We start from the raw sequence: 71159 nt of genomic DNA on the forward strand, positions 1-71159 counted from the left end.
TGTAGAGAGGTTTTTGTGTAGCCGGCATGAAGTATGGCGTCTTCCGCGTGTAAAAGAGGAGAGTCGTGGGCTGGGGATGTGGCGTTCGCAGCGCAAGGAGCTGAAGTTTGTTCGCCAGTAATTTCATGGCGTCGAGTTGTGTTCGCGCAGCTTTTGAAACGTCGGGCTCGGGAAAAACCGGCGGTAGCGGGGCTTACAAATATACCTATAGAAATGGAGTCATCGAAGATGGTGGGCGAGAATATTTACTTCCAGGCGGGCGGGTGCTAGAAAGGTTGCGTTTAGCGCGGTGTCTAGCGTTAAGTCCGGCGGGGCCCGAAATAAAAATTAAAGTTACGTCCAACGTAACCGAATATGAGAATTAGTTACGTCCGACCTGACCCCATCTATGGGCAAATTAAATGTTGTCATCATCATCCAACCGAACTCGAAATAGAAATTAAAGTTACGTTCGACCGCACTCGAAATAAAGAGTAAAGTTATGTCCGACGGAACTCGAAATAAGAGTTAAAGTTACGTCCTGTGTAACCTACGCAACCTACGCGTATGCTTCGCTTTATAGCCAATAAATGACATAAATACAAAAAAAGATATTGTGAATTATTACTGCGTTACGTCCGATGCAGCATTCGTGAATCGGTTAAAATCTCAGCTCTATCCGTATCCCCAGCTTTGTTGAGAAGCCCGAGTGGCTGAGCGTGTGTGGCCCTCTTTTCGAAGTGCGGGAATTTTAATGTGCCCTGCCAAATGTGCCGCAGTGCCTTTTATATAGAATTTGTACCACCTGCTTTCTTGCAATGCAATAAAGAAAAAAATCTTCAGCTTTGTTGAGAGGGTTAGAACATATTCCTCGGACATCGAGGCTGCTAAAGCTCGGTGGGTTCGATGCCCGTCACATACCACTTCTTTCTATCTTTTCTTTACAATTTATTGCATATTTGTTCAATATGAAAACACGTCTTGCTATCCGTGCCGCGTTTGTTTCACCTGCTTGTAGCCCGTGCTGGCTCGGGCTGAGAGCATAGTTGATCTGGCTAAACGCGAAGGGTCTATTGTCATTCTCACACCTGGGCAGCACCCTCGAAAGAACTCTTTATTTAAAACACTAAAAAAAAAAAAAAAAAAAACACTGCCAAAGCTAGTGCGCGTGGCGACTTGAGTGGTACGTGAAGATTGTGCCAGTTTTCAACAAGTCTGGAAACCCTGCTGCTGTAAACAGCACGTTCGTATCACATTACCATTCCATCTTTCTTAATAATTGCTTCGAAAGTCCGCGATTCTCAGAAAGCGTTGCAAGAAATTGTCTTAAAAGAGAAATATAAAAAAAAGGAAAAACATGAGAACACAAAAAAAAATAAATAATGTGAAGGGCGTCTGTACCTGGAGGTACAAATGGAGTCGCGATTTTAACCAATTAACAAACGCTGCGTTGGACGTAACGTAATAATAATTCACGACATGTTTGGGTCTACGTCATATATCGGCCGTAAAGTGTAGCAATCAATAAGGTTGCGTAGGTTACACAGGACGTAACTTAGACTTTTATTTCCGTCGGACGTAACTTTAATATTCATTTCGAGTTCCGTCGAACGTAACTCGAAACCTTGGGGTAAAGTGACGTCGGACGTAACTCTAATTTTTATTTTGGTTTACGTCGGCAGTAACGCTGAACGTCGGCACTAACGCTGTTTAAACAAATCAAAGAGGTGATCACGTCTCCAAGCACGTGTCCAGGGACAAAACGATGTCCGCGCTCAACACCTGCTACTTTGTCTAACCTTAGCATGGACTATTGTTAGCCGCAAATGCTAAAAGCGCGAGCCAGTTACTTTTGATGAAGCTTCGCTTTCTGCATGAGTGCTCGAGTAGCGAGTGCTCCAGTCAATGTAATTAAGGTTAGCCACTTGCGCTTGCACAGCCTTCGCAGTTAGTCCATGCTAAGGTGAAAGGAAGTATGAACATTATGAAGCCAGGTGCCATGTAAAGGCTGAAACAGATGTGCAGAAAACCGTGCGAAAATAGGACAAACGTCGAAACAAGGAAAATCGTTCAACTCGTTTTAAACAACAATTAAGGTATTTACTTCAAGTAAATCGCAAATCTGCTGCCATTAAACGCGCATATGCAAATGCTGTGCCACAAGTATCTATGAATGTCCTTTTAATGGTAGGGAACGTTTTTAATTTTGATTTTGTCAATTGTCAGTTGATTTTCCGCACACGTGTTCCAGCGGAAACAGACGTGCGAAAAACCATGTGGAACTCGCACAAATTTTGAACACGCACAAAACAATAGTTACACACCATACTTTGCAAGACGAACTGCGGGCTGGTATTTATCGGACAGAAACAACATACTTGTGAACCTGATACAGGGTTCACAATCGTTTCCTAACTAGCTCGCCTGTACTCTCTCTGTTCTGAAAAGCTATTAACAGAACGATATATTTTATTTGCTAACATCAAACACTTTAATATCTTAAAGGTGGCATGAAACAGTTTCCACATGTTCCGGGTCGCGTGCAATTTGCGGTTGCTTTTTTTGCACATGTCTTTTTCGCACAATCAAGCTTTTATGTTTGATACACGTTGTATGATTTTAAGTAAGAATTTGTTGTTGCGTCGTCGCTTGTGCGACCATAAAAGTGTGGTGGAAGCTACGGTGCTTAACGTTACAGCTCAGACATCGCAAGCGAAATCTTATCATATTAATTAGGTTTCAATTTCCGTTTCACATGGTGCTTGCAATTTTCACTTGCAAGGTCACTCGTGCGGCAAGAAAATAATAATAAACCGTGTATGACACTTCAAGTGCGTGCTGTATTCACTGGAGTTATGCCTCACGAGTACAAATATTACACGCACAATCGCACAACGTAAAATGGGCTTAATTCGGAGACATTCCGAAAGATCTCCAGTTGGTCGAATTTAATCCTCAGCTCACCGCTGGGGCGTGCTAGATGCCCTTCAGCGAACGCATAAACATCAATTTCTTTCTTTTTTTTTAAATTTAAGGCGCGTGATTGAGCTGTGCATTGGCAGCACACGCGGACAAATGCAGTTCTCACATGAGCCAGAAGTACAAGCAGCGACAAATACGCCTATATCGTTCGATAAATAACGATTCGCGATTACTAAAGTCGACAAACATTGTTCTTGAGACGTGCGAGAAACATAAAGGCTGTACGTGCTAGAACGGAGACGTTGTGTCTCGATCAATAGCTCATTTTAATACAATTTCAGTGCTCCGCCACCACTTGTTTCCAAGAGCCGCTCGAGGCGTGTATACCCTGTTTATTGGCACCTTTTCTTTCTTTTTTTCGAATATCAAGGGTTAAAGTATAAGAAAGCATATCAAGGGTTAAAGTGCCTGAATGTTGCTTGTGTGCTGCGCCAGCACAGCATCATTGAGGAACTCTATAAAGGGGCTTTAACCAACACACTTCCAAGCAGGGTGTAGAAAAAAAGACAAGTTTATTATAATCACATAATTTCTTGCTGCTTCAATTTGTAAGAACCCTTTCCGCCAAATATTATTCCGTAAAACAGCATTTATTTCGATCTGGAGTTTCTGTCATTCGGTAGTTTTAATTTAAACAGTTATCTGTGACTGATATTTAATAACCAATTCATAAGGAAAGAATCCTTTCTTGCCACTGCGAAGAAAAAAAGTAAGTGGTCCATGTCTGAGGTGAGCACAAATCAGTGTTGGGTTTACCTTTTCGCTTTGCATTCCATAGCTCAATAGTGTTCAGAACTTGAAATAAATAACTTTACATAAAAGCTGGTGAGAGGAGGAGAAAGGAGCACCTTTGCCCCCCCCCCCCCCCCTTTTTCTCTCTTGAACCTTTTTTCAGCCTCATCAGCGGGTAGAATATACCGACAAGCCATTTCAGTTCATCAGTTTTGTCATTATTTCTCTAACACGGTGAGTCTCATATGTGTGGCATTTGTATAATATTAGCTAATGTAACTGACTGACCGGCGCAGACAAGACTTTTTTCTTTTACTACACTTATAAAAAGCATTTTATGGCGAGAGATCTGGGCATTTTAGGAACGTTCGAAAGTTGTCTTTACAAGATTTTAATATTTATCTCAAGTGAATCATATTTTGATGTATGCCTTAGGGCAATTAAATATATTCACCATTGTTAAAGCCCAAATATGTTTGCCCTACATCAAGAAGCAGTAAGCGGTTTATAACAAAATCCAAAGTGTGTTTCATTCAGTTGTGCTTAAATTCGTAACTGAATTTAGAATGCATTACTTTGAGTGGACAGTTGTTTCGAGGTTTAAGGCCCCTTGAAACAGATAACAAATCTGTCATGTCGAATAAAACTATGAAGGATAATAATATATTTAAAAATCTTTAAACCTGATTTACATAAGAAATATGTGATTTTAATTAAATAAATTTGATTTTCTCAGTCAATATTTTTTTCCCTACTTACGTCTGCTTACTTTCCCCCATGACCTAACACTGAGGGTGCGGTAACGGGCGACACAACTGTTGATTCGCTCCCTCTTTTACGCTTGCTATATCCGTGTGTCTCTCTTGGCGCGGCCAATAGCCAGCTGTGACTCCGGAAAAACTAATGTTTCGTTTAAAGCATGCTGTGGAGAAAGAACAATGCAAAGGCCTTGTCCCGTGTGTGGATTAGACAATGCATAAAACACGTGCCCTTACAGCTTTTGGAACCAAATAGTGGAGCAGTGCTGCAACAAAGCCGTTTTGATGTCATCTCTGATGTTTACAATATACGAGACATGCCTTGCTTTTAGCGCCACCTGCTGACTGTTAAAGCAATCTAGAAATAAAATTGAGCAGCGCCACCTTCCTTACACGGTGATCTGAACAAGTTGTCACATGTTAAGTCTGCGGCTTATGCCCCCGATGCTCACCACTGCCATGAGTCTAGTTTGACCGCATGACAGGATACATTTGGCGAAATACACCTCCAATCTAATTTGGCACCAACGTAAACACAAGTAGCCCCCAACTGATTGATTATTACTTAGCGCAAGCCAGGTGCTCAGTCAGCTAGGCAGTTGGTCTGCCATTAAGAAATGATGACACCAGGTCAGGCTGTAGACGAGCAATTTACTAATTACAGGACGGCTGCTCATCTGGGATCTATTATGTAAATCACGCAGTACTTATCAAAACCTTCCTCCTATCGTAGACCAGGGGGTCTCAGCTTTTGCCGCACACAACTTTCTGCCGAAAAAATGGGACATTTTTCAGCCCTTCCGGACGTTTTAAGGCACATTTTGGTGAACTTTCGGTTTCCCCTAGGAACGGCTTATAACGAAGGCCTCCTACCTTCACCCGCATTATGTGTCCTAAGGGTCTATTCTAGGATTTCAGGAGGCGAATGACAGATATTAAGTCCTTCTCGTACAAGAGCCGCGCATGGCAAAAGCCGGGGACCGGCTTGTATGTGCATGAGGAAAAGTTTTTGGGGAATTGCACGATGGTGCAGTATTCATATCAAAACGGGCGCGGGCACGGAACGAACGCAGCTGCGTTGAACGTTTTCTTACCAAAGAAATGTTGAGGTATGTTTTTTCACCTCTGCGAAAACGTGCGTATCATAGCAGTCAATTTTGCACAATTACGGAAACGTAATCGAGAAGCCATGACAACACTATAGCTGACATTTCACCACAGGCACACTCAATTTTTTTATAGCTACATATATGTTCTTGGATGCCCGCACTCGCAGAGTAAAGCGTAGACAGCTTTCGTTGACTTCATGGCATTTGCCATTTGGTGTAAACTAATCTGGGAGACTCAAACACAACGACAGCAACACGGAACCTTTGTGCAGGGTTAGGAAAGTACATTGTGCTTAAAGTACCACTTGAAGTAGGTAAAAGCTGTATTTTACTTGAAGTATGTTCTCTGAGCATTGCAAGAAATGTTCAACTCCCAACTCCAAAGTTCACTACCCAAATTTTCTTCTTGTTAATTTGTATCGCAACATAATGTTTTGCCCCCCCCCCCCAAAAAAAAAGAAATAATGGGAGGGATAGTTTATTTTGACCAGAAACGCGAGCAGATGACGCATCTTAGGTGCAGCTTTCCCACAGCCATTTCAAACTCCCGTAACTTCTAGCTCAGTCAGCGCAAGCGAAGAGATTAAAAATATCAGGAGAGGGCACACCTCCACCAGATAATTGCTTGCGGAAGCTACGGGGTGACGTCATGCTCTCTCTTAGTCATGTTTTCTCCTTTATGAAATATTGTGTTGAAACATGATCCACTCTAAATTAGGCACTACATGTCTGCCGTGACATCTGTTTCAACACAATCAATTGCTCAGTCTTCTCTATCTGCAACAATCTCCAAAAAATATTACCGTCCTCTATTCCCCTTTTTTCTATAAAAGCAATTTTCTATATTTCCACCACCGCCACAATTTAACACAGTGGAAAGCATTTGCCATGGCGAAACTGCGAACACGTGCTCTAAATTGCCTGACTCTTTTTGATTGTTTAAAAGAAAAGGGGGAAAAAGGCATGTTTTTTTTGTAAGTCTTGTTATTAGAGATTGATAAAAATCGTTCGGTTTTTAATGCAGTGACGAATTACAGGCGTAATAGAATACTGATGAACGAGAAATGTTTCCGTAACGCTCCTTGTAACGTCGAATTTAAGTGGGCTCGCTCAGAGCGGAGTGGTGAAACAAAAACAAATTTCTATAGGCTCCTTGCACTGACGTCACATCGCATACTTTTGAACACCAGGAAAAAGAAGGCGAGAGAAGCTGCTTTTGTAAGAATTTTGAGCAACAGGCTAATCTTCTATAATCTTCTGGGACGAGAATAGCGACGCCTGTGCTAATCCGGGAGGCACAAAGGAGGATCCTGATAAGAGGGGAGCTCCTTCTCCCCCTTTTTGTCTGGAGGGCATCGGATACGACGTCATGTGCAAGCCACATATATTGTGTTATCTTGAGGTCGGTTTATTCTAACTAGATTTAGCCAGAGCCTTTGACTTAGCGGGTCACAAGCTCCACCCATCGGCCGAACTTTCTCAGCATATGGCTCGGATACATGAGCTCTATGCAGCCTTACGGAAAACGGGCAAAAATCGGTCCGTTTCCCATTTACAACTTTAGAAAAAATAATTTTTTCAGAAGATAACGGTTAGTGCTGAAACTTTGGCATCTGGTTGGAACCTCTAGCGCTACGTTTGGGCGGAGAATGAACATTCAAGAATGCATAGCTTAATTTTAAAAGAAATATATATATATAAATAGATATATCTTTTTTTTTTTTTGGGGGGGGGGGGGGGGGGGCAGAGTATAAAAGGCTTTGGGGGGTGGACTCGCTGTACATTATATATACAGGGTGTTTTTTTTTATTCTTACACATTTGTTCAAAAAAATCGTGAAAGCTACACTAATGCGGTTTGTGTAGGTTGGTTATACGGCCAAGCGGACAGTATGTGGGTAGCTAATCTTTACGATAAGTCGGCTAACTAATTAAAATTCGTTAATTAACTTTTTAATTACTGAAAATAAACATATGGTTTCAATTAGAAACTTGTTGAGCACCATCGAAAACCCCTAAATCAACTAATCTTAGCAGGATATAACGTCGGGACAGCGTTTTACGGCGTTCTATAAAAACGCTCCATTTGGACGCGTTTCTAGATTTCGGTTTCTTATCGGAGCTGATGATGATTTTGGGGGTTTAATGGCGCAAGAGCTACGGGGCCATCTGCGCCAAACAATAGTAACAATCAGCATGCTTTGGTGAGAGTTTTACCAAAGTGCAACCTAGGATTTGGTAAAGCTATATTTGGTATAAAATGCCAATGCTAGTAAGAAAGTCTATTACCCTGCTAAAAGGGACTATGGGATTCTCCCCCAGCAGGAGGGCCGGATGAAACGGGATCTGTTGTTGAAACAACTCGGGAAAATAAATACGATGCTTGGGCTCCAGAGCGGGACAGGACCACAAGATATGTAAAATTGTAAGAGAATCACCACACTGATCACAAATAGGAGGATCTTCCCCCCAAAGTAGGTACTTATGAGTGATGAAAGAATGCCCAATTCTCAGACGGCACAGCAAGGTTTCATAGAGACGACTCTTGCATGAAGAGCTTTCCCAAGCTCCAAGAACAGGCTTTGTAACGTGGAGCTTGTTTTCGCACTCCCTGTCCCATTCCAATTGCCAACAACGAAAAAGTGATGACTTTACTAAAGGCTTTATATCCTGATATGGTAAACAGAAAGACGATTGGACAAGGTTTCCCACAGACCCTGCAAGCCTGTCGGCCTTCTCGTTGCCCTCTATGCCAACGTGACTAGGTACCCAACAAAATGTTATGCTTTGACCATCATGTAGAGCAGCGTTGAGTTTACTCTGAATTTGTTGTACAAGCATGTATTTAGTGTCTTTAACAGAGCAAACTGCAACAATCACACTTTGAGAATCAACAAAAAGAACAGCCCTAGTTATTTTCTTACGTAGAATGTAGTCTATTGCCATTGATACTGCATAGAGTTCTGCAGTAAAAATGCTAGCAAACGAATTAAGTCGCTTAACCTTAGAGAAGCGTTCTGAATACACAGCGCAGCCAACATAGGATGAAGTCTTGGCGCCATCTGTGTAAACGTGAAGATAACCATCATACTTGATTTGTACTTCACAAAACTCTTGCAGTATTACAGCATGGGAAATGCCATGTTTGTTCAATTTTGTGAGCGACCAGTCACAGGCAACTGGCAGTGTGTTCCAGGGTGGAATACGGTCGTCGACATTTCGAATGAGGCCGACCTGGTCCAATGAAAGATGCAGTGAAGTGCAAAGTTCTTCAATGCGGGAGCTTAATGGTGTCACAATGCTTGGCTTGTTGTTAAAGAGACGAGAAAATCTCGACCTTGTAAGGGAAGAATAAGTAGGGTGTTGAGGGTCAGCCAGAATCTTAAAAGCATACGTTAGGCTAAGATAGGTTCGTCGTTTGTTCAGTGATAGCTCATTAGCTTCTGCATATAAACTGGAGACAGGGGATGTTCGGAAAGCACCAGTTGCTAGTCTCAACCCCAGGTGGTGAACTGGGTCCAACATTCTGAGGGCAGATGGCCGGGCCGATCCATACACTGCCGCACCATAGTCAAGACGAGATCTTACAAGAGCATTGTACAACTGTAGGATACATTTTCTGTCAGAACCCCACGACTTATGAGATAGAACTTTCAAAAGATTCATAGACTGAAGACATTTAGTTTTTAAAGCTTTCAGGTGTGAAATAAAATTAAGCTTTTTATCAAATATCACACCAAGAAATCTGTGCTCTTTCCTGACAGGTACAGGGTTTCCATTTAGTTCCAGTGATGGGTCCAATGACAGCCCACGACGCAAAGAAAAGGGCACACAGACTGTTTTGGATGCAGACAACCGAAACCCGTTCTCGTCAGCCCACTTGGAAAGTTTGTTTATGGCTACATGCAGCTGGTGCTCACAGCTGGAAAGGTTACAAGAGGAAGACGAGATCTGTATATCATCAGCGTAAAGAGAATATGAAACAGAAGGAGGTAGCAGTCGCGCAATTGAATTCATTTTTAGCACAAATAAAGTTACGCTCAAGACTCCTCCTTGAGGGACTCCATTTTCTTGCACGTAGGAATCAGATAGGTTGGAGCCAAGACGAACTTGAAAAGTCCTGTTTGTTAGATATTCCCTTATGCATTGCAGCATACGGCCACGGATATGACATGCATACAGATCTTGAAGAATCCGATGTTTCCACGCTGTATCATATGCCTTCTCCAAATCGAAAAAAAACTGCGACACAGTGCTGCCGGTTTACAAATGCCTCACGTATAACAGTTTCCAAGCGTACCAAGTGATCGAGAGTAGAACGACCTCGGCGGAATCCACACTGGTTGTTATCAAAGGCCCTCTGTTGTTCCAATACATAAACCAGTCGCCTGTTTATCAGCCTTTCAAATGTTTTTCCGAGGCAGCTCGTTCGTGCGATTGGGCGGTAACTTGATGGCTGTGAAGGATCTTTATTAGGTTTTAGAAGGGGAATAATATATGCATGCCTCCAAGTCTGAGGAAAACAAGCCTTTTCCCTTAAGGAATTAAAAAAAAGAAGAAGGTTTTCAAGGGATTCCGTGGACAGGTTACGAAGCATTTCATAGTGAAGCCCATCGGGCCCAGGAGCAGATAGCTTTTTTACATTAAGGGCCATCTCAAGTTCATATCGCGTAAATGGCCGATTATAAGAGGCTGCCGTTCCTCCAGTTACGACTAGCTTTTGTTGCTCCGCACGGGCTTTAAACTGTGCAAAGTTAGCACTGTAGTTGGCTGAGCTGGATGAATTATAAAAATGTTCTCCGAGGACGTTAGCTATGTCTTTTAATGACGAACAAGGAGCATTAAACGTTGGGATGGTAAAGCACCTATACTCCACATTTACTTTCCTATATCTGTCCCAGGCCTCTTTGGCAGGGACAAAACTAGTTAGAGAAGACAGGTACTTCATCCAAGACTTCCGTTTTGCCCGCTTCCTAGTCCAACGAGTCTTGGCTTTTCGGCGTTTAAACTCCACAAGGTTGTGCGAAGTGGGATATCTATGAAATCTTTCCCAGGCCCTGTCTTGGTCTGCCAGGGTTGTGGCACACTCCTTGTTCCACCAGGGTTTACATTTTTTTGGCACATTGCCAGAAGTTTGTGGAATAGAGCGCTGAGCAGCCCTAAGTATCTGCTCAGTGACATGAAGTGTAGCGTTCTCGGGTGACATAGAAGAAAGAATCGAAGTATCTAAAGTGCAGTGAAGATTAAAAAGTGTCCAGTCAGCCTTGTCTAATTTCCACCTAGGGGGACGCTTTAAAAGATTAGGCAATGGAACAGTACTTTCTAAAACAATAGGATAGTGATCACTTTCAAAAGGGTTATGGAGAACCTTCCATGAAAAGCAAGGAAGTAATGAAGGTGAAGCGATAGAAAGATCAATAGATGTGAATGAGTTGTGTGCTGCACTAAAAAAAGTTGGTTCGTTCCCGTTAAGAAGACACAGCCCAGAAGACAATAAAAGACGTTCAATAACACCACCCCGGGAGTCTTGACGGGTACTGCCCCACATGAAATGATGAGCGTTAAAATCACCCAAAATTAAAAACGGTTGAGGAAGCTGTCCTACAAGTCCCTGTAGCTCTTGAAGATTGAAAGGAATATTTGGTGGTAAGTATAAAGAAACAAGCGTTACAAGGCGGTCCACGAGGAGACGCACTGCAACAGCCTCCAGAGGTGTGCGGAGTGGAACTTGAGAGCAAGCGACTCCACTCTGCACAACTACTGCAACGCCACCAGAAGGACTGGAAGCGGGACGGTCTTTCCTAAAAACCTGATGACGTCTTAAAATGTTAAAAGAATTAGAGTGAAGATGGGTTTCTCGCAAGGCAAGAGCGATGGGTCGAAGGTCATCCATAAAATGATTGACATCAATATTTCTTAAAATACCGCGACAGTTCCATTGCATAAAATGTAACTTTGTCATCTATTAAAAAAGTGTGTAAATATATAAAACCTAGCAAAATAAATATAACTATGGAGAGCCAACTCGACCTAGGTGGAAGATGTGATCACAATGCAACAGCTATCGGGGCTATCACTTGGGCGCTACTACGGGTTGCTTCTTTTTAGATTTACGAGAAGCTGTCTCCCATTCCATACCATCCTGGTCGGACCCAGGAGTAGACTGACTGTCAGCATCAGTTGGTATCTCGATGTCCTGGGAAGTGTCTGGTGGATGGAGCATGACAGAGCTAGTCCGGCCTGGCACGCGTGGGGGAAAACCCCGGCCACGACCGGATGGAGGAGTGGCGGACGAACTGGGCGAAGGGTCACCCAAGCTTGTCTTCACACCTCCTTTCACAGGAGCTGCATGGGTACCATGCTGCTCCTTCGGTAGGGAGACCCTCTCCAGCGAGCAGGAGCGAGAAACTCGCTCCTCCCTAGGAGGGGACCTAGGAGAGGGGACAGGCGCGGCAGCTGCCGACCTGTCCTCGGATGGAGGGGCAGCACGCGTGCTGCCACCAGGGACTGGGGGAAGCTGCTGCTGCCCCTGTCGGGGAGCTGGGGCCCTGAGGTCGGCCGCCAAAATCTCGGGAGAGACCTGGGTGGCCCTTGACTCGGAGCGCGGTGCAGGGCCCCTGCGCACCGCCTCAGCATAACTACCGTATTTTCCGGTGTATAAGACGCACCTTTGTATAAGACGCACCCACCCTATATGCAGGCTTTCATTGAAAAAGTTGGTATAGAAGACGCACCCGTGTATAAGATGCACCCGAATTTATCCACATAGGCTAACGAAACTAATTAAGCACGCTTGCGCGACCATTGCGAAATGCACCTTACCTGTGAGAAGTCCGTAAGACCCAACCACACGAGCGCGTCTGAGACGAGTCGGCGTTTCCCGGCGCCTGCTCGCATCGCCCGAAGGCCATCCGAAAAAAAGCGACGCGCATATCTGGACAGGACAGACCTCGGCGTTAACCGGGAAACGCCGACGCGGCATGTGGTTGGGCCTTTATGCGGCGTGAAGTGATCGAAAAAGCCACCACACGCCCCAACCACCCACCCCTTTGCAAAAAAAAATAAATAAATAACGACGAAAGAACTCTCTCATACGCCCATAACATTTATGGGTAGTGGTGGAGTGGGTAGTGGTAGTGGGTAGTGGTGGAGTGGGTAGCACCACCCACTCCACCACTACCCACTTTACCTGTCCCTCCATCCTTCCCCTTCACCAATTCTTACAACTCCTTGAAAGAATTGGTGAATCAGGTCGCGACCTCGCACTTATTGGCGTGCGCTGATTCCCTGATTCTTTAAAGGGGATAATTCAGAACTCCTTTAAAGTGCCCGTTAGTATGGATATTCATTAGTCCGGCTATCACACTTGCTGTAGAGGTTTCTTAGAAGGGGCTAACTTTTCATGTGCTTATTGTTTATTTTTTGTTTGTTTTCAAAACCAGAAAATCAGCAGGAACTGATAAAGAGCATCTTAAAGTCAAGGGCAACTGCTCTGCCTGTTATCTTCGAGGGCCCCATCAATGACAGTCAGGTAATTCTCTAGTTATATAAGGTGGTTCAAGTCACCAGGCTCTATCTAAAATGGACCGTAAAAATCGACGCCTGCACGTAGCCATCTAAGCTTTATGTCAAAGGTGTCTCTCACAGGTCGGTTTTTTTTTGTTAAATTACAAAGCGTAGTTCTCTTTTAGTAAAAAGTAGGGCCAAGAAACTTGCCGGGGTCTACGGCGGACGGCAACCCAGACTAAATCCAGTAGCGGGGTGTGTTTGGCGCTCGTATTGATAGATATTGATAGATGGCATCGAGAGCAGCGTCGGAAGGTGCAGCCGACCAGCGAGAGAAAGCAGACGACACGCAGACGAAATCCGTTGGCAGCAAAAGCACCGCCGTTATGCAGACGCGTTTTTTTACTTTAAGTTTGTTTTTATTGTTCGCATTTATTTTTTAACCGAAGGTACATTTCAAAAAGATTATATTCATTTTAATAAACCACGGTGGTCGCGAGCCGTCCACCGTGGTAAAAATCGACGCCTGCACGTCGCGATAAGAAGGCAGCACCATCTATTAATACGAACGCCAAACACACCCTGCTACCGGACCACTGTCGTCTGCATTGCTGCCCGCCGTAGACCCTGGCAACTTTCTTGGCCTTATTTTTTACAGAAAGAGAGCTACGCTTTGTAATTTTACAAGAAAAAAAAAGTGAAAGCCGTTTAACACTCCCTGTAACGCCGAATTGGAGCGCAGCTCTTGAGGAGGAGGAGGGGAGGGTACTGAGGGCCACGTGTTCTCGGGGGGGTTCACGTGACCCCCCGAGGGCACGTGACCTTGGTGGGGTCACGAGGGGGCAAACACGTGCCCCCCTCAGAGGTCACGTGACCTCGGGGTGTCATGTGACTCCCCGGGTCACGTGACCAAAATTTTTCCACTAGATTTAGCGGGGATATTTTCCCGCTATATTTAGCGGGGAAATTTTTTCCGCTAGATTTAGCGGGGAAATTTTTCCGCTAGATTTAGCGGGGAAATTTTTCCGCTAGATTTAGCGGGAAAATTTATCCGCTAGATTTAGCGGGGAAATTTTTCCGCTAGATTTAGCGGGGAAATTTTTTCCGCTAGATTTCGCGGGGAAATTTTTCCGCTAGATTTAGCGGGGAAATTTTTTCCGCTAGATTTAGCGGGGAAATTTTTTTCGCTAGATTTAGCGGGGAAATTTTTTCCGCTAGATTTAGCGGGGAAATTTTTCCGCTAAATTTAGCGGGGATATTTTTTCCGCTAGATTTAGCGGAGAATTTTTCCGCTAGATTTAGCGGGGAAATTTTTCCGCTAGATTTAGCGGGAAAATTTATCCGCTAGATTTAGCGGGGAAATTTTTCCGCTAGATTTAGCGGGGAAGTTTTTTCCGCTAGATTTAGCGGGGAAATTTTTTCCGCTAGATATAGCGGGGAAGTTTTTTCCGCTAGATCTAGCGGGGAAATTTTTCCGCTAGATTTAGCGGGGAAACTTGTTCCGCTAGATTTAGCGGGGAAACTTTTTCCGCTAGATTTAGCGGGGAAATTTTTCCGCTAGCTTTAGCGAGAAAATATTTTCCGTAGATTTAGCGGGAAAATATTTCCGCTAGGTTTAGAGGGGAAATTTACCCATAATGCACCGCGCGGTTACGCCGACGGCGACGCCGACGCCGACGGCGACGTCGACACCGACGGCGACGCCGCTCAAGCCGGAAACAGCCGCCTAAGAGCTGCGCTCTAAAACCAACCTGTGAATTACACCTTTGACGAAAAGTTTAGATGGCTACGTGCAGGCGTCGATTTTTACGGTCCATTTTAGATCGAGCCTGGTGACTTGAACCACCCTATGTGTGTCATGGTACAGTTGTAACAGATTGGTTTTACAGGCAACCAGTACAAGATCAAGACGAGAGCAGATGTCTGCCCAGAGGGCTTCACGCAAAAAGGAGATGACCGACATTCTGAGCAGGAAAAAAAGGGCGGCACCGAGTGTCGACAGCAGTGAGTATGATGACGAAGGGGTTGTCCCTGAGAAGCTGCTAAGAGTTGAAAGGGAGGCTAACGGTGATCTGGAGAGAGAATTGAAACGTGTGAAGACGGAGCTAGCAGCTACAAAGGAGCTGGAGGAGGAGCGGCAGTTAAGAAAAGCTTTGTCCTGGACCCTCCTAAGTTTGGTATGTGCACTTTGGGATGAACTGGCTTGTTTATAGTTGTTTTAAAAAACTGCAGATTTCTTAAATCTTAATATTTATAGATGTTCATCCAGGAGCTAATGTCCAAGTCGGGACCACAAGCTCAAGCAGAGGCAGCTCCTGCACCACTAAGCGTTTCAAGTGCAAGGACCAGCGTGCTGGGGTAATTTGTTTAACTTTCCTTATGAAATATTTTAATGTTCGGAGTAACTTCAGTATGCCTTTATTTTTATGATAGCCGACCCAGTGACCAGGTTCCCAGGAATCGACCACCAATCAGCGATGTCTCCGCTCGGGCCTTGGTGAGAAATTGCTGTTTATGAAAAAGCCGGTTCATCTCTGATACATCTTGAACAGAATATTGATGATTTATTGCGTAAAGATGTGTTTGCCGGAGAACACCTTACTTGACCCTATGCTCTATTTCACATATTCTTTTCGGTACTGATGAAGGTGTGGGTGGGAACGAAACGAACAGCAAAATGCTTTGCATACATGGCTACGTTTACATGAATGCGATCGTAGCGCATCGAATCGAGCAGGGACCAATCACACGCAGCCTGTCTTCTTACTTCTTCCTCTTCTAGCCAACTGCTACCAATCAAAATCGTGAAATCTCGACTCGATGCGCTACGGTCGCATCCATGTAAATGCAGCCCATGACTACTGGCATGTAGAAAGTGCTTTTGAAAACCATGTCCTTGTGCCTGTGGTTTTGCCAGTACTGGAAACAACTTCAAGTGGAATATAATTTGAAGTGGTTTTATTGTGTACTTTGTTATGGCAGGTGCCGTGCATGGAGGGAGAGGAGCCCTTTCCTGAGCACCTGCATGAGCACCTGCCTGAGCCCCTGCCTGAGCCCCTGCCTGAGCCCCTGCCTGAGCCCCTGGCTGAGCACCTTCCTGAGCTACTTCCTGAGCGTCTTCCTGAGCCCCCTCCAGAGCCCCGTCCTGAGGACCTCGGCGAGGATTTTGCAAACAGGTCATCAACTCCACTATTCCAGGAACACGAAGGACAGGTTGGTATCCAAGTCAGTTTTAAGCACTCTTCGCTAAATTGAAGGGATACAGCATTTGCACATTACTAACATGCTTTTTTCACCCCAAATTATATACTCAAAATTATGTGTGCGTTCGAATCGAAATTGAAAACAAAAACTAAAAGAACAAAGCACAGAATCATGGTGTAAGGTGGCCAGCCTTATCACCATAGACATGACGTTTTTGTGGTCGCCTCTGTAATAGCGAGTTTGTTTGACACATCGACATAAGTTTTACCCTGAGACCTGGTTCACTTGACGAGTGTACCACGATGCTTTTGCTATCTCTGCTGTGGTACGTGTGCCAACTATGAACCAAAACAAATTTGCTGTTAGGCTACGTAGCAGGCAGAAATGCAACAGTGGAGTGCCAGTTGTTTCTATTTGCGACGAAAAATGTGGTGAACAACCATTCTATTAGAGATTTTTTGACATCATTTTTGGCAGCACTTATGAAACGCGCACAGACGCCGATTTTGGAAATATGAATATTCTGCTTTGCGGCCTTATACCCAAAACAAGTTATTGAGCAATCCTGCTAACGACGCTCTGCATGGCTGATCTAAGCACTGTGCTTCTCACCTTATGATAGACCGCAATGTAGGTAAATACAGTGTAGACTGCATATAACGTATGTCGCGGGAGTCGCGAAAATCCGCACTATAAGCGGTACCGCACTACTATAACCAAAACATCAATTTTTCAGGCCAAAAATGCAAGCCATCAGACAACCTACCTTTGTAAAAGAATTTATTTTATGTTAGATGAAAAATAAAGCTTAGTTTGAGGAAAGTCGTTATTTCACCAGACTAGTACACTTCTCTCGCTTCTCTCTTAAGCGTGTCACACATTTTGAAAGAAATAAGCGACTTTTGCCTGACGCAACCTTTTAACGGCGTCGCGGGTTGCGGACGGACGTTGCGAGTGTTCAGGATTGCTAACCCTAATCACTTTTCTCCGGTGATGAAAACGCGTGAAAATTTGCATCATTTATACGGTACGCGCCAGTAATACCTTCATTTTGAGCACAGGCATGAAATGCTCCAAATAAGAAATCCGGGCGATGTTCGAAAACACAAATGCTTAGAAATCACCACTGTAGTCGAAGTAAACAACACGACAACATGAGCGTTTCTGCCGTCTTGAGAGTGCCGCCACGACATCGCCGCATGAGTCGGTGGATCTTCCCTTCTAGTATGTGCTGGGTTATCATAGCGACACACAACGAAAATTCACAGTCAAGGATAGCGCTTTTACGCGGAACAATGAGCTTCCACCACGCAATGCTAGCCACCATAACCACGCAGTCTACGTCGACAATTACAACTGCCACCATGTTTGCGGATAGAAGCAGCCGGCCCGCGACCGGCATGCAACGCGCGCGAACACTTCTCCTCGACCTGCAATTGGTCTGTCGTTGCGGTTGTTCTCCAACGCAGCGGAGGGACACACGCACGTGAACGACACGTGCGTGCGTCCCTCCGTCGCTATGGCGACTGAAGCCTCTCTCTTCGCTTCTCCCTGCTTCTTCGAGCAACCTCCTTGCCCCGCGTCTTGCCCCGCGAGTGCCACTTGCGGCTAGCGCCATTATCTAGTGTCGCACAGGGAAGCGTGCTCGCTGCGTTGGTCGGTCAGCGGGCTGTTCCAGAAACCGCACTATAACCGGTATTTCCCTTCGCGTGCCTGCATCTTAAGCGGTATGCAATTACATGGAGTTCTGTGGGAGGCGAACCGGTGGTTTAAAAAAGCCGCGTTATACCCGGTCCTGCACTATAAGCGGTTACGTTGTAAGTGGTCTATACTGTAGTATGAGCTCCTAGCTCAAGAATGCAGCTAAATTGCACAAGCTGCCATCATGCTTTTATCCTTAGCTACGGCCTAATGTAAGGTGAAACAGATTCTGTCGTCATAGCAATGATGCTGTTCATATACTTGACGCAATTCAGTTAGCTTCTTAAGCTATTGATCTCTTGAAGGAGCTCTTCAACTTCGCTGGTGGAGAAAGTAGACCCAAGTAGCGCTGCTAGGGGTGCTAGATTACCCGACATTATCACCTCAACTTGTGCTGTTCATCACTATCGACTTTAGTGTGCAATGCATGCTGGGATGGCGATCTGGTGCAAGCAGCTGCAGTACTCCGCATGTGCTGGCCCCAAAATGGACTCGGCAAGTGCAGCCGCTCGGGGAGTGCCGGCTGAAACGAAACTTGTTGAATGGAGTCGAACAAACTCGCTACAATATCCGCTTCACCAGCACGTCAAACTTGCTCTTTTCGGATTCTTGTTTTAAACCTTCAGCTGCAGTTTTATTATGTAAAAGAAAGAATTTCAGTTGGAGGTTCCTTTAAACAATGATTGCATTGGCAAATGTGCACAAAAAAAAATTGCAATGTGTGTATGTTCATACATTTTAGAACTTAGTCTGCCTCAATGGGCGACTTGTTTCCCACTGTAGAGGAGAAATTTAGCCAGTACAACCACTAGCCTGGGGTCTTCAACGCGTACCACATAGTAGTGATACACACCCACACGCCGGTACAATGCTCATCCAGATCGAAACGGGCAGGGGTGCAACTGTACTTAGAATCCCTGGTTCTGCAGCGCTAGTTTTTGCTCCACGTGATCTGAGCTGGTGTGCACTGGCCCACTCGGCCACCGATCCCCTCGGAAAATGTGCAACATCGCAAAGTTTGAGTTTCATGAAACCTTGTATGAACAATGTGTTGTTTAATCCTAAATCTGCGAAGTAGAATCTGGTATTTTCCTCATTATATTGTTGCATTAAAATCGGGGACGTGGCAGGATCATACGTATATGGTAAACAAAACCCCTTGCAGTTCTCAATTATGTTTAATGGCTAGCGATATACTCAGGTGTCGGAGGAATACATTTTATCTACAGTCGAATCTCATTAATTTAAACTTAAGGGGGGCCGAAAATTTGTTTGAATAAAGCAATGTTTGAATTACCAGGAGTTACCTCCCATAGAGATGCATAGGATGGGACCTGCATGTTAGTTTGAATTAAGATAGTTTGAATTAATGAGATTCGACTGTAGTAGTATTAAAAAAGGTAGCCCTTTTCATACTTTCACATATCATTAGCTTGTGAACACCTTATGATGAGGTGATCATCTCTTCGCACCTTTATTTAAAGGACTGTCGTGGCTTGAATTGACTTGTTGTCTGTTTCTTAAAAGTTACGATGCATATCTTGTAGGCTATGTTCAACAATGTTCTGTTTCCAGGTTCATGTGGGGTGCAACCTTCTTATACCCTGTGGCAAGTTGAAGTTGGTATTCAAAGCTACGTGTGATTCGAAGTGTGCCAAGGATGCATCCAGGACAATGTGGACGACGCCTCAACTACTTGAACGAAGCGTGAGCAGCAGGCCCTGCAACAGGTTCAAAAAACTGGGTGCTCAAGGGAAGGTTCCCATGACGCCGGAAAAGAAGATTGCTGTTCGCAGTAAGATAATTACTTTCTAAGATGCTTGCAGTGACTGTCAGCATAGAAATGATGCGCTCTCTAGTGGTTGTGTGCTTTCTACTGGTTCTGTCGTAAAAAAAAGCGTGGGGAAATTGGGAAAATTGACATTGCTCCTCCTCAGGTGCATTGCTGATTTCTCCAATCATGTGCTGAATTAAGAGGCTTACGTTTGCAGTGAGGTCTATAAACTGTGTAATACAGAAAAATATGATAATTACTTTCTAAGATGCTTGCAGTGACTGTCAGCATAGAAATGATGCGCTCTCTAGTGGTTGTGTGCTTTCTACTGGTTCTGTCGTAAAAAAAAGCGTGGGGAAATTGGGAAAATTGACATTGCTCCTCCTCAGGTGCATTGCTGATTTCTCCAATCATGTGCTGAATTAAGAGGCTTACGTTTGCAGTGAGGTCTATAAACTGTGTAATACAGAAAAATATCTGCACTTATCAGTTACCTTTTATTGCGTGATAATGCCACATTATCATGAAAACCGTTTTAGCTAAACATAAAGCTTGCTTTCTTGAAAAGAAGAGTTTAGCAGCACTCTATGCTTTTAGAGTTTAAAAGACTTGCAATTACACTAGATGTTCGTTAATCTATACTTGACAAAACCACAGATTTTTGTTTAAATTATCACAACTTCATTTTTGTTTTATACGAACCGCAAGGATAGTTTGTCAACTTTTTTTCGCAGGATCAGTTCACTTATTGGCAGATTGGAGCTCCGTGCACGCTTAAGGGGGGACGCGGGTCCTAAAAATGCAAAAAATCGCGAAAAAGTTCATTTTTTAGAAATCCTGTATTTGGGTGCCTTACATATCCAAGCACCTCTCTTCAAAATATTATAGCGTAATTCAAACTCAAAGTATAAAAAAAACGATAATTACGTCGCGCGGAACGCGCTAAAAATCTTCCCGAAAGAGGAAACTGATGTCAAAACGCGCGCCCTCCGCGCGCCGCCGGTGCGCGCCCGTTCGCGGCCATTTTGGTCTCGTTCGAAAGCTTGCTTCTTTGTCTACATTTTTGGCGCCATTAAAAATGGCGTCCGCCCGGGGAAAGCACAGAATACGGCGTTTCCCCAGAGAAAGAAACCGAGCTACCGATTGGCTAAGAAGCACGGGCCGCAGCGAGCGCTGTCGCTATTGGCCGAAGCGCATGCCTCCTCTCCTGAAATATGTCATTCTCTTCCCTCCTCTCCTTCCTCGCGGCGCGGAAGCAGTCGAGAGCAGCCGATATCGTTGTTTGTCGTCTGCTAGCGGTTGCGTTTTGAAACTTCAAGCACATTATTTTTCGGCGTTCGCCCGTTCGCCTGCTTTGTTTAGGTCGACGTCTTTAGGAGACATCGGTAGTGATCGCGATGCCTAGCGTGAAGCTTTCAACGCAGCGTGCGTACGGCAAGCGGAAGCGTCGGGCGTAGAACAAGGACTTCGCTCGCATCGCCAGTTGCGTTGCTTGCGGCGGACATGCGGCAAGGTGTCGGCAGCTGCATCGTCTTCCGAGGTGTCCGCCCCAAATGTGAGCAACGAAGAAGACGACGGCTTTGACCCTGGTGCGTCACGACTCGACTCGCATTTCTACACGGCAAGCGAAACTGCTCAACGTGCGGCGCGGGCTGACGAGATGAAGCAGGATTTGACCGCGAAGAAGTCTGCCACATAACGGAAGTTTGACCTCCTCAATGTCGCTGTCGAGGATAAAGAGACAAATTTTGGCACGCAATTCGTGATCGTGGATTTGAACGGGCTGAACGTGTTCTTCGCGACTGCCAAATGTGAGCAGTGCGGAATGGCCGCGCCCATTCACAAGCCGGTGCTTTGAAAACGTCCCCACGTCCCCTAAAAAAGCCCTTCTGAGGGCTAACCAATTGTTGCATATGGGTCTGCTTTCCCTACCCGTGTCTCTCCCTTAGTATGAAGTTCAAACCAAAGGCATTCCACCCATCTAAAGCTTCAATGTTGTTAGTTATGCATACCCAAATTTCAAAGTCGATTTTCTCAGCGTCGTTTTTTTCAGCCCCTTCTCCGGCCAGGAAGGCTTTTTGATTCACTTGCGCTCAAGCGATTTTCATAAACTTGGTACCATATTCTTTGGAATGAACTAGACTGCAAGCTAAAGCTATTTTTATTATGATATTTTGTGGTATATAAAACTGGCATTTCATTATTAGACATTGTTATGGCCCCTACTGTATGTCTTCTATTCACTTTAATTTTTTTACACGTTTATATGGAGCTAAAGAAATAAAAATAGCTTTAGCTTGTATGGCATTTATTTAGGAAGCAATTAATACCTTTTTTTCATTAAAATTTTAATAAGAAGGTTTTTTAAAACTTTTCCTGAAATTAGCTAATTAATATTTTATTTTGTTGATAACTTTTGACAAAGAAAAGATATCTGAAATCTGATTGCAGTTATGAAATCAGCACAATAAACTACATGCCTGCACAAAAAATCATTGAGATAGACCAATAAACAAAAAATAGTTTTTAAGAACCCACTTCCTCCCTTAAAGGGATACTGAACTGAAATTTTGAGCTCGCAAAACAGGGCTGGAGCGATAGGCGGGATGCTGCAGAATCCAAAAACACCATTCATACAGTGTTTAACGGATGGCCATATTTTTTTTCAAAGAAATGCGCGACTGAACACGGCCGGCGAGGCATGGGGCATTACGATTCTATTCTCATTCCCTGTCCTCCTCGCTTCGTCCCGTCGAGCTGGTGAACTGAAGCGAGGCCGCATCTCCTCATTCTGAACCGTTTGAATATAACCGTGATGCCACATTCCTCACTTGATTGCTCCCTTCTTTTCCAGAAATACGGCCATCCGTTTGAGATATCGATCTCTGAGTGATGTTTTGGAATTCGTAGTGTCCCGTTCAATGCTTCTGCAGCTTTATTTTGCGAAATCCAAGTTTCAGTTTTCAAGCTGTGGGTGTGCCGTTACCCTAAGGCTTTTTTGATCCAGTACGAATCGGCTTGCGTTGCTCAAAAGCTTGTCCTTCACTTTGAAAATGGTAGTCAGGATACTCCTAGTAATCCCATGTTTCAGTGCCACTTCTTCACTTCCGAATCAACTTCTCTCCCATCGCAACCAATTTCTCCTTTACGGAGAGAGTTTGGTATTTACCTCGCAGCGACATGATGAAAACTTTGCCACAGCCAATGAGGGAATGTGTGGTGCGTTACACTACGGTGCACGCATGTAGCCAGGATTATGTTTCGGGGGAGGGAGGGAGGGAGGGAGGGAGGGAGGGAGGAAGGGAGGGAGGGGAGGGGAGAGGAGAGGAGAGGGGAGGAGGCTCCAGCAAAATGGAAGATTTCCGAGGGGGCCCGGGCCCCAAGGGCCCTCCCCTGGCTACGTGCCTGCTACGGTGGCTGCAAAGTAGCAAATACTGCAAAGGCGGGTCACATGCTTCGGAGTCGGCCTTCAGCAGCACGCTGGGAAAAGCAGAATTGGCCAAGTGTCACTTTCGTACCCGAGGACGTTTTTTTTTTTTTCCTTCTCCTCGCGTCAACACACGATTGTGCATTGCCGTGTTCTGTCGCCAGAGTAGTCCAAGTGGTTTTGACCACTTAGATAAGTGCAGGATGGTGATATGCTTTATTTTCGACTATTTTTAGGTGAAATAAGAATGCAAATGCTCAGCTAGTGGCGGCAAAGGCAGCCCATATTTGTCGGTGCAAACAAGCAGAAGTAGGAATTAACTCAATGGTCTAGTTTGAAGTAAGCTGAAAACATAAGGGAAAAACTAAAAATTTGATTTTTGTTTGAATTAATTGAAAGTATGAAATGTCCGAGATTTAATTATCGCTAGTCTTCTGTATGCCGATTCCAGAGTCAATTAAACTAAGAAAAAAACGAGTAGATTTCGAGGGGTTCTAATTTGTTTTTGTTTGTTTTCAGACATGTTGGAGAAGTACATACGCGACCATCCAACAGAACAAGAGACCAAAATAATGCTGGACAAAGAATTGAAGCCAGAAGAGAAAGCAGTCGCTACTGCTAAAATTCGGGCCGACCGGCTGAAGAATACAAACAAGTATATCTCTGAGCTGGTCAATGACCTAACGAAGAAGTAAGTCGTTTATATCTGTGTGTCAGTATTCCATGCGGAGAGCAAGTCGTGTGCTTTTTGCTCAGGAGTAGCGGTGATGTCAGAATGATGTGGAGCTCTTATTGACTGATCAAAAAAGATAGTGGGTAGACCTCAATGCTAGATGCCTTGAGGTCTACCCACTACTTCTTTCAATGAGCCAATAAGAGCTTGGCTTTCTGATATCATCGCAACCCCTGCCCAAGAAGCAGACGACTTGTTCTGCGCATATATCTTAAACTTGCTAAAATGAGTGGTGAGCTGCATGTTAGAATAATCCTTTCGGTACAACTAACAAGGTACGGTGCATTACTCTTAAAGTGTGTATCTACAATTTGGAGCTGGTAAACATTAATTATGTTTTTTCTTTATTATTTGACTTCTGAAGATATTGGCACTTAGCAAAGAGCCGGCTACTCCAGTAATACATTTTTGCAAACACCTTATTTCTTTCAGGAATCACAACCACCTCGAAACAGCCCTCGATACAAAGCAGGGTTGTGTCGACTTTTGTCCAAACGGCATGCATCTATTCATAGCTTTCTCTACTGAACGCATGTGCAGTGTATGTTATTAAGCTCCTCGACAATTACAGATGCTTGATTAATGAACCGGGTGTTAGGTTTGATTCAAGCAAAATATTTATGCACACTCAGCCTGAAGCGATGCAACGCGGGAAGTCGAATCTTGTCCACAATACATGTGGTCAAAGCTCAGATTTTCAGCTGGTCTTGTGAATGTTTGGTTGGGCCGTGGTGAGTAATGCATACGGAACATCATAAGTTGTCAGCAAGAAAATAAATGTAAGCAAAATATTGGCTGGTTGTTTGTCCAAGTGGTTTTGTTGAATCCGGCGAGCAGCGTTGACGGAAGCGAAGCAGTTGGTGTTAGAAGGTACTAATGTCTGGGAAATAACCCATGCACTACTCTCATAACTACACTATTATAGTTAACTCACAAATTTGCCATCAAATGAAGAGGACGCTGCCAAAGGTTTGCAACGTGCAGGCATTCGAAATAGAAGTGCAATTTAGACAGCCCAATCTGCTTACCACTTCCTTCGTTTACGGGGGCAAATACGCAAATGAAAAATGTATGATTGGTTAACTAGTAACATGGACTTTACTGCATATACCACATAAACTAATGTAATCAAAACTTTTTTATTTTACGATTGCAAACGGGGCTGCCGATGCATAGGGTTAGCTTAGGACTCTACATTCCTCGTGGATCAGGCAGCAGTTTGTTTAATGCAAAATTACAATTAACTCATTTTCAATGTGTGTTTTCTTTCCAGACACAGAATCAAGCGAGCCCTTCTTGCAGAGCAGAGTGAGGTAGGAGCCTAATATGCTTTATTTCTTTTGTGGAAGCAATTCAAGGCTGCAGGTAGCATGGTGGTTTGGTATTAAAGGACACATGCAAAGGAAAAAAAACATTTTTTTTTAAACAGCTTAGATGGAAAAAGGATATCATAAAACAATTTTACAACCAAGAAAAAAAATTTTTAGGACTATATTTACGGCGCCATACGAATTTGTACTTGGCGCCGGCGGGCGCCGCAGAAAAGTGGCCCTTGACGGGCCCATATTTGTCACGTGGTGCTTGCGCTCTTTCGGAAGCTTCCTATGGCTTCTAAAAGTAACTTATTCATCTTTGTTTGACGTATAACAAAAAGCTAAGATAGATAAGTAACTTTTAGAGCCCAAAGGAAACTCCTGAAAACGCGCAAGCAGACGTGGTAGACCTGTGCGCCGGTCAGATGACGGCAGCGGCGCCCCGAAGCAGACAAACTTGTGCGGCGGCGGCGACGGCGGCGTAAAGAAACTCGTTGAAGCGGCGTTCGCACAACGCTGAGCGTGCGGCGGCTCCCGCGAGCGCCAATTACAAATTCGTATAGCGCCGTAAATATAGCTCTAAAATTTTTTTTTCTTCGTTGTAAAATCGTTTTATGACATCCTTTTTCCATCTAAGCTGTCTAAAAAAAAAATGTTTTTTTCCTTTGCATGTGTCCTTTAAGATCTGCTGAAAAAAAACTAGGTTTTGTCACTTATATTTCGGTGTCTCAGTTACAAACACAGCAGTATTGATCAGGAGTTCTGAAACAAAGTTCCATCGAACACGATTTTGGCGATTGCTCTTCAGGGTTTCGCGAACATTTTAATTGAAAATTCACTGATTACATGTGTCAAGCTTCACTTTAATCTTGTGTCGAGCTTCATCGCTATGTACAAAAGTGGGGGGGAGGTTTCACCGCAATGTACCACCATCTGTGGAGGAAAGTGGCTGACGCGGCGAGGCCTAGCTATCGGTTAGCTACATGGCCGTAACAATATTGTTCACTGTTGTAATGGGATTTAATTATGATTATATGTGCACCACTTATTTCTGAAGGGCAGTGTAGGAAAAAATGTTCAGTTAAGGAAGTTGTTGCTTTGCTTGTATTTCACATGAAAGGTGAACTCAAACTAACTCCAGAAAACCAGTATGCATAAAGGATTGCGTCCTTATAGTGTACAGGAATTGCAGGGAGTTATTCCTTGTAGCTATATAATCAGAGCTTCCATATGTGTTCCGAGGTTTCAGTGGTAATAATTGTTATGTTCTGTGTGTCTCAGATGTTCTAGAACTAAAAGTGAAAGCAGCAATGAGCACCATATATTCCCAACCATAATTTTCATATTGAAAAAAGCTAAATTTCAATCTTGCAAATATTTCTTCGATATATTGGACCTCAAAGAGTTTGTTTTAAATATAAATGTCTTGTCTAAATCTCTCAATCGAAGTGTATCCCAAACTGGATTGCAACCCCAAGAGAAGCTTAATTGTGAGCTTAAAACATGTTGGTTTAATATTTGTTATTTTTCCGTTTTTAGCTCTACTCTGTAGACGCCTATATTAAAAGGGCCGTGCAAAGAAATTGTGTTGGAGTGTTTTTTTTTTCTTTACATAGACATACTGGCATCACTGTGACCCAAGTGTATTTGTACACGCTACTGATCCAGAAGCTTCTTTAAAGCGGTGCAATTGAAAGGATAAAATCCACCCATTTCCTTCATTTTCTCCTTCGCAAAGTTGATCACATCGTAGCTGGGATGACATCCTAGGGGATCTCTATTTGACAATATTTGAATGAGGCTCATCGATTGGATTCAAGCATTGAATCAGCGCATGACTTGGACTCGTGACATGAACACCTCGACAAACATTTTGGTATTGGGTTGATGTCCAATCGCTGAGGTGACGAAAATAGCCGAGCTTTAACAATGTGCAGAGGCCAGCATGCGCCCTATGCTTTGCCAAGCCCGGCGCATGGCTATGATGAACATTGGCAGCATATAATCGGCGCCAAATCACGTGGCTGGTTGTTTCTGCGAGTTGAGGGGGTGAACGCTGCCCGTTTTTCTCTACTTATTTTTGTGACTGCCATTGCTTGGAAAGAAAAGTTGTCTGTTTTTTGGGTTCAAGGACTCATCCTATGTAGTATTTAACGAAAGCTAAAAATTTGTCATTTAGCTGAGAAATAAAACATGAACATCAATTTTGTGTATAACTGCTTGCACACTGGAAACGAAAAGCTTGTGGCATTGTGAAAAGCAGGGGGGGGGGGGGAAGGGGGGGGGGTACCTCCACTATTTGGTGGGTTGCAGGGTACCAGAGTTTGGGAAGCATTGCTCTAGGGAATTCATTCTTGCCCTCAGTGTGTTTGTATATTTTGCAGTTGCCTGGCAGTGATTGTGCCTGAAAACACAGAAAAGAAGAGGTACGTTTTTCTTGGAGAGCTTACTGCCTTCTCAGAACTCTTTCTTGTAGCTATGTAACCTTGCAATAATGTTGATGCTCACAGTTCACTGGCAACAACGCGCCAAAGGTGTTGAAACTATTTTTGCTTCCTAGCCTCTCTTCATAGACTCGGAAGTGGCACCAGTGTTTAGACAGGATCAGAGTAAGGCAGTTTTTCTGCCTTGTTTTTGGAGCTGTTGATGCCAACATTGGTTCCCATTCAAAAAATAATATTCTGATCTAATGTAATAGTAATCTGACAGGCACATTTTAGATGCATGGGATAATTTGCTACTAGCTCTGATGCAGCAAGTGTCCAATGTTGACTATACTTTTTCAGGTGTCAAGTGAAAGAGGACAATAAAACGAGGTCTTGTTTATAAATTAAGCTTTTGTTGTTTGTTGCATTTTTTGCAAGGCTTGTAAGCCAAGCACAACTGCTACACCTTGCCACAGATCGGACGCAGAGGCAATTCATCTACACATATGGACGTCTCGCACTGATACATATCCCGAATGTTGAGTGGGTGCTGTATATGGGCCACAAATGGTAAAACAATCTCGCATTTTTACGGATTTTGTATAGGTATATGGGTCCCACACATTTATACAGGACCCATATAAATGTATATGGGTCCCATATATTTATACAGAACCTGTATAAATGTATGGGTCCCATACATTTATACGGGTCCTGTATAAATGTATGGGTCCTGTACATTTATACGGGTCCTGTATGAATGTATGGGTCCTGTATACATCTATGGGACCCATATCCAATAGGCTGGTAAAAATATTTATACAGGACCCATTAGAAATTTTATACAGGATTTTCCAATAGGGTAGACATCGCTAAACGCTCATTCTCCGCCCAAAGGTAGAGCTAGAGGTCACAACCAGATGCCAAAGTTTCAGCCCGATCCGATAACTTAATCAAAAGTTACAAGTGATTTTCTGAAAATTTCAATGGGAAAATGGAGCCCATTTTTGCCCGCTTTCGGTTTCTGGTGCCATAGAGCCCCATGTGTTTGAAAACTCCGTCAGTCGCCATTTTCCCATTGAAATTTTCAGAAAATCACTAATAACTTTTGATTAAGTTATCGGATCGGGCTGAAACTTTGGCATCTGGCTGTGACCTCTAGCTCTACCTTTGGGCGGGGAATGAGCGTTCGGCGATGCCTAGTTTATTTTTGCGGTAAAAAAGACCATGTAAACTTTCTTTTGTGACACCCTGTGTGTGTGTGTGTGTGTGTGTGTGTGTGTGTGTGTGTGTGTGTGTCTATATATATATATATATATATATATATATATATATATATATATATATATATATATATATATATATATATATATAGCATACTCCTTCATTCACAAAATTTGTTTCGTGATACTAAACAAGCCTGCAGATAGTCCGCACCGTGTAAAATTTCAATGTGTATAGTTCGCGGTCTGCACTCCAGAAACGACGTTCGATGGGCGGAAACAAGACGGCGGACAAGAGTTTCGGGTCTCGACTTTCGAGCCTGCAGCGCTGCAACCATGCTGGCTGCAGAACACGCTCCCTGCCTGTCCCGGAGCGGTTTTCCCCATGGGATGGGGTCCGGGGACAACAGGCAGTCGTCGTCCCGAATCTGGTTGACCTTGGGAAAGTGGGTTTCGCCATTTCGCGCGGTGCAATTGAAAGGAAAAAAAGAAAAAAAAAACATTGCAGGGTTCATTTTTCTTGTTATAATAGTTATTTTTAATCTTTTTTTTCTTTTTAGTAGCGCTGTGGTGCCTGTGTGGCATGGATGCCTCTGGTTCAATGTTAAGAACTAAAAAAAACCCAAAAAACTAGGAACAAATCAAAACAAACATAAGAGCGGTAGGCGCCAACCCACTCGGCTGGCTCGGCTCGTATAGCGACGAAGTCCCGCGACGAGGGGATGCGAGACCGTGATTGTGAGTGGCAGGGTGGCCGTGATGCGAGTGGCTGGCCGTGAGTGTGAGCTCCTCATGAGTGTGAGTAGCCGTGATGGGGTCGTGAGTGGGACCTCTTCTTCATGAGCGTGAGTAGCCGACTCTGAAGAACCGTGATGTGAGTGGCTGGCCGTGAGTGGGACCTCCTCATGAGTGTGAGTAGCCATGATGGGGCCGTGAGCGGGACCCTCTCCTCATAAGTGTGAGTAGCCGTGATGGGGGCGACTCTGAGGGGCCATGATGTGAGTGACTGGCTGTGAGTGTGACCTCCTCATGAGTGTGAGTAGCTGTGATGGGGGCAAGTTTGTGGCAGCGTGATGTGATTGGCTATGAGTGTTTCGCATGGTTGAAGTCTGTGATGTGAAGGGCTGTGACTTTTGAACGGTGGTGTACTTTGTGATGTGATTGCAAATGGCTTTGATGGGCTTCCAATTTTTGTGATGTGATGGTGAGTGAGTGGGTCCTGTAATGCCGACCTATGGTCTCCGGTGACTGGTCGCAGCCAGTCCTTAAGCTGTGTTTCCTTTTCCACATCTTTGCAATATCTTTTGCCATACTTCGACCACTTCAAAGCCATTTTGCGCAATATACAATAGACACTAGACACGACGACCGCGACTGCCGACTGGCAAGATGGGCAAGGCGGCAAAACATTTGTGAATGGCTAGTAATTGTTTTGTACTTTGTGACGGACGGTAGCTTGCGCCAACTAACCGCAGCACCAAACGGTCATGCTGTTTTTCGTGTTTTTGACAACAAACGCGCTGTCAAGGAGCATGACGAACAATAAAATAACAATATTTGCGAAAAAAATCTCGAATAAGCCCGAAAAACGCGACAAGCGACTGGAAAAATCTACCAGCGACTCAGTGAAAAGAGAAGCCCAAATCCGCTTATAATAAGCGGAACTGGCAACCCTGGGCGGGACACTGCAGAGCCCAAAAATACCACTAGTACAGCGATATGTCTAACGGATGGCCGTATTTTTGGAAAAGAAATATGTGATTGAACACGGCCGACAAGACATGGGCTGTCACGATTCTCATTCCCTCTCCTCCTCGCTTCGTCCCGTCGAGCTGGTGAACCGAAGCGAGGAGAGGATAGGAGCAAGGCCACTTCCCCTCATTCTCAACTGTTCCAGGAGGTTCATGATGTCAGTCCTTGCTTGATGGTGCCCTTCTTTTTCAAAAATATGTCCATCCGTTTGAGATATTGGTTTACGAATAAGGGTCTGGAGGTCGTAACGTCCCGTTCAACGCTTCTGCGACATTAAGTCGTGAAATCCAAATTTCCGTTCAGTGCCCATCCCTTTGATGTATTACAATGCAATTATCCACAGAGCTCACATTTGGCAAAAATATTCAAGCCCTAACGGTTATAAACAAAACCGTGAGAAGTTGGTGCGACGCTCCTCATGATATTTCAGACATTGAATGAGAATGTGCAAGACGGAGCATTTCATCACATTCTTCAGACGTTGGAGCATCCTCGGCTCACAGAAGGAAGCCATACGTGAGGTGAGTGTGGCCAATTCTCAGGCGACAAAGAACAACTTCATAAGAACGCTCTTTATGTCGGCAACTGGCCCATTCAGAAAGAACAGGTTTCACGCGGTGGAGTTTATTGTGGACTTCAGTATCCCATTCCTCCTGCCATTTCTTTTGAATCTACCTTTTCAATAATGACCTGTAATTCAGGTATGGGATGCAGGGAACTTCTGTGTCCATTTCTTGACATGTTCTGGCAGCTTTATCAGCCTCCTCATTACCGGCTATACTGACATGGCTAGGCACCCAACAAAAATGTACGGTGAAGTTGGAGTTTGTGGCCATTCAAATCATGTTATGTTGTTCCAGAATAAAAGCATTTTTTGATCTATCTAGGAATGCAAGTGCACGGAGTGCACCGAGAGAGAGACTGCGAAAATTACGCCAGTCTTGATAATCCTTTTGATAATAGTGTCCACAGCTCCCAGTAGGGCATATGACTCTGCCGAGAAAATAGTGGCTCGAGTAAAATAGTGGCTCGAGTGCTGAGCCGCTTTACAATCCTACAATCCTGCACTTCATTCCGTCCGTGTAAAACTGTGTAAGGTTTTTGTAGTTTTCGGTGATTTGGAAGAACTCTTGCCTAAGATTTACCGCTGGTACATTCTTCTCGTCATACTTGGAGAGAGAAAAATTTATCGGAATTAGTTTCATGTTCCAGGGTGCACCTGGGCTGGGCAGTGCTGCTACCGGACTTGATATATCTATGCAAAAGTATTGGCATCAGATTTAAGTCGCAGAGGGAAGGGAGGTATAACAGAAGGCTTGTTCTGGTAGGTCCTTTCATACCGCGTGTCCAGAAACACTTCGAGTGCAGGATGTCGAGGCATGGAACAAACTCTTAAGAGATATTGAAAGCCCAAGAACAGACGTCTTTTTCCCGGAGTATTAATTAGATTCAGCATAGAGACTGGAAACTGGAGAGGTTCGAAAAGCCTTCTTGCAGGTCGTAGTCCCAGGTGATGGACAGGATCCAAGATCCGAAAAAGAGACGGCCGAGCCGAGCCCGTACACCAGGCAACCATAATCTAATTTCGATCGAACAAGGCACCGATACAAACGCAGCAGGCGTCTTCTGTCACAACCCCAGGACTAGTGAGAAAGAACTTTTAAAATATTCAATGCTAGCAGGAATTTCTTTTTTAGTTGCAAGATGTGACTACAGAAGCTAAGTTTCTTATAAAAAATAACCCCTAAAAATTTATGCTCAGGATGTATGTTTAGCGTCTGACCTCCCAAAATTAGAGAGGGTTCTGTAATGATAACCCTTCGAACAGAAAACAGAACACAGACTGTTTTTTCTGCTGAGAAACGGAAACCATTCTCGTCTGCCCAACCTGTCATTCCATTAATACCTAGTTGAACTTGGCATTCACAAATGGCTAAATTACAAGAAGAGCAGGAAATTGGTACATCATCAACATAAAGTGCGTAGGAGAGAGATCGGGGAAGAACCTGTCTAAGAGAGTTCATTTTGATCAGAAACAAAATGACACTCTTGGGGAACACCATCCTGCTGGACAAACATTTCAGAAAGTGTCGTGCCCAGCTTCACTTGGAACAAGCACTCATCAAGGAAGCTCTTGATAAGAGCTAGCATTTTCCCACGAATTCCGGCTGAAACTAAATCACTTAAAATTCCGTATCGCCATGTGGAATCTAATGCCTTGTCAATATAAAAGAACACCTATAAACATTGTTGTTTGCTTACAAAGGCATCCCCGACTGTTTTTTCTAAGCGAAAAGGGTGATCAACAGTTGATTGCCTCATCTGATACCCGCATTAGAATTTGTCGAAGAAGTTTTTCTGCTCTAAGAAAGACACCAATCTAGAGGTCACCATTCGTTCAAACGTTTTTTCAAAGGGAATTGGTGAGTGCAATGGGCCTGTAGCTGGAAGGTAATGATGGATTCTTTCCAGTCTTTAGCAAAGGAATCACAATTGCCATTTTCCAGAGAATGGTATAAGCTCCACTGCTCCGTATACGCAGTTAAAAATATGTCAAAATGGTATCTAATGTTGCAGGATGTAAATGCTGAACCATACTGTAATGAATAAAGTCTGGACCAGGGGACAAACTCCTTCCCTTGACAAGGTTGATTATAAGCCTCTTTAGAAGCTCCAGTATATTTCTGAAGGAAAGGAAACACGAGCGAAGGACAAGTGCAGAGTTCACACTGTCTGTGTAACTAGCTTGCCTGTATTATTGCTTTAACATGGTTTTGAAAGGTGACTCACCTGTTGCGATGCAATACTGGTTTTCAATGGTCTTCTCTTTTTTTTTTTTCAATTACGTCTTGGGATTGTCCCAACACTTCTTGAGCTGTGCCTCGTCCCGCTTGTAGAACCCTCGAGTGCTGTTGAACTTGATGGTCAGGGCAGCCCACGCCACCGCCTTTACCTTGGCCGTCGACTTATTTGTGCTTCTGCTTACTATCAGTTTGTATTTCGGCACTAGCTCCACGAGCAGGGCTTTCTTGTCCGAAGAAAAACTTCTTCGGCTTGTTTGATGCGTGGAAGAAAAACGACAAGAACTTGAGGAAAAAGAAGATACTGAAGAGTGAAAAATCAAGGATACCAAGGAATTAGTGCGAGCACAAGAGACCGACAAAGTGCTCGTCGCATGTTGCCAGACAAGAATAATGAGGACGCAATGTGCAGTCAAAACAAGCCAAACATATGTTTCTTTAAACAAACACTCGCCTTCTCAGCTGCATACAGTTCCAAAACACTTTGCACGGCAATTGTTTTATAATCTACTTGTTCTAGAAACTCATTTCCGAGTTCAGACATAAAAATGTACTATAATCTTGACACCGGACATGCTCAGACTTTCCTCACACAATGAAGGTTTTCTATGTTTGCTCCTCTTGAAAGGAAAGGGCGAGGCGCCTTTCTGACATGAAATGGCGCCTTTCCTTAAGTGAGCCCATTTTCTTTTCTTACGTAAGGTAAGGAACAAGGAAAGGAAATTGGTGTTCCTGAATTCGGGAAAACGAGTACTGAAAAAACTCGAACGCGAGTGTAGGGCACCCTACATTTTTATATTGTCATAAAAAAGGAAACTTGGCGATTAAAAACACATTTGATGAAACGGCCGTCAGCAGTTCGATGAAACGGCGTTAAATGAAACGTCCCCTTTTCTTTGAAACAATGTTCAATGAAATGTCCGGAAACCATATATACTCACATCATTTGCCGAGCGCCCTCCATACCGAATGTGCTCGGCGTGTAACAAGGCCCGAAAAAATATCAACGCTACTTTTATATGGTGCACGGGCAATGTTTATGAGGTTTCACTGGCTTATTGTCACAGTGCAGATCACGCTTCCCTGCACCTCGCCAGTCGGTGGGCACGCACTTCGTAACTCAAAAACGGTTGGTCCACCTGCTGCGCTGCGGCAAAGTAGACACATAGGCACGTTTCATTGTCCAATTCTCATGCACTTTTGACGTCGTTTAAAAATTTTAGCATGCAGTTTGAACATGTATAGAGACATGTCATACATGTCTGCTCACACTGGATATCTCACAATAGCTTAAACATAACATGAGATAGCGTGCACGGGTATTGTCAGTGTAAGGTAGGACTCAGGCGAGCTGGCAGCTAAAAGGAGCAGACCTATAGAAGTTAATATCACTTCCACCTAATGACACCAATGTTCCCAAAGACCCGATTTTCGGGATCATCTTTAATCCTGGAGAGTGGGGTGAGTGAAGGACAGGACTACAGAAATCGGAGGTTTGTGTTGTCCTCTGTGTGTCCTTCACTCACACTCCACTCTCTAGGGTTGTAGATGACATTATTAAACCAGCTCGACTGCATCCTCGATTTAAGTACGGGATCATACCGGCCCACACAAACAAAACGCAACCACTTACAATATTCACGTTTTTGATCTTGCCAATTTTGTCTCTTCTCCCTGTGATAAGCCACTGCCCCCCCTCCAATAAACCTTTTTAATAAAAGCCTTCTGCAAGCTGCCATTTTTTTTTCATGTGCTTCATTTGATTTCTGACAGATAGCATGCCTCAAGCACTTCTGTGTATATTGTTATATACAATTATTTCTCTCCTTGCGAAAGAGAGATAATTGTATTAACAGTATACATAGAAGTGCTAAGAGCATGTTATCAATTGGAAATTATGTTCTCCTTTATCCTTTCTCTGCATATCTACGTTCACCAAGGTTGGAGGCTATTCAAACAGGTAGACCAAAGCGGAAAATTATCACATTTCATATTATTGATAAACTCTGACCCGCTGCCGAACTTGCAGGCAGGTGTCTTCAACGCAGTCGAGGAACTCGTGCAGGACTACAATGAAAGTCCTCGGGCCAGGACAGGCTTCAAGGGGACAAAATAACGTCAGCAATTGTGCACCTCTGCATTAGCACATGCTATACTCAGATAAAGAGCTACCCAGTGGAAGCGTAAGATGCCATGTTGTTCTTATTTACCTAAAGCTCCAAAACCGATTTTAGTTTTGTGTGCCATATATATATATCTTTCTTTAATGTGTCTCAGAAAACAACTTACACTGTTTGTATATTTAGACATTGTGTGTTCGAAGTAGCTCTAATGAGTGGTTCGGATGTTAGCAAAAAATGTCTCCGTCCAGCCGCTCCTAGCTCCCCACCTCTGCAACATGAAGTGCAATGATCGCATGCATTTGAGCGCAGGCTCAGCTGTGCAAGGTGCTTTGTGCACAAAACCAATTGCACTCTGAAAGATCAATTAAATGTGCTCTGGCATTTCTTCTCACAGCACTGCACAAAACCTTTTAAATAGGTTATAAATGCAGTCACCACGTGGGCATTTTTTTTTCAATTGCATTCCCCTTATCGAAACACTCTAGATATGTGAACCCTCGTCCTACAACCACTTGTTCCTAAAAGCAGCGTGTAGAGGAGGCTGTGCAATTCGACATTAAAGGCATGCTAAATAGCGAGTTTTGGAAGGTCATGTTTTCAGGAAACGATACCTGCATCGGGAGCTCGTGCTGGCACTTCGAAGCATGCTCGGAAGCACGTCTCTCAATATGGCCTACTAAAAGTCCCTATTGAGTAAAAAGCTTGCGGTTCTAAAGTTCCGGTTAGCAAACGGATGCAAACCACGAGTGCCGACAAGAACGCTTCCGAGCATGTGCTTGACGTTGACATGTTTCCAGACCAAAATCAATTGGAGCTGTGAACATAAACACTCGGTCACAGACAATCGAAAAATATACACGGCGTGTTTTCAAACTAAGAATAAGCTTGCTCGAGAACGAATGCCCTGGAAGCTTTGGAAAGCTTCCAGCTTTGTAGGGCCAGAAGCTCTGCTTTGGAAGCTTTAGAAAAGAGCTTCAAAAGCTGCATTTCCATCGCTTGAATGATAGCATAGTTGTGTTTGAACTACTGCAGAACAACATGGAATGGCCATCCAGAAACTTCAACCTTTTTTTAGTTATAAACATAAAAGCTTCATTGGCGTACAGACTGCGACACTATAAGTACGAACAAACAACAGCCGGCATTTATGCATTTCTATGAGGATTTAATGCCTGTCGTTGAAATAACTAGTGTGATTATGTGTTCTCACGGATTTAAAAGACCGATGTCCTGTTCATGCTGTGTCACGCAGTGTATGTCAATCACACTCACGTGAACTGGAACTGGAACATTCTCGTCAATTTTTATTTTCAGTTTCATTGAGCTTCAAGTCAGCTTATAAGCGAGCTCAGCAAAAGGTTTACGGCTCTTTTGTACGATGAGCACATCATTGCAGCAAGTGTTCTGGACCCACGACAAAAGTTGAGGGTCTTTCAGGCAACTTTCACCAAAGGGCTGCCGCAGTCAACAGCGGCAGACGCAATGACAGTTGTCAAGAAGCTGCTTCACTTTCTGGAAAAGCTATGAGCTTTTCTGCTCCACTTGTGTAGTCAGATGTAGAGCGTGACTTATTCTAAATACATTAAAAGATTCCTGCGCGTACACCGCATATCATGCAAAGGCTCGTTCACAGCGACATACAGGGCATGTCCAGTGCATGACGAGACTTAAAACATGGTTGTCTCGAAGACCTGAACATTGTATTAACAGTGAGCATGACGTTTCACATAGCCATTGCTCTTGCACATATCATATGTTAGGGTGAAACCACTTTAGCAATCTATCGATCTATCGTAATTCCTAAGCCTTGCGGTAGAAGTAAACACGGAGGTGTTAAGCGATGTATTACGGACACACACAATATTGGAAACATAAATTAATATTGGGCAATAATTAAAACAGGTACTGCCAATGGTGTTCTCATCTGACGCAAGACACAAACAAAAGCAGGGGGATGGCTCCCAATTAGGAGTGAATTTTAGAGTGTGGTGTGTGTTGTATTTCAATTTTTCTCAATTAAGTTTACACGCTACATAGATGGCACCACCAACTGCCACAGGGATCTACTGTTGCCAGGTGGCACCACTAGCCACCATTGGGCCCAAGCCTTCAAACTAATGGCCCCAGGGTGCTTGACCCCCCATGTTTTTTACCGTTACATAAACAGTATGTGTTCAGAAGTTGACCCCGCCTGACGTCTCTTTCCTTCCATGGCTCTTGCGCCCCCGGCCCAGCCGGTCACCATCTCGTCATGTAAGACCCTCATCTTTTCCGCAGGCCCGCGTGGGCTCTGCTCTTCATTTTCACGGGTGGCCGTCATTTGCTACATTTATGGCAAACAAGCATGCGATTATTTTTTCGCATCTCGTAACCTGCTGCCATTTAGGCCAGTTACGTTTTGCAGCCGGTGCTGCTTTGAGTCCCTCGGCGGGAGCCTGTCTTTTAGTTTCTTTTTTTGTATAACGATGACCCATCGCAGTGTTTTTCTTTTTGTACGAGCCATACTCCGAGTCTAGACGGGACATGTATTTTTTTTAAAGAAAGGGCGCCTTTGTTTGTTGCGTCCAAGATGGCGGCTGCGCAGGGTCGCGTTCCTGCCGACTTCCTCCGTACACCCGATAATACCGTGGCTCACATGGAAGCGCGGCTTCCTGAACTACCTAGAGGCGACCGACTACGAAAATTTTCCGCCGAAACGGAAGAGGGCGATCTTGTTATCCATCTTAGGAGAGGAAGGAAATCGCGTAGTTGATGCATTGGACTTGGCGGGTCTAGCCGTTAACGCGGCACAGGACGAGTTTCACGTTCTGTTGTCCACTCTGGACACCCACTTCGCTTCCACTCAAAAAGTCGTAGTTGAGTGTAGAGAGTTCGTCACGAGGGTACAGGGTCCACGTGAGACCGTCCTCGGGTATCTTGAGGCGCTCAAATGCCTAGCTTTCTTCTGCGGTTACGGCGAGGCTTTGGAAAGCCGCGTCGCGGAGATGTTCATTTCGGGGACCCGCAACACGGAAGTGCAAGATCGTCTAATCAGAGACCGGCAGAGCTAAGGCTCCTAGCCTCGAGCGTGCTGTCCAGCTAGCGCAGCAGTTCGTGCGGACATCTCGTAATTGCGATCTCTTCAGACGCTTGTCGTTAGACTCGACTCCGAACGCGCCGCACGTGGTACAGAGCACTCAAGATGGCCGCCATCGCAACCGCGATGATCAACATGGCGGGCAGCCACCCCGCCGCGGGTCTTTTCCAAGATGCAAACGACCTCCCCTTTCTTAGTTGACATGCAAGCCCTCTCGCTCTTCTCCGCCGAGACACGAGCCTCCCCCTCTTTCGTCAAGACGCGATCGCCCCTTCCCTCCTTCCCCGCCGCGTCTGAACCACCGAGAACCGTGAGCTCCCTCTCGCCCGTTGGCCAGTTCGTACCCATGTGACCCTCCCCCGGCGCATGTCCTCTCCTTCGAGAGGGAGGATAATTTTTCTATTGTAGAAGAAGCCACCCGAGGGAACAATGTCCGGCATCCGGAGCTACGTGCTTCTCATGTGGCCATGTGGGACATTTCGCCAACGTGTGCCGAAGCCGTTCAAGAGGCGACCACGATCAACGTCAAGTGGCCCTTCGTGCCGGGCAGCGGGCCTCCGTCCGCAACTACTACCAGCGTCAGCAAGCAGAGCCTGGTCCAACAAGGACCCCCTTCCAAGGCGTCGTCACGCTCTCAGATGACGACGACGAGCTGCGACCCAGCGTCTAAACGGTGGGGTCGCCCGGAGCAACGACCCGGTTCTCAGCACCGAAGCTTCACGGCCGATGTGGAGGTGAACGTTTCCCTCTCTCCATACTCATTGATACCGATGCTGAAGTTTCCCTTCTGTCGGATGCGAGTTTTAACCGCATCATCTGTCGGATGCGAGTTTTAACCGCATCAATCGGAGTGGCCGCATCAAGTTATCAAAGCTGCCGCACACCTTGGTGCACTACATGAAGGGTTCGATTCCAGTCTTGGGCTGCTTCCACGCAAAAGTCGTGTTCCAACGATCGCTTCGCGACGATCCTGTTCAACTACAACTTCCTGATGGAGTACCGCAAGGGCACTGACAACACCGTCGCCGATGCACTGTCCTCTCTGCCTGCCAAGGACACCGAAAATGGCCCAAAGTTTCCAGAAGAAGTGGTCTCAATTGTCTGCGCCTCGCTGAACCAGCGCGACTTCCAAGGCAACACAGCTTGGGGCCCCCATTCTGCCGCAAGTCATGCAGTACATCTCGTCGACGTGGCCTGCTGAAGACAAGCTGCCTCCAGGGTTCAAGCCCTGCTTCGCAGTCCAAGAACAGCTGTCGCAGGAGGATGGGTTGCTGTTATAAGCAGAAAAGATTGTCATGCCTATCAGTCTGTGTAACCAGGTCATCGAGATAGTGCACAAAACACATCAAGGGATCACAAGAACTGCAGGCCTCATCAAAGAAATCTACTGGTGGCCTCAAGTATCTCTACAGATCAAACAATATGTACAACACTGCACCATCTGCCAGTCTAAGGACAAACCTGCAAAGACATACCGAGCACCTCTACAGCCAGTCGATTTCTTTGAAGAGAATGCTCCGTCACCTGAGCAGAACCTGTCTCCTGGGACGTCGGCAGACAACAGCTGGTCAGACGCCTGCTGGTCATCCAGCTGCACAGAGACTGCTAGTGAAGGTGCAACTTCTAGCACCTCCTTTGACGGTGCACCAGTGCCAGTGCCGTTCCCTGTTGGAGTGCCGCCGGCAACACTCAGTGAGCCGACATCCAGGTTGGATCCTCCAGAGACCCAGACCCAGGGTCCAGACACATCTACTCCCCGGTAAGAGAGTCGCCCGCGTTGAACCCAGCGACTGCCAGGACGATTTAAAGACTATGTGGTCACAATAAAGGAACTCTTAGGTTAATTTCGACAAGTGTATAGACAAAACAATAGACACTACTCATAGCCAACCTCAGTGAATTTTTTTTTTGGGTGACAACTGCATTTCAGAAGACATGACTATCTTCAGTGTTTTACATGTCAACAAGCATGTTCACATGCTTCTATGTGAAGTGTTTGGTTTTTCTTTCTCGCAACATGCAGTAAGAAGTGTTAACTGGCTACACGCCCAGTGTTCTGCCCAATTTCTTTTGTCCAATTATTGTTTTATTCTGCCTTTAGAGCTCTGGCCTTATGAAATGTCATGTGTGTTAAACGACATTTCTTGTCGCTTAGGCGACACTGTCGCAAGTGTTAGCTCATTCTTTGCATCTTCTAAATATGTTTTCATATAATACCCTTAACTGATGCTGTCTATTTAGTCTAGTCTTTCCTCTTCTCTGTGCAACGTTTTTGTCTTTAAAAAGAACACACCTTGCTGTTTTTGTATAAGGAAAGGTGTGCATTTTTTTTCTAAAAAAGGAAAGAATATGGGTTTAATTTTTTTTTAAGGAAAGGAAAGATGTTCTATTTTAATTTTTCTTCAATTAAGTTTTCACGATACATAGATGGCACCATTAACTGCCACAGGGATCTACTGTAGCCAGGTAGCACCACTAGCCACCATTGAGTCCAAGCCTTCAGACTAATGGCCCGGGGCGCTTGACCCCCATGTTGTTTACTGTAACATAAACAGTACGTGTTTAGAAGTTCACCCTGCCTGATATCTCTTTCCTTCCATGGCTCCCATGCCCCCCGGCCCGCCGGTCACCACCTCGTCATGCAAGACCCTCATCTTTTCCGCAGGCCCGCATGGGCTCTGCTCTACTTTATTTTCACGGGTGGCCGTCATTTACCAGTGTGCCACTCGCCCTTCTGGACCACAACGTAAGTCTCTTGTTGTCGCACTCAGTGCCATCACGGTACCCCTCTTGTGTGACCCCAAATAACCAAAACCACCTGCAGTTATCAAAGCGTCTTCTCTGCCTCCTCTTTCTTTGCAAGACATCATCACACTAAAGCACCGCGGAACCAGCGAATGGGCACCCAGCGTCCGCTAAGGCTCTAATTGAACACGAGAGCCGAACACTGACGCAGCATTTGGGTCTCATCTGTTGCTGCACTCAGTCATGGTGTGGCAATGCCGAAATTCGGGGGAACAGGTTCGCAGCTTCGTTAATGTCGGATGTGCCTCCACTGCAAAGTCGCGCCACACAAGCTCTACTTTAGCTTAGGCAGACCTAATTTTTGTAATGAGGCATGCTTTCGCTTAATAAATATTTTTTTAATGCTTGGTCTTGTCCCACAACTCCTTGCAGGCTTCGACCAACCAAAATATCTAACTTTTTGCAGCTACATGTGCCATTTATTATTATTATTATTACCATTTGTGGTGTTGACTCTACTCGTCTTGAAACGCACGACAGTGCAGTAGAGTCCTATTTTTTATACCTTACCGGCACATTGTTATCTCTCTCCTCGGATTCCGGTGATGGCACCGAACCAGTTGCTGGAACCAGTGGCATGCCATCGCGGCCTCCTGATGCACCTCCCACGCTGTGGGATGCACACAATATGTTCCAGCTCCTGGATCTTGTTAGCCCAGTCGAAGTAGAACAACAATCAGAGCTCGGCGCATACCTGAATACCGGGTACACCAACGATGGAATCCTAGCGTTTTGCAAAAAAAATGAAAGCATGCAATTACCCTAAGCTGGCACAGCTGGCAGTGATCTGCATGGGTGTTCCCATCCTCTGGAGCTGTGGAGAGATTGTTCTTCATGTCTGGCGGGCTCCAAAGAGCGTGCTGAGCATCCCACGCACAGTGAAATAAATTATCAAGGAGGGAGAACATGTTAGGGGCAAAACAATATTAGACCACAAGAGGTACGACTAATTTACGCGACAGGCTGTGTCTCTAGATACGCGAATAACCTTCCATGCTAAGATACAATAAAAGAAAATATGGGGTTTGTTTTCTAACTCCAATGATAGTTCACCCCTATCTTCAGAGTAGAAAGCCTGTCAGAAATATGACCACAATTGTATCTTCATAGACAAATTATGCATACGATTTAAAATAAAATTTGCACAACACCCCCAGCCTCTTCATAGAGTGGTAGCCAGCCGGTGACGTGCCATCACTCAACCTCATGACCAAGAGTGAAGTGCTGAAGAAGGCCCGCCATTGTGAGAACACGCCATCCTGGGGTGATAGGTTCACCTGGCACCACTGATTGGCCGTCGACCCCAGATGTCGTTTCCTCATGGCGGCAATTGACATCTGCCACCAGTAGAGGACCTTTCCAGACCCGTTGCAGAAGTTTCACACAATACTTGTCTCCACAAAGGGAAACCGAAGTGACTTCGCCCTTCAGTGTTCGCTCTCACTCTTGCAAATGACCGGCGGCAAGCTCCACTCAAGGGTGCTGGCAGACCGTCCAGACCTATTGTTCGAACACAAGATCTTGAGCAGGGTGCAAAAGGGTTTCGATCTTCATGATGAGATGCCAGATTGTTGAATATTGCAAAGGAGCCTAGATGAGACATGCACAATGGGTAAGGATTCCTGTGTGTCCTTTCTGGACTTCAGCAATGCATTTAGCTGCATCCCCCACAATGCCATTCTGGAAGCAGTGCACAGAGGGCCGGCGACACCTTCAAATAGCTGGTCAAGGACTTGTACCATGACAGCAGCAGAAGCAGTGTTCTCGCTAACGACGACTGTACAGAGCTCACCCCCTTAGCTGGGGCATCGGACAGGGTTGTCTGCTCGATGGCCTGCTCTCTACACTAAGTTCAGCGTTTCTAGTTTTTTTTATTTTATAGCATGTAGAATTTCTAACAGCCAGCCAGCAATTGCAGAGCCAATTTTTAGAGAAAAAACCTAAACTATTTATACTTTTTTTACATATTAAAATACCTATTTTACGGTAAATGCATCAAGCTGAAGCCATTCATTAACTTCGCAGTCAAGATAGTTGCACTGGAATTAATCCTCCACACACATTTAAGTGATGGTCCAATCACGGAACAGCCGACACAAGAGTCGGTTTTTGTGCCGTCAGTATAAAAGCTGGTGTGGCCTTTATATGTATTTTGTAGCTGAAAGAATTCCTGCTTTAAGACTTCTGGCGGTGTATTTCCCTTAGTGTACTCAGTGAGTGACAAGTCTGTGATGAGCAAACTGCTCCCATGGTGCCACTGTTCCCGAAAGCTAAGCAACAGGTGGGTTCATCTGAAGGCTAGCTGAAACAGCCGCGGTTTTGTTCCGCAAAGAAAAGGGAAGCTTAACAGCGGGCTTACTTTGGAAGGTTCGTTCAAAACGTGTTCTCTCAACTAGTTCCCGACACGGATGTTGTACTACAGACCGTATCCTAAGGGAATACATTAGACCTAGGACATCTCGCCTTTTCTCTAGACATTTCATTAGCTTCAGCGTAGAGGCTCAGCACAGGGGATGTACGGAACGCACCGGTGGCAAGTCGGATCCCTGCGTGATGGATTGAACCCAACATATTCAGTGTTGATGCACTTGCTGATCCATACACCAAGCACCCATAATCTAGGCGTGACCGCACAATCGACCTATAGATTCTTAGAAGGCACAGTCAATCGGAACCCCAAGTCATGTGGTAGAGAACTCTCAGGATATTAAGAGATTTATGGCATTTTTGTTTTAGCGTTTTGATATGCTGGCTAAAAAAGAGCTTGGAGTCGAATATAAGCCCTAGAAACTTATACTTTGTTTTTATCTAAACTGGTGCACTGTATATGGTCAACGAAGGCGTCGGCATCACACCACGTTTTCGTGAAAAACAAACACAAGCAGTCTTCTCCGTGGAGAACTGAAATCCGTTATTGTCAGCCCACCTTGTCACATTATTAATAGTCAGTTGAACACGCCTTCGCAGATTGAAAGGTTACATGAGGAAACCATTGTGACGACCCCTGTAGGGGAGGCCCAGACGCGCTGTGGGGGGCTCATGCTGAGGTGAGGAGAAACGCGGCGAAAACGATATCTCCGATTACAGTTTAATAATAGTGCTGGAAGTAGGTGCTGGTGCCGCCTGCAGGTCACCGAGTGTCGAAGAGTTCTGAAGGTAGTGTCCCGGGCTCTCCGTCACTGGCGGTGCCTGGGCGAGGTTGCCGAGGGGCTCACTGGGCTCAGGAGCTGGGAGTGTTGGCACCAGCGGGTGGCCTTGCCCTGGGTGCGGTCTGGGCTTCTCAGGGTTCGGAGGTCTCGGGAGCTTGGGGCGCCGACGCCGGTCTTCACCTCGTACACTCTTTTTGCCGCGCTCTCTGCAGCGCGCTTCCTGGCACCTTTCCCCCACGCGTCTCCCTGCTGCAACTGCTCTTCCCCCGATGCCTCCAACATCCTCCCAAAGACCGGTTTCTCCAGTCTCCTTCTCTTCCTTCGTCTCCTCCGATCCTTCGACCAGTTTTTCCCTCTCTCCCCTGGGCCGTCACCGGAGGTGGCCTTCCCGCATCCCGTGTTTCGCATATTGCCACCACAAACGTCAGAACCGCCCCACTTCAAAAGAATTTCCTAAAAAAAAAATTCTGGACTTCAGCACCCAAAATATTTTCCGAAAAGAATCGCACGCCCACACACACAAGACGCATCAATGATACATGAGTGGCAGTACAAGCCACGCCAGCATTGCTAAGATTTACAGGTTAACCCTGGATATTATCATGCAATAGCAGGCGCTCCCAGACGGTGGTAACTCACGACCAATGAGGGGAAACAAGAAATGCAAAAAGTCAACCCTGACACATCAGAAATGGCCATTATCCACTCTAGAATTTGCTCGCTGCTGGTGATGTCTGCACTCAACGGTCTATTCTCGGCTCCTGAGCGAATACCCGTGCCGCACAACCGGCGTCGGCCCGTCTGGTGCACCCGAAAGGGGGCCGATACGTGTCCCCATGGTGGTGCTACCCGGTGAAGCCCCTGGAGGTATCTGTGCGAGGTTTGGCGTCTGTTGGCCCTCCAACATGATATGAGGAATGCCTGCATGCCGGCTACCTCCTACCCCTTGCATTGTTTCAGCGTCAAGACAGAAAAAGTGGGCCGGCTTCAGTCTATTTACATGAACTATCTTCTAACGCCCGTGGATCTGCCGGATCCTACAGGTGATGTTAGAAAGCTTCTCTACTATGCGAAAGGGTCCACACCACTTGGGCGTGAACTTCCGAGCTGTTCCTTGTTTGTACACTTCCACCTGCAGATAGACGGGGTCACCTACTTTAACTGAGGGTTTACGCTAACTTTGTCATGGCGTGTTTTTCTTGCCGCTGCCGCCTGAACGAGCGCATCCGACGCCATTCGGTGCGACAGACAGGCGCTGTACGAGCTCGGCTATGTGATTGTCGAGAGTACCGTAGTTTGTCGTGGGCTCCATGCAGGCCAGGCTGGGTACCACCGCATCTCTTCCGTAGAGCAGGAAGAAAGGCGACTCCCTCGTCCCCTCATGGACTGCGGTGTTGTAGGCGAACAGTGCAAATGGAAGCCATTGGTCCCAATCGCGCTGGTCCTGTGCCACGAAGTGCCCGAGCGTTTTGATGACGGTTTCATTGAGTCTTTCTACAGCCCCGTTACATTCTGGGTGATATGCGGTCATCTGCAACTTTGCGATCCCCAGTGAGCCGTGACATGAAGTTCACACCCTGGTCACTCAAGAGTTGTTTGGGCACGCCGTGACGCAGCACAACACTCTCAACGAACATTCCAGCGACTGTCTCCGCTTTTCGATCAGGCATCGGGAATGCCTCCGCAAACTGTGTCAGGTGGTCCACAAAGACGAGAATGTACTTATTACCGGCCATGGAGACAGGCATCGGGCCAACAATGTCCATCGCGGTGCGTTCAAACGGATTGGTGAGTTGCCCAAACTCCTGGTAGGGAGCCAGTCTCCGGCTTTTTGACATCTCCCACAAACTGCACGACCGGCAAGCCCTGCAGCAGTCCACAATGTCCCGTCTCATGCCCCGCCAAAAGTAGTGTGTCGCTACTCTTTGCCTCGTTTTCTTGGCGCCGGGGTGACCAGCACAAGGAGTGTGTTTGGGCACTGTCCCCCCATTGGATCGATCACTCTGTTAATTCATTGCTCAGCTGCGAGGTGACTGTCGCATCTAGAAAGTCACAAAGTAAAACAAACACCTTCAAACATTGCAGACCACATAAAAGAAAACTGCAATTCAGCACAATAGCTGCTTTGGGCTTAGTCCCCCAGTGGACTACGCCTTTGTTGCCTTTTTGTACTGATGAGGTCTTGTCATCAGGATCACTTGGTAGGTAGCTCACCCTTTACCGCCCGCCGGTAGAGGAAACAGACCCTGAAAAGGGCAGTTTTAGTACTGGCGGTACGCAGAGGCAGCGTCTTTGATGGCCAAGCAAACTCTGGTGTCTGGGACAAAGAGACCGCGGGGGGTGGCAATGAATCTGGCGCACTCGTTGCTCCTCTGAGCAGTAGGTGGACTGCATGGCAGCTCCGGCAAACCCCTCCACGACTCTTTTGCTCGTGGTGGGAGAGCTTCTTGAACTACGGGTTTAAGACCAGAGAAACCTCCAGTTAGTAGAAGAGGTACGCGCACATCATCAACTTTGAGTAATCCTGGTCCTAGGCTGGTATAAGGCTTGGGAAGCCTGCACACATCAGGCAGCGGGGTTAGTTGGGCACGGCGCTGGTCATCGTCATGTAGGAGACTGGGCCCAAGGTCATCAAGCTGGCAAAGTCCATAGCCACGCTGGGGAAGACAGCCACCATCCGGTGGAAGGTGGCCACTAAGGGCTCTCCGGTGGTGCTGATTGATTGATTTTGGGTTTTAATGGCGCAGCATCGGTGGTGCTGACGATCCCGTAGGTGTCAATTAGCATGTTGACTGCCTTCAGGCCCTCAGCTGAGAGACCCTTGTGGATCTTCTCCACCTTTGAGGGGAGGCGCACGAGAAAAGGTGCCAGGAAGCACACTGCAGAGCGCGCGGGAAAAAGAGTGCACAAGACAAAGACCGGTGTCAGCGCCCCAAGCTCCCGAGCCCTCCGAACCCCAAACCACACCCAGGGCAAGGCCACCCGCTGGCACCAACGATCCCAGCTCCCGAGCCCAGTGAGCCCCGCAGCAACATCGCCCAGGCACCGCCAGGGAGGGATAGCCCGGGACACTACCTCCAGAACTCCTAGATGCTCGGTGAGCTGCAGGCGGCACCAGCACCTACTTCCAGCACTATTATTAAACTGTAATCGGAGATATTGTTTTTGCCTCGTTTCTCCCCACCTCACAGTGGGCCCACCACAGCACGTCTGGGCCTCCCCTACGGGGGTCGTCACAAGTGGTGGCAGTGGTGGGATCCACTAATTTAAATCGCTGAGGCGTTGGTGAGACTTTTCTGCCCGCACCCGAGAGAAGAGGCGAGACAATGACTCATACCCCATTCACACGTGCGGTATAAAGGTACCTTTAGCATAGGTCCCTATTCTAAAGGGAGATGGAGTTCGTAATCACACGGCGCACAAAGGTCCCTTTCGCTAAAGGAGCCTTAAGAATAAACGGAGCTCGCAGACCTCCCTTTACAGCTACAGGGAGTAGCCTCGGACCCAGGAACTCCAATAAAAAAAGTCTAGCATATACGCTTCTGCTTCGTTTATGGCACTTCAATAAAAGAATATTTGCAAGGCAAAAATTATAAAGTAAACGTGAGCACAAACCTGATGAAAGATGGTAGTACCAAATTTATACTCGCGATAGCGGGCAGCAGCGGTGGCACGAACGCAATGGCGGCTGTACCCGCTTTTCGTGCTCCGAGTAGCGACGAGTAGTCGTCCGCTTCGCCTGCCCAGAGCATTTTTGTGACCATGATTTCGCCTGGTGGACCAGTGAACTTGGGTGCAAGCACTAGCGGCACCAGTGGGAAAGGCCCTCGAGTTCACTGGTCCGAGGCGGAAACATGGTCACTAATCCGACTCTGGGAGGACAACATCGGCGAACTCCGGCGTCAAAGGAGGAACGCCGGAGTTTACGAGACCATACGCCTCGGTCTGGAGAGGCTGTCCATCGACAAGACACGGAAACAAGTGAGCGATAAGATCGACAACCTCAACCAGACATACAGGTAAGCCAGTTTTGAGGTTGCTGCTCACCTGTGCCCTCTCGCCGACTCTCGGAGCCCGCTCGCCGAGCTTAAACTTGACGAAATGCGGTATTTGATGTCGCTGCGACAAATAGTAAGTAAATTAATCGTTTTGATCAGCACGACCTAATTTAGCGGTAATGTTCGAGTGTGTCGCCTCAGTGTCGACGAGGCAAAATGCTGACCTATGGGTCCCCAGTGGTGGGTTAAAATCTCGGCCGAGGTGTCAACCTTTGGACGCGGAAGGCTCTTGCCTTCACCTCAACAGATCCCCAGCTTTTAGTCCTGCTCTTGGATGTATCATATGTCCTTCGTGGGTTTGGCACGCAGGCCCTGAGAAATAACGTTTTTTTACTATTTCCATTGACAATCCCTGAAACAGAACACACACACACACAAAAAAGGCAATTCACAGAACGTGACAAGGGCTCTTGGTTCACCTGTTCCAATTCTAGTTGCAGCCAAAATACATTGCCAACCCCCTTGGTTAAGACTGAATTTTCCACAAAATATTTCGGTCCACGTTTGTGTATGGCTGGATTCACAGTGGAAAAAAGGAAATGCAGGTGAAACATTGTACCCAGGTGACAGCAAGCCCCATTCAAATGCTTAATACGTAGGAACACTTTTTATATATATATATATATTTCTTGTTTACAGGACGAAGAAAAAAAACCAGACAACTGGATCTGGGAAGGTGACCTGGCCCTACTTTTATGATCTGCATAGATTCCTTGGGGGCCTGCCGGTGAACGACCCAAGCTTAGTGGACGACTCACTACCTGGAGATGCTTTGCAGGTATTGCAGTGATCTCATATGCTTTAAAAAAAAATGGCTCACAATTTTTTTACCCGTTTTGGTTTCAGGTGGGCTCTCTGTTGAATATTAAGGGCCCAAGAAAAGATTTTCTCTTTCATTAAATAATACTAAGAAATAATGACGTTCATAACGTGCATTAATTTCTTCCTACATGCAAAAAAATACACGAGCAGCCTTCGCCTATTCAACTCGCAGCCAGAATAAGTGACTACATGACCTGGCTGGCGTTTATATGCCGCCAATGTTTATCATAGCCACGCACTGGGGTTGGCAAAGCACAGGGCATGTGCTGAGCTCCAGACGTTGTTAGAGTTTGACTGCTTTCATCATTCTTGGATTGAAAACGAGTCGCTGCCCAGTGCTTGCTGAGGCTTTCATTGTTACAAGCTTAGGTTGAGTTGTCTCCAATCGTCATCACGAGGTGCACCCCGAGGGTACATCCAAATTGTGGTTCCCACGACACATCGTCAAGCTTTTCAAAGCAGACTGAAAAAATTGTCCGCTTTTATTCTTGGAATTGCTACATAACAACACAATTTCAGGAGTCATGACTTGTCATTCGAGTATCCTTAGGTCATGCTAGGGACAGTATAATAATAATAATAATCCTTTATTTGTATAATGCCCCAGAACAACCTATTGGTTACAGTGTGGTGGCACATAAAAAGTTTAAAAAGAGAAAAAAAAAAGAACACCTAAAACAGTACACAATCTCAAGCCCCCCCCCCCCCCCCCCCCCGACATATGCTCTCGAAATTAAAACATTTCACAATCATAAACCAAAAATATGCATATCAAGTAGTCGTTAGAACGCAGCAAAATTTAAAAATATGTCTACATGAGTCGGAAAGTCATTTAAACAAATTTGCATTCTAGCCAAAGGGGACGGTCTCGTTTGGATAGATCTATAAAACACGCTTGAGTTTCTAACGACTCCGGCCGGTACATGAAAGTTCAAAGACGATACAAGATTGCTATCAATTTGGCCGTGAACCACTTCGTATAAAAATATAATGTCACGAGCAATCCTTCTTTTTGAAAGGTTCTGGAGTGAAAGTTCTTTAAGGCGAGACGCGGGTCTTAAAATGGTAAAAAATCGCGAAATTTGGGGCTTTTCAAAAATCACATGTTTGGATAGAATATAGTCTGAAGTACCTGCCTGCAAAGTTTCAATGTCCTATTCGACGTCTAAGTATAAAAAAAACGATAAATATGATGCCTCCGCGACGCTCAAATCGCGAATCCAACGCAAAAAAATAGTCAAACTGCGCGCCCGCGTCGCTTCACGACCGATTGTTGGATCGCGGCCATCTTGGTCTTGTTGGGGAGCTGGTTCTCTTCCCTACGTCCTCATCCCACTCACTATCGCGACAACCTTGGAAAGCGTCCGCATTCCGCGGGTTTTCACGACCGGAATAACGATTGCTCATTGGCCCGCGCGCGTACGTCACGGGTACGTCGTGCCGCGCGCGCCTGTCATAGGCCAAGACGCGCCCCTTTCCACTTTTGCTCCTTTCCTCCTCTTGGCGCGCGCGCCTCCAGCAGCGCAAGGGGAGCGTGGAGAAGCGTCGTCTGCTTCGTTTTGGCCCGTCGCTTTGTTCGTTCCGTGGCTGAGTGCACGTTGTTTCGAAATCGTTTACGTTCGCGCGTTCGCGTCGGACATCGTTGGTTTCTCGCTACGAAGTTGCGGGAGTTTTATTTCGAGCGATCGAGATGCCGGGGGACTCTCGATTGAAAGAGAGTACGCGGCGGACGTTCGGGAGGAAGACGCGACGTGCGTGGAACAAGCGGAAGACATCACCTGCAAGTGCGCCGCTACGATCTGCGCCACTGCCGAACGCATTGGATCTGCCGGGACCATCGGCTAGCCTTCCCGTTGACGATGCTGCGGCCTCAAGCTCTGGTCCGGATGGCTCAAGTTTTGCCGGCACCACTCGCGTCGACTCTACCTACTACTCTACGGCCGAGCAAGCGCAGCGCGCCGAGCGATCGGAGCAAAGCAAGCGCGTTTTATCGGAGAAGTCGGCGACCCAGCGGAAGTTCGATCTGCTTGAAGTCAACGGATCATGCCGAACAAGCGATGCCGGGACCCAGTTTGTCATCGTCGACATGAAAGTCCTCAACGACCTCTTCGCGCACGCGAGGTGTGGAAGCTGCGGTGTGGGATCTCTCACGCTCAGCAAGGCCGCGGACAAGGAGTACGGCTTGGCCGTCAAGCTTGTGCTCGTCTGCAGCACTTGCGACTTCCAGAAGAAGCAGTTCTCCTCTCCCAGGGTTGCTGGAACAGCAAAGATCACTCCCTTTGAAGTGAACATGAGGGCCATGAAGGGGATCCAATCCATTGGCAAAGGAGTGACAGCCTTGGCAGACTTCTGTGCCTCCATGAACATTTCCCATCGGGGCCTGCACCACAAGACGTACCAGGGACACCTGAAAACGCTTGTGCGGGCATGTGAGAATGCAGCAACCGACAGTGAAGCCGCCAGTGTTGCTGTCGTCAAGGGGCTCTACACAGGCTTTATGAACCCCATTGGCAACATCGATGTCATCTTCGACGGATCATGGATGACCCGAGGACGCAGCTCCCACATTGGTGTAGGCTGCATTGTGGAGTTGTACTCTGGCCTCGTCATCGACCATGTCGTGTACTCCAACTTCTGCCTTGGATGTGCCTTGGGACCGGAGCCCGAGGACGATGGCTACAGCGACTGGTATGCAACCCACGACTGCCAGAGGAACATTGACTGCAATGCTGGCCGTATGGAAGTGGAGGCTGCGCTCACAATGTTCCAGAGGTCTCTGACCAAGCATGGTCTCCGCTACACCACCGTCCTTTCGGATGGGGACAGCCGGACATTCCATGCCTTGTCTGAAGCGAAGGTTTACGGCTTCATCAAGATAGAGAAGAAGGACTGCGTGAACCACGTCCACAAGCGGATGGGAGCTGCCCTGCGCAACGTTGTTGAGAAGAAGGCACAAGGCGAGTCACTTGGTGGGAGAGGAAAGCTGACACAGGAAAAGATCAAGAAGATCACTAACTATTACGGCTATGCTCTCAGGAGCAACAGCCATGACGTTCCAGGGATGAAGAGGGCGGTGGAAGCCACACTCCTGCACATGACCTCCACAGACGGCGCCCCAGACCACAGCAAGTGCCCCGAGGGAGCGGAGTCCTGGTGCAAGTACAACAGGGCCTTGGCAAACAGTGAGCCTCCGCCGCCGCACAAGAATCCTCTTCCGGATTGTGTTCGGGCTGCACTGGAGCCAGTGTTTGAAAGGCTCAGCAATGAAGACCTGTTGGCACGGTGTAGTGAGGGAAAGACGCAGAATGCCAGTGAGAGCCTGCATTCGGTGATCTGGACGCAGACTTCAAAGAATGCGAATGCCTCCCTGGACAGCGTGAAGAGGGCTGCGGCTGAAGCTGTTGCTGTCTACAACCAGGGAAGGAGAGCGACCAACGAGTCCATTGCTGCAGGCCTGGGCTACGCCACCGGTGACTGCCTTGTCCGCCGAAGCATCGAAAAGGACAGTCTCCGTTTACGTAAAGCAAACGCGGTGCACCAGAGCAGCAGTAGCGTGAAGGAAAGATTCTCCAAGCGACACCAGGCAGGAGCATCACGAGATTACAGCCCAGGACAGCTGTAATGGCTTTTTCCAGTGCCATGTGGAACAAAGGCCCTTTTCAGGGCCAAACAAAATTACGTTTGGAGCTTGAAACTCTTGCTCGCCTCTCCCGTTGTCCAAAGTTGTCGGCTCATCACTTTAGAAGCAATTTTATCCTATATCAGTAATTCTTCACCATTTTTGCAATCTTCTCAAAAACAAATTATTGCAATTTTTAAAATTATTTGTTCAGAATGCACTACACTACATCTTGATAACTATTATTGCATAAGGGTTTTCACATAATTTATTGTAGTCAGCGTCGAAACAGGAAAATGTGATTTTATCAACATTTCACTCGTTCTTTACTTCTTTCATATTTTTTTCCTAATGTTCCCATAAATGGATTACATCATCTTTTATGTCAAGTTGTTCATGAAGACTTACACTACACCTTGGTGGCAATTATTATTTATCATTGTTCACACAATTTTCTATGTTCAATGTCAAAACTTTAACTTTGATTTTCTCACCTTCATGTTTTTTGTCAACGTGCTTAGCCTTACGGGGGTTTTCATGAGGTTTTTATCGTAGCATTTTGAAACTTTTTATACCGTTTTATTCAGAAAGGACTGGACTGTGGAGTAAAGCTATTTTTTTGCAGTTTATAATGACAACGAAAATTTTATGATAAATAATGCGACCTCATTAGTGTCATAATTAGCATAATTAGTACATTTTTGTATTATAATGTAATTTTGTGAAAATATAAATAGCTTTATAATGCATGGCAGACCTTTAGCTATGCATCTACATCAATAAAAAAAAATATTTTTGTTCGAAATGGCCTTAACGACCCGTAAGAAATTAACCAAATTAGGCAACACTATTTTTTATAACTTGAAAACTAATTGAGATATTTCGAAACTGATTTCATATTTGAATTGGGGAAGAAGGAACACATATGCACAGTGATTTTCATTAGTATAGCTGCAAAAATAAAATAGTCCATTTTAGAACCAGTGTCTCGCCTTAAGAAGGTATTCATAATCAAAATAACATTTTCTATCAAAATATCTATCGTAAACAAGGCGTATAAATCGCTTCTGAACTCTTTCTATCCGTGCAGCGTCGGTCGTTGTTAGCGAATTCCACACTGAACTACAAAGCTCAAGTTTAACTCGTACAAGGGAACAAAACAATCGAACTACGCACATTACATTTGAAAAATCATGCGTCAAACGTGATATCATCCCCATTGTTCTAAAGGCAGAAGCAACAATTTGTGTAACATGATATGAAAAGGTAAGATTATTAAGGTAAGATTAGTATTCTTGCACAAAGTGAAAAACGTTCAAACCAAATATCGTTGCATAATCCTCTTTAAGTTATGCATGTATCTTTAGGTCATGGGCCCTTCTGATGAGCACTCATTGGTTTTTATCAGGAACCTGAAGACATCTCTCCTGAGGAGTCACAGGAGACGGTGGATCCTCCTGAAGAACTTGCAGTGGAACCACAACAGAAAAAAAAAAAAAAGTCTTCCTGCAAACAGGCAGACCTCGTCATGTTGGTCCTCGAGGAGCAGAGGGCGCAGAGACAAGAACTTCGAGAAGCGAGGGAAAGAACTCACAGGGACCGGCAGCGCCAGTTTGCGATCATGCAGGAATCGAATGACCTGCAGCGAGAGTTTCTCCAGTTCCTAAAATCGAAAGCTCAAAAGTAAAAAAGTAAATGCTAAGAAATAGCCTCCTTTGTATTTGAGTTTGGGTTCCAAGCATTGGCATGCAATGCTTGCTTTGATCGTTGTTCGGCCTTAAGGGGGGACGCGGGCTTTGAAAACCGGAAAATCGCGAAAAAGTCGATTTTTAGAAAACCTTACTTTTCGGTTCTATATGTCATAAACTACCTTCTCTGTAATTATCAGCACCAAATACAACGGGGAAATATTTAAAAACAATTATTTACGAGGCCTGAATAGCATCCAAGTGACGGTCAAACGTCAAAATCAACCCCAACTTCGCGCGCTCGCCATTTTCGACGCGTTGGGCCGACGGCCGCCATCTTAGTCTTGTTTTGAACGTGAATTCTTTCTCTTTTTTTTGCCAGCTCCCAAAATGGCGTCGGCTGCGTAGTCACGGCGTGGTCGCCGTTCTTCCATGTCGCAATCGCAAGAACGCGATTGGACAGAGCGCGCGCTCGAGGAGCGTGCGGGGGAACGCGCGACTGCTATTGGCTGGGACGCGATTTCTCCGCGCGCGGAGCGCTCTCCTTCTCCGTTTCTCCTGCTGTTGCCGCTTGCGTCGTCTGCTTTTGGTAGTGGTCTGCTTGCACGCGCTCTTGCTTTGTCAGCTCCACTTCGTTTTTCGCCATCTTTACGATCGTTTTCCGAACTTTCTTTGAGTAGTTTCGTGTAGCGTGCCCGTCTGTTTCGTGGTCGCACACGATGCGGGGTTTGAAGTACAAGACGGTGCACGCGTTTGGCGCGCGGAAGCGGTCCATGAAGTTAGTGCGGATGGCGAAGTTGGAAGTTTCTGCACGGCGTGCCGTCAATGATGATCGCGTCAACACTTTCAGTGATTGATTTTCTGTGCCATCGGCTGTCGTCGAGGAAGAACGCATCGTCCCGCTCACGCCTGGAGTACCGAGCATGCCGACCGTTGTGGTTCCTCCCGAGATCGCGGGTCCCAGCGCCCGTCTTCCGCCTGCCGCGACAAGTAGGAGCGCGTCTTCTAGCACCCAACTGCGGACGCATTTCCTGACACGTGAGGAGATCGAAGCAGAAGCTAGACATTGTGATATTGCTCAAGCCGAACTTGGAGCTATGCCAGCAAACTGCACTGCATGAAGCGGTGTTGAGGTTCAACGCCGGCTGCTACAAGGCAACTGCAGAAATATCGGTTGCAGCGGGACTTCAGCCGACCCATCTGGCCCTCCAACGAGCTGTCGAGAAAGATGCCCTACGTCTGCATAAGGCCAGCAAACGACATCAAGAGAATTTGGAAAGGCGGAACAAGAAGAAAGGGCGCAAGAACACTTCTGACTATTCTGCAGGGTCATTCTAAAGCTGAAAATCTGCGTGCAACTTTCAAGTGCTGTTTTCTCAGAATGGATTTTTTCACTGTCGTGGCTGCTTGTCCCAGCGATATCTCAGGAACTGATGAATGGATTTTTGTGCTGTCTTTTTTATTCTGTTCTCTAAAAACTTTGTGAGGGCATAACAGAGCCCTTTTTTTTAGAAAACTGTACTAAAAATTTATAATAAAAAAATGAAATTTGGTGAATGTGGGTTTCATTGACTACACAAAATTCAAAGTTGCGTTAAAATTTTTCAACAATGAAATTTAAAAAAAGGGCTCTGTTATGCCCTGGGGAATGTATCCAGGGGTCATCATAACAAATATTACGCCGCTACTACCTTTTTCAAATTCTCCAGACCTGGGATAAGGAATGCATATGGACGATTTTGATAAATATTTGTAACTTGAGAAATAATATGCACAGCTCTATGAAACTTTGCAGTTACTCTTATGTCTGTGCTATAAACACATTCTGTAAATTTCGTTCAGATATCTCTAGAAATAAGAAATTTCATATTTATTCCCCACCTCCTCCCTTAAACCCAATTGCAGACGTTTTGATCAAGGCGGGACAAACACAAATTGTTTGGGATAAACGTCAGACCCACTAGTATTTTCTAAAGGTTCGAGTGAGTTGATGATGAAATGTGGGTACAATACTATTAAACTAAAGATGTGCATCACATGCGACTACACCAAAATTCAGTAAAATACCTTTCTTTCAAAGAGACACATCAATATCGGCAATCATGGTAGAAAAAAAAGATTGGTTCCTTGCTTATTACTACACCTGTGGAGAATTAGGACACTTGTTTGTAGGGATGTCGTGAACCTGACAAGGTTCAGCTTTCTTGAACTTTCTATGCAAAGTTCGACTGAGGTGAAACATCCTAAATGCAAGCACAGTTTGCCTGCCAGGGAAAGGTCAACGCTGAACAAATTACAGTGCCTCTGCTGAAGCTTGGTTGCGCTTGGGGGGTGGGTTAGCACCAAAATAGGCAACAAGTGCAGTGCGCACCGCAGTGCCACTGTCCGTTTTGGCCTTGGTTTTGCGGCTCGGCTGCTCCAGCTTGTCATCCTCCTCCACTTTCCGGGCGTCCTGGATCCACTGCTTGTCCGCACTGTCGTTGAGCGTCTCGCAGACGTTGTGCAGTATGCAGCACGCTCGGACGACGGCGTTGACATTGTCGATGCGAACCTCCATTTGCTTGAGGACGATTCTGAAGCGAGCTTTCAAACGCCCAAACGCATTCTCCACAACACGCCTGGCCTTGGAGAGGGCGTAGTTGAAGTCGCCTTCGTCCTGAGGGTGATTTAAACTGTGGGGGAAGGGCTTCATCAGGTTCCTGGTGAGGGGGAATGCCTGATCACACAGGACGATAGGTGGTATTTCTGTGCCACCAATGGTTCTTGGCACAGCCACCTGGTAGTCCTCGAGCAGACGCCCCAACGGGGATCGCCCATACACATTGGCATCGTGGCACTTGCCAGGGGAGCCCACGCTGATGTACCGAAAAAGGTACCTGTGGTCCACCAATGCCAACAGGATGACGCTGTACCTAAAACAAAGTGACCACATGTGAGCAAGGAACAGCAGCAGTACTGCATGCAACAGATCTAGCTAAATTGTGTGCTCCTGAAATTGCAACTTTTTGTTCAAGAGAGCCTCTCAAGCACAGGCAGCGAAATTGACACAGCCATCATGGGTGCCCTACACCCACGGGCAACTTTCTGTGGCTATTAAGTCTATTGTAAGGAGAGGGTGCGTTCATCATTTCGCACATGCTTTCCTCCTCCCTTCGTTTCAACACACAAAGTTGTCCGCGAGTGTAGTGACATCATGTCTGTAATGCTGAAGAAAACGAGAATGGTCCCTGGTGTGACTGAACCAGCGTATATTTTTGGTTTATCCGTATGTTTGAGGCACGAATTATTAAAATTGCTTAGTTTTTCCAAGGACCAAATTGCACTGAACGGCCCAGCATTGCTCGCGCGAAAGCATTCATAACCCCGTAATTTTATATGAAATGAGCAAAGTTACCCCGAGAAAACGAGTGTCACTGTTTGCTCACCAGCCTTTGTAAATGCGGTAGTCGACAGCCGAGTCTTTCGGCGGCGACACGGGCAGGTGGCAGCCGTCAAGAGCACCGATGGCGTTGGGGAATCCCAGGACTGCCTGGAATTCGCGCATGTGGTGCTCGAGGTCCTCGTTCCTAACCATCGAAACCGTTCGGGCCTCCAGTTCCTGAATTACAACGTCGCAGAACTCGCGGTAGCTCTCGTTTACCACCGATTGTCCCACAGCGAAAAGGTGGCCGATTGTCCGTTCCTCCGCCGTGGAGCAGAGCCTGTACAGGCTTATGGCTACTCTTTTTTCCACTGTGATCGCAGTTTTCATGGCTGTGTCTTGCCGTTGCATCGACGAGCGGCAGACGTCCACGAGGTACCGGAAGGTGGTTGAGGACACACGAAAGCAGGCACGAAAGTGTTGTTCGCCCAGCCTAGGCAGCGTCTCCTCAAACCACCTCCCCGACCGAACGTACATTGCCCTCTCGCGAAGGATCCTCGTGAACCGTTGAGCCAAAAGAGCGGCGACAGTGAAGTTCGTCGCCACAAGCTGCTCCTCGAGTTCGTCCGCTGCCTCTTCGGTGGCTTGAATGCTTTCCTCAAGCTGATTAAATTCGATCCGCCGCTGATGCAGCGACCACAAAATGCCCATGCAATCGTCATCGTCCATCGCAAGACGCTCGTCGCCGTCAGTCACTTCCATCACTACGGCGCGATGCTTCACGGAGAGTTTTCGATCACCGGACCACGTTTCGCACCTGCAACTCGACCACTCGACCTGCCTCGACCGCGTACCTCTTTTGGATTTGGATTCGATAACAGCTAGACATTCTAAAGAAATGATTTTTTACCTCCACCATGCAATAAAATTAAAACAAAATTATTAATTGGTTTTAAAACGATATATTCTGCTTCTAATAAAGTAATGCATGTGTCTCAAACCTGTTTAGACAAAATATTATATATTGCTCGTTCGCCCCTCGGTTTAGCCTGGCTATCCCCGGTGCAGTAAACATCAACCTTAAACCCTCCGTTTATTTGCCGTGTGATCACGAACGCCGTTTAATACAGGTACCTTTAGCTAAGGGACCTAAGCTACAGGTCCTTTAGCAGCCCGTGTGAATGGGGTATCAGACATGTTGGCACTGGGGGTATGGTTCCTTCGTTCATGGGCGATGAAACCACAGTGTTCATCAGAGATTTCTTCCGAATTTTGGAACAAGTAGGTAGCATGAGCTGGCAAGATAGCCAGCTCATTGGAATTGCTCGCTCTAAGATGGTCGGGGCCGCGTACGCCTTCACATGGCACGACGAGAGTGTTGCTGCCATCACAACCTTTACGGCGTTTAAAGGGGTACTCCGCCGATTTTTGAGCTACCTCAACTAACTATATTTTCTGACACCCGGCCTTTACCCTTTCTGGTATGTTATTTAGTATCATGAAATTCATAATAGTTATTGCGAAATGGGCAAATGAAAATGATGCAAAAACAAACATTCAAATATACCCACCCTTTTCAGGGCCGTGACGTCAGTGGAAGGTTAAGCTTGCCAGTCGGGCAAGCAGTCTAAAAAATAGAATATGCCAATCATTTGTTCTGTGCTGGAGTGCGGGGACTGGAGCGAGCTTCCAAAGCATTCATTTGACTCCATGAAACTGCTTCGAATCAGTTGGGAACAAATTCTACAGTCCAAAGAGTGAACCCCAGCACTTCCACTGACGTCACTTTTTCATTGTTGCCAGTAGAGACTTTCAGTTTGAAAAACACGGTGAGGACCAAAATTGTAAATTCAATAACTTCGTGAAAAAAAATTATTTTGACCTAATATTTGGGATACTATTTTGGCGATGTTGTTTGGCGAGTTTAGCAAAATTTCAAGCAAATCGGGGACCATGAAGAAATCGGCGGAGTACCCCTTTAAGGCCTTGGCTCTTGAACGTTTTGACACTGAGCCCCAGAATCTGAAACTTCCAAAATTCTTAACAGCGAAACAGAATGTTGGGGAGAATGTGCGGGTGTCTGCTGGGCGACTGAGTGCGTTGAGAAATGCTACCCTGGGAAAACACGCATCAGAGGGCGCCGCTGAAAAACGGGCAATGAGGAAGCAGCTGCTTCAAGAACAGATGCCATCTCAGTTTGTCGGGGGCCTAAGAGACCCTGTTAGGAGGTTTACTCTGTCACGAAACCTGGTGACGTTTGGCGAAGCAGTGTAAGTCGCGGCAAAAGAAGAGCGGCACGAACATGTCGTGAACGGGGGCGCAGAGCTTGTTGTACGACGAGTTTGGGCGTCTGACCAGGTTGTAGATGAACTGCACGAGCGATTAGACCACCTTGAGAGGCTTATGAAGCGCAGCTTATCTCTCAGCGTCGCCGCTGAGGCAAATCGAGCGAACATACTGCCAATTGAGTCCCAAAGAGGCAAAGGGAACTGTTGTTTGCGGGACGCCTGGCCACTTCGCCCGACCATGCCCCAACCGCCAGTATGACGAACAAGTCGATCGGCGTAACTCCATGGAGAAGGACCGTGGGGAGGGGCCTCAACGTTTGCGGGGAAACGAGCCAAACTGATGAATGCGAAATCGGGGGGACCAAGGTTCACTGCCTCCTCGACAATGGATCGAATATAAGCCCAGTAAAAAAAAGCATACTGGATGCTATTGTGAACGACTGGCAAAATGTTCTCCCTAGGCAAAACAAAGGGGGCAAGCTCGTGGGGATCACAGGAGACGAGCGTGGCACCATTGGATGCTTCGAGGTTCCGTTCACACTGGGTGGGCTCGAGATTAGACCTGCACGGTTCGTTTGTACGAACAGGCTTATGCTACCTGTTGCGGGAATTTTCGGTCAAGACGTCCTCCGCGGTGAGGACATCGATTTGCTCCTCAGCGAGGGTGTTTTGCACATCGGCAAATCAAGGATGAACATCATCAATTCGTCCCCACGGACAGACAGTGGCGTTCAGCCAGACTACACAAGGGGGGAGACACCTATGTAGCGGTGACTCTCTTGAGACAGTGTGTGCTGCCGCCTTTGAGCGAATGTCTTCTTGAGGGAAGGTTAAGTACCGTCAGCGTACCAGGGAGACCCGCGGTACTCGAAATACACGACCTCGGGGTGAATGGCGTATCGGGAGCTCACGCGCTGGTCAGGACGAGGAGTGACGGGATGGTCCCAGTGCAGCTTGTGAACGTCATGGGCCAGGAATTACACCTCACTCGGAACAAGGTCGTGGGAACTCTCGTGGAAGCGGAGGAGGTAACTTCCACAATGCTTGAAGCGGGGGAGTGCAATTGGGCAGATGAGATGAACCTCTTGAGCCAATTTGATTTTGTTCATATTACAATCGAAGAAAGAAACCGACTCCTGGAGCTCATCGACGAGTACCGGGATGCGCTCTTTAGAGCAGACATCGGTCGTTGTGAGGCCGTGAGACATCAAATCTCGACGGCGGGGGCTGCGCCAGTCTACAGCAGAGCCCCTACCGGATCCCATACTCTAAAAGAGAGGAGATGGAGAGGCAAGTGGACGAGCTGCTCAATAAAGGCATTATCGAAAATTCCGCGCCTCCCTTTCCTCGAGGAAAAGCCCGATGCTTCCTATCGTTTTGTGGTAGACTACTGCGACCTCAACAAGGTTACGCGCGTGGACCCTTACCCCTTGCTTCTGTACTGCAAAACATTCTCTTGGTATATTTCAGTGCTTCATAAACCCCAGAGAAGTGTGCATGAATTTGGCAGTTGTAGACAGCTTCAAATATTTGCCACTAACACTTTTGGTAAAGTGAGAATGTGGTAACACAAAAATATGCTGTAGTACATCATATTTCACGTTCTACCATTAACAGAATTAAGGAACTGCACATAAGCTATATGAACTGCATGCCAAAATTGTCTTTGGTATGCCTCCTGGATCACAATTCATATTGAAAGGTATGCCAGAAATCTGTAATTCTCTTGCATGCTTCATATTTTAGGAATCAAGGGGGCCCCTCCTGACACCGCTTTTGCACCAAGATGAACCCAAGCAGGAGACGAGGCCCATACAAGAGGTACTAGACGGATGGAAAACTGCCGGTAAGCCAACTTCACAGTTTACTCATAATGGTGCCAAGCTAGTCCTCGGTGCAAAACGCTACGCCATACAGATGAAATGAACAAGTTACTTACAGATTTGTTGTCTGGTCTATAGACCTTTAGAACAACCTTGTAATTTGATTTTACAATTGCAACAGTTCCTGACGAGTTAATCAACTGAAGAAAATTTCGGTGATTTCTAGCTACAAACACACCGGAACTTAACAGTTCTGTTGCCCCGTTTCCTTTAACAATATCTTGTCATTGGCTGTACCAAGAGCACCATGTGCTTCATTTTTGTCTTGCATGGATAACTGTCTCGGGTGGCTGCACTCCTCAATTAAATTATTTTGGGGAATTACATTGTCTGAGGTGTTTAGACAACTCTACTCAACAGAGCCTGATTTTCTGCAAAGTTCTAGATCATCATCATGAAGAAAATATCTCCAATGTTTTTTATTGAAGATGAAGACAAAGGAAAGAAAGTCAATTTCTAAATCCCACCTGCAGCAAGGTCAAAGGCTTATCCTTCGGAGTATTTTGCCAATAACGGAGGGAAAAAGCCCCAAGTCACACTACCAAAAGACTCCTTGACCATGGATCAGCTGAGGGTCTCAGTCACAGCAGGTATACATCTCGCCAACACTCCAGTGGACAAGCTTGTTCATCAAGCCCCCCTGCTTCATGTTCCAAGAGCAAGATTGGCAAGTTCAACTGCGCCAACTCAGACACTGAGGACAGTTCAGCAGAGGACGGCGGTACAGTTACTTCCGAATACCGTCACCCTGATCAGTGTCTGCTGTAGGAAGGCAGCCGTTTCACCAACACCGAGGCTTGTCTAATTCTCGTAATATTTTTTTAAGTTTCGACTAACGAGGAAATGTTTGGGCCAAATCCTCTCCGGTTTCTCGGCAATGCTAGTCTTCTAACACACTTCCAGACACAACAATTTTTTAAGCTCCTCTCACAATTCCAGAGGGGAAAAGGAGTTTGTAACCACTTTTATTGTCTTAACTGTGAAACATACCCAGCCGAGGAAGCGACCGTCTGTCCAACTTGTGATCAGGCCTGCTGGAGCGAGGGAACTTTTAAACAAACGAGTTCAGCCGACACACTAGGATCATTTCTTGAAGACAACAGAATATACGCCTACTTCCGCAAAACCTCCGGCAGTACAAGTGACAAGCCAGTTAAGGATATTGTCGACAGCTTTAGATATCAAGAACAGCCTGCTCATTCGTCCAGATTCAACTTCTCACTCCTGCAGAACATTGATGTTGTGCAGGTGTTCAAAAGCTCAACCAAATCACTCTGGCCAGTTCATTGTATCATCCCTGAGCTACCGCCACTAGTCCGAAAAATATTCCAAATTTTGACGTTCCTGTGGTTTGGTGTGAAGCTGATAAACATATTTGCGAAGCATTTTGTCCTAGAAGTGATGGAGCTTGCCCCTAACAGACTAACATGGCGACATCCCGAGACGGGAAGGAGCTTATGTTCATACATAACAGCCCCCGTCTCATCCACCGAAGCAGTTACACGACCAATGCTCCAAGTCATCAAGCAGTTAAAGGGTTTGTATGGGTGCTCCTTTTGTTTCAATATTACGGCAAATTCTGTAGTGTCTAAAATGTGCATTATATCGTAGAAAAATATATATCAGAGGCACCTCATGCAAATTTTATAGAAAGAGCGAAGCACAAACGAACAATTTAAAAATACAACAAAGTAGGAAATTTGCCATACCACTGCAGTAAACCAAAAAAATGTATGATGTGCTAGGTATATTTTTTTTTTTTCTCCAAATTTTTTCTTGGGCTCCTGAGACCAAGTTGCCAAATAAGGTTATTGTTTAGACGTTTATGATCATTTCCAGTATTTTGCTACCAACGTCAATAAACTAGCAAAAGAAACAGCTGTTTCAATTTACGAAAATCTCAAATTATACTAAAGGTTTTCAAAATATTCTCGCTAATTATGTGATTATACCAAATTGATTTTTATTGTAACAAGTGGGAGAATACGGTGGGTACCAAATTTTTGAGAAGACGATTGCTCTTGTGAACTTAGCATTCACATGTCAAAAAAAATATTCACGCACTAAATGTTTACATTAAATTAATTATCCCAATCGCCCTAGCCACGTTTACATGAATGTGACTTCTGCGCATAGACTCCAATCGTCCTTTGAATGAAACAGACGCGGCAATGTTTACATGAATACGCATTTCCAGCATCAGCCGCGCCGCGTGACCACGTTTTCCGGTGCATCGCACGTGAAGGCCTTTCGATGCTTTCGGCAAGCATAAAGATTGTGGCTTCCGTCTTCGATGTTGCGCAAGAAGTCACGAGATGGAAGAAATATCAAAACCCATGTGTTTTGGGCTCTGGGCCGGGCCGCCTGGCCACTCTTGACCAGATGTGACGTGTGTGCGCACGCCTTATCGAGCGAGACCATTTCCAACCACTCGTGAGGCGTTCTTTGAGGACGCCACCGCGCCTCACCAAACCTCTCCAACCGAGACCGGACCTCGAGGTCGAAAGGCTCCGGCACAGCTGCAGGAACGGCACCGAGGTAGGAGCTGCGTCGTTCGTGTTTGCGCCGAAGCCTTAAAGGACTTCCTCGGATGCGCAAGTCATACTAGGCAAGGCTAGGACGAGGGCCACCCTCACCGAGCACCTCAGCTGTATTCCGCTCATTTAAGATGGCGATAAAAGCTAGCGTTTCTTCTTGGGAGAGAACTGCAGGCTTTGCACTATGTGTGCGATGTATCGACAATTTATTTCCTAACATCCACAATATTACAGTTTTGCAAGAAATAGGGTAGTTGAGCCCAAACATGTTCAAATTTGCATATACATGTTCAAAGTGGTAATCTTCTAGCCCTCTTTTAAAAACTAAACATTGTTACATATGTTGTCCTCACTTTTCTACTGCGACTTTTCAAGTGTGCTACTGTTACACAAGTTTTTAAAACTATTGTGGCTCTCACAGCATTTCACATTCCTCCAATGCAAAAGTTGTCACAAAAAGTTGAGCAACACTGCTACAGTCTGCCCCAGTACAGTGTAATTAGGCCCTTTGTTTTTCCTACATCAGAAGTTGTAGGCAGTACTAAAAAAGCCACTGGCACATGTGTACAAGCCTGGGCAATGCTTTAGCTGCAGAAGAGGAAGTGCAAACAACCTCTATTAACAGTTGTGAGCCTGTGCCCTTCCCAGCACTGCACACAACTTTCGAGATAGAGCATCGATGGCACTGTTTATACTTCTGCTCACCTTTCCTCACATGGAAGGCATTGCATCTGCAGCAGCTGTGGACGCACTCCGGCCAATCGTAATATTTCCATTAAATTATTTTTATAATCACCTATCTTGAAGAATTCTTTTATTTTATGTTGCTAAAACTTAATTATAGAGAAGTGGCATTAAAAGTTAGCTTACAATAGGGTTAAAATTAGTGCGCTTTTACACACACTGTTTTGGAAGCTACATTGCTCAGCTGACTTTAGGATTCCTTGTACTCATCGCATTGATGGTTTAATTTGCTAACGTGTACCATTTCAAAAGTTATTTGTTTGTCACCTTGGGATTACTTTCGTGCCCAACACTCGATAATAGTTATGCCATCAATAAAATGCTTCGCGAGTGAAGCCTTTCTTGTATTTCTTTGCGGCTATTTTTACAGCGGTTGTCTGTGCCAGGCTTCGCCACCCAAGAGGAGGGGACAAGAACAAGGAACAAGAACCACCGAACAGAACTCGGGACATAGAAAGGGCTCTGTCAAAGTGGCTAACATCTGCGCCCGATAAGGAAGGAGGGCGACAGCTGCGGGCCGCCCCCAAGGGCAGATCCTTCTCCGACTCCCATCGTACCCTAGTTGGCAGTTGCCAGTCTGGCGGCCTTCAGAGTGGCCGACACAAGGATGGTGGAGCCTGCAGTTCTCACCATGTTGGGAGCGCTAGCAGCCCCCCTCATGCTTCTGGGCCCCGCAATCACAACCAATTCCCTCCGAAACCCCTTGCCCAAGTCGAAGGTGGTCGGACAGATCAGATTCCCCCCGAAATGCGTCCATAAACAGTTAAAAATAAAAGATTTCACATTTGATGTCATAGTCATTCACATTCTTACGTATTTCAACAATGGCCATTTCGATCTCAAAATGGTGGAACGATAACGGCCACAAAACAATCCGAAAGACGGCTGTAAAACGGTTTAAATGACGGCCAGAAAACAGTGGGCGATATTGGTCACAAAACTTTCGTGATCGGTTCATGTTATCGGACCGATCTGGAGCTGGGGTGCAAATCATTAGAGGACCGTTATTTCTTAAGAACTTTGACCGATATTTGTACATTATTTGTCCAATATCTTCGTGCTGGCTGGTGTCCTTCCCAAGGGGGCCATACGACTCCTAAGGTAGCTCTAAAGAAGGCTGGGCGGAGGAGGCGAGTCTTCACCTTCCAAACACAGAGATGACTGACAAAACCTTGGAGCGCAAGCGACAGGTATCGAAAGGCTTTGAGGAATGGAAGGTTCCAAAAAGGTGTCCAGATGCGAAGCCCTGATTAACATTAAGGACTATGTCTCCAAAGAACTTTTTAAATTGCTATCGGCCCAGGTGCAGCTCAGATCTCTGAGCAAAAAAAAGGAGGTGGTCCGAGGAGATAACGTAGTTCGCTGTGAACCTTTACTTTCACGGGCCAAAGGCCTACAGGGTTCTGTATCTTGAGTGTATGAGCTGCCCACGGAAAGTTCCCTCAGAAGGTGGCTGTCATCTATTTCCATGAAACCAGGATTAATGACTTGTGCCCTAAGCTCAAAAAAATAACTCACAATTGGCAGTCCACTGATCGGGTATGTTCTTTAATGTTCGACGATATTTCCCTGAGGAGGCATCTGCAGTATGACATTGCACATGATGTCGTAATTGTCTTCGAAGATGACGGCACCAGAAGGACCAAAGCTGTGGGCAGTACGGCACTGGTGATACTCCCCTCTGGTATTGTGAAGAACTGGATGCAACCTGTGGCTTTTGCCATTTCGAAAAGGCAGACAAATTCATCTGCTACTCGGGCGCTCTTGATTGGCGACAGCTGCAAGAAGCAGGTATTACTGTCAAAGCTATTATCTGCGATCAAGGGGCAAACAATGTCAGCTTGGCTGGCCTGCTAAATGTGAAAACCGATGAGCCATTCTTTGAAGACAAAGGCACGAAAGTTTATTTCCTCTATAAGATGCCACACCTGATGAAGTGCACAAGAAATAACCTTCGTGCTCACAAATTGCAAATTGGATCAGACTCTACTGACTGGACTTACATTAAAACACTGTTCAAAATGACTCATGACACTTCTCCTGACAGCACTGCTGCACCTAATTATTATCTAAAATCCAGTTTGCCGAAAAAAATAACAGAAAAACATATTTATCAGAAGCCTTTCACTGACATGAGTCAGGTATGCCACACAGGTGATGGGTGAGTCAGTTGCTGTGGCAATCTTGACTCCTTGCCATCAAGGAATTGCCACCTGCAGCCAAACCAACAGTTGACTTCCTTGAAAGGATGGACAAGCTCTTCTGATTGCTTAAACAGCTCGGTTGTCAAGTCACTGGGAGACAAGCTGCATTATGCAATCAAAGAGCAGTCCAAACATGGCTCCTTTCTTGAGGAGTGCCTGCCTTGGATAGAAAGTTGGAGGTTTGGTTCTGCGGACAGACGGCAACCCCACACCATCAAAGGATGGCAGGTTACAACCAAGACTGTTCTCCCCCTTTGGGGCGAACTCCACCAAGATCTTTGAGCCCCTCTTGACCTGCAGATTGCAGCAGAACCCGCTCAAGAACCTTTTTGGGATTGTAACGACAACCCAACCGTGTTACGGTTCACTGCTGGGTTGAAGCACATTATGCTTAGGAAGTTGTTTAAGTTATCTGAGAGTATGAACTGTGAAGACAACACCAGCTTTCTCCCAGCAGAGTTGAGCATGTTTCCTGTGTCTGTGCTCACAATAGGAGCTGCCCAACTCCTTAATCTTTGAAGGTCTCAGGCTATGCGGACTATGTCTCGCTATTTATACGGGACTCAGACAGCCTTATTGCTATATTTTGACTGTACGAGGAGCATGCCCCTTTCGAGGGCCCAGCTGAACATGCCAAAGAGAAAGGCCCTCCTTTTTGGCAGTTTTTCTGACCCGCTTTTAGGCCGCACCTTGATGACTGCAGCTGTCCGGGCCCTGGCGTCCTTTCCGACTACTCCGGTGTGTTGTCAGACACTTGGGCCGGTATTGTTGGAGGCGTAGCGCACCACGCTACGTTGGTGTCTCGTTTTTCACTCCCCTTGCGGGGCCGCACGCACATAATGAAGTCCATACTTTGTGCCAAACTCTGGTTTGTGGTGCGCGTTGCACATCTGCCTGCAGCCATTGCTTGCCACCTCGACTTCGAAGTCTTTCTATTTCTCTGGAGGCAGTGCACGGAGCTTGTAGTTCGGCAGGCTCTTTGTCTCCCTCGCATTCTCGGGGGTTGGGGACTGGTAATGTTTAGTCAACTCCTTGCACTTCTCAGTTTCTTGGAGCTGCTGGGATCGTCCAACTGCCCTGGTTGCAGCCTCGTCCTTTACTGGCTCGGCACTCACCGGCGTATCTTGGTGCCTTGGGGGCTTGGAAACCTCTGCCCCAGCAGCTCATGGCCAATGTACCGGATTCTGATGTCCTCGACACACCGGTTTTGTGTCTCTACGAGGCTCTCTGTGCACCAGAGGTCCCCTTCCTCCACCAGGTGCAGAGCCGCACTACCGCCTGGCATGTGCCCTGTCCCCAGACCTCCCCGTAGCCGTGGTGGATGTCCACCGGAGGCTTGGTTGGGGTGTCCTGCCCACCAAGGATCGCCTCGCACACTGCGGTTTCTCGGCATCCAAACTGTGCTCCAACTGCGGTGCTCCAGAGACAAATGTACACATTGTGTTTGACTCTGTCATTGCCCGAACATTTTGGACACTGGTCAGCCGCATGTTTGCACTCCCACAAGACAGACACTTCCGTGCACGCCACTGCAGCTCCAGACTTGAGTTTGCAGCCACCTGCTTTATTTTGTGGGAAAATTGGAATACTGCTGTCGCCCGGGGGCATCCATTCGGGTGTATGTTCCCAATGCCTAGCCCGCTGCATTCCCTTCAGCTTTAACACCTCGAGGGCGCCCTTTTTCCCCTTGAGGAGGGGTTCCTAAGGTGCTGGCACACAGATTTCATCAGTACCTGCTCCCAACACCTAATCCTTGGGGGGCGCGCTGCCACTGTGATTATCACAATATCAGTGCTTCTGCCGCGGAACCGGCCTTTCGGCTGTTTCTAGCGGTGAGGCCTCCAGCTACGTCATATATCTCATAGTGCTGGCCTATCAGTTATCCTGTGTATAATTTTGTCCTTGCTTATGCCATTAGTATATCTTTGCACCTTGTACTTTCATGGTTTTAGTCAATAAATTTCTCTTGGGTGGCAACTTGTGTGCAAACACCGTAGGAACAAAGTCCCGGTGGTTTGGATCAGATGACGCTTTCCTTATGCATTAGGGTGCCTCAGAACTGGGAACGAACATTGCAGTGGAAACTGCGCACTTACCGCAGGATACCGTGTATCCACCCATTCCCCACTAAGCACCCACCGCCAAAATTTGAAACATCTGCAAAAATATGCACAGTACATATATATGTCAAAATGATGACCTCACATGTGCCTATCCCTATTTTTTACGATTATCTTCAAATTTTGAATGGACACTTGCTCAGCATTTTAATGTACATTCAATGAAGGCTCGCCAACAAGCAGTCGTCCATGCAAGACGACCATTTGAACAGCAGCAGCCGTTACTTGTCCCGTTCCCCGGTTTTGAGATAGCGTGAGCATAAACGAAAATAAACATGTTCGCTCCCCAAATTCACCAAACGTAAGCGAGGCTTTACACAGCCTTGCTCACATTTGGTAAATGACTGGCTAACACCAGTCATGACCTCGTGATTATATATCTATGTTTACTATATTTGCATTATATTCGTTAGGGTGGAAAACGAGTTGGGACGAGAAGTAGTCCTCATACAGAGAAGTGACAACAATGCAAGTCACAAATCCCTTAATCTGAGTAGAAAGGAGGAAGGGTCTCTCGAGAAGGAGATAGGAAGCCTCGGTCGGGGGAGGGAGAGGGATGAGTGTGGCTTTGAGCCAGCAGGGGCGCTGTCAAGATCACGCCGGCGCTGCACGCCGGAGGAAAGAATAAACTTGTTGCGAGTTGAACGGTCTGTCTGACGTGTTTTTGTGTGTCCCTTGTCTCCTTTTGCGTTTGCATGCCAAGATGTTTAACCAACATGCTCTCATAATTCTATCCAAGTTATGCTCATCTTGTCCTCCGAGCCAGACACAGACCCAGCTGTCCTGCAGCCTGCGTGTCCACGGCGGACGTCGACAAGCAGCTGTGGAGTGCCATGAAAAGTTTTTAACCAGCTCTTATAAGAAACTAAAGGAAAGTCTCGGAACAAAGGTAGGTTTCAAGCATGCGTTTGCCGGGTTATTTTACAACACGCTAATAGTAACAATCATGCTTACGACCAAACAAGCCCTGTGGCAGCAGCTGGCCGACACCGTTGCCGGAGTTCTGCGGGATTATCATAACTGAGCAGGCCGAGAACAAGAGGAAGTTATTAAAAAACATTTACAAAAACGCCAAATAAAAAAAAAAAGAGGTGGGACCATTTTCACGTGCATTTCAAATATAAGGAGCATGTACATTTGCAAACTCTTCATTTTGATCAATTGTAGATGTGCCATTTCTGTGGTTTAGCAAGCTTGTGATATTCTCGAGAAGGAGCACCGCATTACACCAACCCACAATTGTTGGTGCCGGAAAGGGTGATA

At 46.1% G+C, this 71159-nt stretch overlaps 3 protein-coding genes and 1 pseudogene across 4 annotated transcripts; 3 read left to right on the plus strand and 1 right to left on the minus strand.

The window, feature by feature from the left end:
* The first annotated feature begins 15358 nt into the window (after positions 1 to 15358).
* On the plus strand, positions 15359 to 28051 carry LOC115329624 (diacylglycerol kinase kappa). Its single transcript, XM_040221811.1, has 8 exons — positions 15359 to 15423; positions 15499 to 15562; positions 16048 to 16278; positions 19546 to 19765; positions 23691 to 23862; positions 25178 to 25217; positions 27602 to 27643; positions 28004 to 28051. The coding sequence occupies exons 3-7, from the start codon at positions 16057 to 16059 to the stop codon at positions 27623 to 27625; spliced, it is 678 nt and encodes a 225-aa protein (XP_040077745.1). The 5' UTR covers positions 15359 to 15423; positions 15499 to 15562; positions 16048 to 16056; the 3' UTR covers positions 27626 to 27643; positions 28004 to 28051.
* A 20252-nt stretch (positions 28052 to 48303) lies between these two features.
* Positions 48304 to 54808, plus strand: LOC120849574 (myb/SANT-like DNA-binding domain-containing protein 1). 2 transcript variants are annotated; one of them, XM_040221809.3, is made up of 3 exons: positions 48304 to 48591; positions 49270 to 49408; positions 54480 to 54808. In XM_040221809.3, the coding sequence occupies exons 1-3, from the start codon at positions 48335 to 48337 to the stop codon at positions 54756 to 54758; spliced, it is 675 nt and encodes a 224-aa protein (XP_040077743.1). In that variant the 5' UTR covers positions 48304 to 48334; the 3' UTR covers positions 54759 to 54808. The 2 variants fall into 2 exon arrangements, with proteins under 2 accessions (XP_040077743.1, XP_042146954.1); XM_042291020.1 differs by having other exon boundaries at positions 49339 to 49408.
* A 2010-nt stretch (positions 54809 to 56818) lies between these two features.
* Positions 56819 to 58882, minus strand: LOC115321387 (protein ANTAGONIST OF LIKE HETEROCHROMATIN PROTEIN 1-like). Its single transcript, XM_040221825.3, has 2 exons — positions 58185 to 58882; positions 56819 to 57671 (listed from the first exon to the last, which is right to left on the minus strand). Exons 1-2 carry the CDS (start codon positions 58880 to 58882, stop codon positions 57053 to 57055), a joined length of 1317 nt encoding a protein of 438 aa, XP_040077759.1. The 3' UTR covers positions 56819 to 57052.
* Positions 58883 to 61346: 2464 nt separating this feature from the next.
* LOC121835895 lies at positions 61347 to 67009 on the plus strand (annotated as a pseudogene).
* Positions 67010 to 71159: the final 4150 nt, after the last annotated feature.

Source organism: Ixodes scapularis, unplaced genomic scaffold (assembly GCF_016920785.2).
Source record: "Ixodes scapularis isolate PalLabHiFi unplaced genomic scaffold, ASM1692078v2 PGA_scaffold1__304_contigs__length_218370807, whole genome shotgun sequence".
Lineage (NCBI taxonomy): Eukaryota > Metazoa > Arthropoda > Arachnida > Ixodida > Ixodidae > Ixodes > Ixodes scapularis.

Bases quoted from the DNA above. Each gene is read 5' to 3' on its own strand.
- LOC115329624 (XM_040221811.1), top strand. From the start codon at position 16,057: ATGGAGGGAGAGGAGCCCTTTCCTGAGCACCTGCATGAGCACCTGCCT. The intron at 16,279-19,545 runs GTTGGTATCCAA...TTCTGTTTCCAG, and splicing joins TCCAGGAACACGAAGGACAG to GTTCATGTGGGGTGCAACCT. The intron at 25,218-27,601 runs GTAGGAGCCTAA...TATATTTTGCAG, and splicing joins TTCTTGCAGAGCAGAGTGAG to TTGCCTGGCAGTGATTGTGC.
- LOC120849574 (XM_040221809.3), top strand. From the start codon at position 48,335: ATGATTTCGCCTGGTGGACCAGTGAACTTGGGTGCAAGCACTAGCGGC. The intron at 48,592-49,269 runs GTAAGCCAGTTT...TCTTGTTTACAG, and splicing joins AACCTCAACCAGACATACAG to GACGAAGAAAAAAAACCAGA. The intron at 49,409-54,479 runs GTATTGCAGTGA...GGTTTTTATCAG, and splicing joins TACCTGGAGATGCTTTGCAG to GAACCTGAAGACATCTCTCC.
- LOC115321387 (XM_040221825.3), bottom strand. From the start codon at position 58,882: ATGGAAGTGACTGACGGCGACGAGCGTCTTGCGATGGACGATGACGAT. The intron at 57,672-58,184 runs GTGAGCAAACAG...ACTTTGTTTTAG, and splicing joins TACCGCATTTACAAAGGCTG to GTACAGCGTCATCCTGTTGG.